Below are 72,089 nucleotides of genomic sequence, written 5' to 3' on the forward strand. Positions count from 1 at the left end.
TTCACAGCTTTTCTGGAACTTGAAACAGTATTTTCCACATATTCTTGGTTCTTTGATTCCCTAATTGTTTCGTTCGGGTACTTTCATTACGGTATTTAGTATTGAAAACAAGAAAACAGGTAAAATGACCGCATATTGACCGATCCAGTATCTCGATGGAACAGATTATGCATTCAAGGAGGTATATAGTCGAGTCTACTTAAGCGTAAATCGAAAATCGGCAGTGAATTAAGACAAATTCCCAGTACAGTATTGTATTATTCATAAATTCATCAGGGCAATCCACGAAAGATTTTAAACTGCCCCTACAAACATCCTTAAACTGCATGATCAAATATATATGTATTCGCATCGCGGACTCATCATAAACGATAAACATGGTTGAAAAATGAAGGACACTATCATCATCATATTGTTTAATCGTAGGTTTGCATATTTACAAAATAAAACTAATTATACAATCGATTGCAACTGCACAATGCACATTGCACAATGCACAATGCACATCTTACGGTTGAAAATCAAGATCAGAACGGGGGAAGCACCGGCCACAGCGAGCTCTGATCTGTTCTGTGGCCGGCCACAGAATGTCATGTGAATCTCACAGCTTTTGGGGAACTTATAGAGATTTTCTGACATATATCTGGTATACATTGTTTTTCCAATTCTATGCAGTTGCATACGATTAGCTGTGACGAGTGTCAGCCGAATATTTAGGTCTATTTCTATAAAAAAGATACAAATCAACACTTACCAGTTACCAGTTTTGATAATGTCTTCATCGCTTTTAGCTTTCTATACCATTATTTCCTGTTTCATTTAGCGGATATTCCCCTTTTTAATGCATTCTTTACATCATTTTTTGTGTTTTTAATTGATATATAGAGACTATTCCAGATCGTTCCATCTTCTTCCTATCGTTTCATTCTATCGCTATTCTTCTGGTATTTCGGGTGAAAATGCATATAAACTGAGCTAAACTCTCGCTCTCACCTAGTTCTATTTACTGTACGCCCATAATAGAACATAATTGACCATGCATTTGACCACGATTGGGCCACATACAGTACTTATCATCGATACTAACTTGATATATTGCAGCCGGCCATGAAATTTGGCTATGGCCGGCCATGAAATTTAGTCATGGCCGGCCATGAGAATGAGTTTGACATGGCCGGCCATGGAAATTTCATGGCCGGCCATACTGAAATTTCATGGCCGGCCATGAAAATCACCATGGCCGGCCACAGAATAGCACTTTTCATGGCCGGCCACGGAATATCTGTGGCCGGCCACGAAATTATCCGTGGCCAGTAAGTGGCCACGGGAATGCTGAAAGTCCGTCTCTGTCGAAGCGACTAGGAGTTGTCTATGGAATCGGACACCCACCTTGGCCTCCTAGGCGATGTAAAGAGGAGGCATGCACACTGAATGAAAGTAAAGAAGATAGTATAGAAAAAGGAAGCGACAAGATAGGCCTATAGGGCGGCATGTCATGGGAAGCGAGATCGATAGGTCAGTCGTGGTCCGGTAATATTGAGGATGGACTGTATTTATTTAGTAGTAATTGCTTGTATTTCGACTTGAATGTGAACATGCTCGTCGACTGCCGGATGGCCGGCGGGATACTGTTCCACACATCAGGTCCGGCATATTTGATAGAGCGATGATCTTTTCGGTCGATCATATGATATTTGGACGACGTGGACGCGCGTATGTTGTAGGCCTACTTGTGCGCTTTTGATTCAGAGGTAAAGAAGTCATTGAAGTATTCGGGGCAACGACCGCAGTGAAACTGATCATAAACTTGGCGATTTCTAGTTTCCGCATATCTTCTATGTTTAGGACGCCGAATCTCTTCTGCAGGGTTGTAACCAAGTCACATGGTTCCGAGTCACGAGTCAATCATACTTTTGTGGTTTTGACTCGAGTCGAGTCGAGTCATTTTCAATTTATCACAGACTCGAGTCCGAGTCCAAGTCACCGTTTAAAAGGTCAAGTCCGAGTCATGGTGTTATGACTCGAGTCGAGTCCAAGTCACAGTATTGAAGTCATGTTCAACTCATGTTTTCAATCCTGCTTGGGTGATATCGAATTCCCTGTTTGCGAAACATGCTCATTTTGTCCCTATCAGAGTCTTGGCCACGTGTTTATTTAGGCAGATAACGGACAGGCCCTGACCTCATTTACCGATGCTAAAGATAACTTTACTAATCTTAGAATTTAAAAGCAAATATCTCTCTTGTCAGTCTGCTACATCACCAATACAAGCATTCAGTTTTTATTATGAACACATCGACGATAGCTCACGAATAGCTGATAGAGAACCAACGAATTCACGTCTACATATAGAGAACCAACTAATTCACGTCAAGATATTAGTTGATAGAGAATCAATAGATGCATGTTTATGTAGAGGTATTTACAACAGGCCAGCATGCTGTAAAAGCGTGCATGCAACTATGTGCATAGTGCAGTGATAACAGAACAAATACCTTTTGATTATACGAAAGGTTTTCCCAGTTGCATTACAGACTACATCGCAATTACAGCATTGGAGAAATAATTGTACAATGGGGCTGTTCAAAAACATTTTTTCAAATTTTCCGGCTACTTCTTAAAATTGCTAGATTGCCTAAAAAATCAAATTTGGCTCAATTCCAACCAGTAGAAAGCAATGCTATGAAAGAAAATTTTAGGCTAATTACAAATAGAGATTTTCGAATTTTACCGGCTATCTCATGATATTGTTACATTGTGTAAAATATGATTCATAGCAAATTTGACTCAATTCCAACTAGAAAACGTGAAGTTATTAGAGTAGAATGGTTTGGATATGAAAAAATAGTCGGCTTACTACTATGTAATTATATTATATGAAAGAATTTCTCACTAAAATACACCATTTATTTTCAAATCCAAAATATTCTCCTCTCACATCATTGATTCCACTTTTTTCAAATTAAGCCAGATTCAGTGTTCCTTTTATGCAACATAACAATTTTATCAAGTAACCACCCAGTAAAATAAAAAATAAGTTATTTTGGAACAGCCATATTGTACAAACATCAAACAACATTAGCCATTCATTATTACTCACGTGCACAATGCACATACCTAACAAAACGTCAAATGGACGAGGGGCATTGTGTGTTTTCACAGACAGCAGATCAAATCAATGAGTTACACCTCAAAAATACTAATGTGGAAAGGAGATCCTCAAATATGTTAAAGCGGCATGGCCGTAGAATGAATCCACATCTACTGAATACACGTTCCACTAGTGCACTAGATGCAGGAATTGACAAGCATTTTTGAACCACACTGAAGAGCATTGAATACTCATTCTTTCTAGTCGCCCAAAAATGCAAAGAATCATCGCTTTCAAATCTACACATGAGCTTATCAGTCTCTTCACCATCTGAGTCATTTCATTGGCTCTAATTGAACTTTGATTCAATTGTTTGCTTGTATAATTGAAAAGTCTTGAGTACGTTATTCGCGGAGGATCTATTACCTCTTCATCACTGGACGATTTTGTACAATGCATTGCTACTATGTATCATTTTCTGTTGTTTTTACGGCGGCATATCTGATATCCGACAAGTGCAACGAAAGCAGTGGTGACAAATAGCGATGTCGGCAGAATTCGTCGGATGCGTTGATCTAGCCGTTATGATTCGCAAATTTCTTCATCTTCAAGTCATATAAAATAAGCCGAGTCAATGACTTGGGTCGAGTCATGCGTAATGACTCGAGTACAAGTCGAGTCAATCCAAATATTGACTCGAGTCGAGTCATTTTCCCATTTCAAGAAAATGACTCGAGTCAAGTCGAGTCGTAAAAAATCGTGACTCGAATCGAGTCATGACTCGAGTCATTACAACCCTGCTCTTCAGCAGCGACTTATTGGATGGCAGCCAGGCCCCTTTGGGGCCCTAGCTATGATTCGTAGTACTTTATGCTGTAGTTTCTGCAGTGGCTTAAGTGCAGTTTTACTGGCAGCCCCCCAACAGAGGATGCCATAATTTAACTTCGATTGGATTAAGGATTTAAAGAGTATCATAAGAACCCATGCTGGCATGAAGCGCCCAAGGCTGTAGAACAGGCCGCACTTCGGTGATAATTTAGTTTCTAGGGACTGAATATGACTCTTCCAGGACATGTTCGAGTCCAGTAAAACCCCGAGATATTTGGCATTATCTGTGTTGGCTCTTTCACAAATTATTCATTTTGTAATTATTTTATCAATATTGCAGCAACATGTTAGTAAATTTTCATATCACCCAGAATAAATATTTTCGTGGCAGCATAAACATGTCCCTGAGAGGCCAAGACAGTGGCATATCCAGGGTTAGGGGATCTGACCCACTTTTGGAAATCTTAAAATTTAAGTTCCTGCGGCGCCGGCGACCAATATCACTCACGAATTTGATGCACCCGACCACGTGCGCCTCGAAATCATGGATTGAACGATATGTTTATTGATCAAAGAGCAGACGTGGCGACGCCTGTTTGAAAATGCATAGTTTTCAAATCAACATTGTCCTCCTGATCTACGGCGAGAAATGGGGGGCTAAAATAGCGAAGGGGGCGATAGGGGGGGGGGCGATGACGCGTCAAAACGGCTGACCTTTTCTTTAGTCAACCCGCCGGTGATTACCGTTTGTATGCCCATTTTTCGGTACACAAAATTTGGGGGGCGATGATCGGTGTTGAGCTTGAAAAGGGGGCGATGGGTCGAAAAAGGTTGGGAACCACTGGTCCAGTAGTTTACAAGACTATGTGACATTACAAGACAAAATAATAACGAAACTCTTATTGTTGCTGGATCTCAAGGATAATTGGTTTTCGATGTCATTTAAATTTGTATATGATGTACAAATTCTTTTTAAAAGTGAATTATTTCATGATTATTATATTTCATTCATGATGTTGCTAGTTGATTCATCATTTGGGATGTATTGGTGGTGTAAGAATTGAGCAAGAATTGCTTGGTGTCTAATCTTGAACACGGTGTGTCTCATCTTACTCTTACCTGGGGGTAAGTTCAAGTTGAGACATTTGAGCAAGGATTTTTGAGGGCCAAGAAATCCATACCGTAAGTATGTTGTTCAATATAACTCAAGCCATAGTCATAAGTAGTACAGATCACAGGCTTTCCATTGGTACCAAAATTAGTCCTCAGAAGGCATTACTCTTTGAGTGGCGTTGAATTATCAGAAAAAGTGTCTCATCTTGGCCTCCTCTCCCCTATATATTATTCTATAGGTTTCAGATCCATTCACTTTATCGATTCCACTACCGAATTGTACATACTTATTCATAACACTCACTTATTGAGAGAAACTCAGTCAACGCACTCGTGAGACAGAGACCAATATATTTGGACGTGAACAACAAAGAGCCGCAATCAATCACGAGTCATCACACTCGAAGTATAACATTCAAACATACTACACAGAGAATTTGCGGTACTATGTAAGTTCACATAAAACCGAATTTCAAACGCTCACTATGACAATTGACAATCCAGACAAATATACACCACAAGATGACAATGTTAACCATGTCTATTGCGGTTACAGTGTAATGTTCTGCATTAGAAATGAATAACCAGAGGTGGTCAAGGTAGTCACCGTCGCTACTCAAGTAGAAGTAACACGAGAATTTCTACTCAAGTAGAAGTAGGAGTGGTGGTTCACAAGTAAGTAAGTAGGTATTCTACGCTTATTTTTTGCCTACAAACCTGAAAACTGTCAAGTAGAAGTAGAAGTAGTCTAAAATCATAACTACATAAAAAGTAGTGAGTCGAAAAAATCCACTTCAAGTACTTCAAAAAGTAGAAGTACTTCGTTACTGACCACCTCTGTGAATAACCACCAAAGTTGAAATAATGCATAAACGAGACAGTCAGCTATCTCAAGAATAATTACACAAGACGGAGCAAAGCAATGTCAGAGTGCATTCATTACCATTGGTAACTCGAAGAGTTTCAATGTTTAATTAGTCATTGAGAAATTATTATAACAGAAAAAGTCAAAAAATAATTTCTAAACGGAGGATGTCAGGCAGGGATAAAATAACACCTTACTGTTACTGCTATAATAAAAATCATACATTACCTAAACAATACTAATTGCAGCAATTTTCAATGTGTTTTAGGAGTCAAAATTTGACGACTACAGACAAAATGACCTACATTGAATAGGAAAACCCGGATTCTAACTTGTACAACCACCAAGATCAAAGAAAACTGAACAACAGACCTATAATAAACAAAATATGCGAGCTAAGTTCATACACTGAAGTAAAAAATGCATTCATGGTGCAAACAGTCATGGTCAATATAGGCCTAATACTTGAATGCGATTAAATGCAACTTTCAAACTGTATGCTTAACCTAACATCTGGAATGCAAGTTGATTTGGTGAAATTATACAACCAATAGAACTAAGCTCAGTGATAGATATACCGTGTAGCTATGAGCCTTCGTTCCTTCACCCACTGAGCTCCAATGTCATGGATGTCTAGAACCGGTCAGTTTTGCGAATTGTTCTACGTCCACTGATAATATTTAGATCATGTGGCTTTTTTAAGGCTGAAAGGGGGTCATACTTTGGTGGTCAATATATGGATCTCTCATTGTGGTATCTACATTTATAACTCGTTAAGGACAGTACTACCTTCCACTTACTAACCACCAATTCTGTGCAAATGGTTGCGCTCAACCAATCAAGGATCCCATGTTGACCAACGATCACATGGAAGCAATTGTGAAAATAGAACAAGATTAAGGTAATCACAAAGCTTCCTTTTGCTTCGCTATAATAACGTCATCGGGTGATGGAGTTTTGAAGTCAAATGGCATTATTGCTGAATATTTTGGCTTGCGAAACAAACCAGCGGTCTTTGACTTTGTCGGTTTTTTATTCATTAGATACTGACTCTGATATGTGAAAAATGTGTGACTGACTGATGAGCCCGTTATGGATTTTTCTCCAGAGGCAAATTCTCTGCATATTACACAGCCAAATGTAGATGGATCTGCCTGTGTTAGGAGTGATGTGTCCATACCCATGCTGCTATCGAAATCCGGCGAGTCTATTTCCGAAGCTTCATCTTTGAAAAAATCTTCGAATTCGTCAAAATTTATCTCACTTTTAGACTTCTGGCTAGTTGCACCAGGCGAGGTGAGGTTGCTTGCTCCATGTGGGAATAATGCAGGAGCTTGATTGCTTGGAAGAAATGAAAAGGCAGGCGCTCCTGTGTTTTTCAGATGGCTGGCAGCTAAATCTGACAGATTGCGACTAGTTGTCCAGGCAGCCATGCGGGCGTTTTCAAGATAACAAAACTTTACAAATATACCATACCCTGTATATGTGGCTATTGAACAAGAAAAACTTCGCTATCAACCAGTACTGTTGTTATGCGGCACAATACATGTACTTTATAGGCTATATCATGTGAATAAAGCTCTAATTTTATGGAAGTGGCATGAAAAGAGAGCAGATTTTATGGACATTATAAAAACATAAAGAGTCAGAACAGCTCAACAAGGACCAGAAACCCATCAGTTATTTGTGGAAAAAGTACCGATATCTGAGTCACCATAGGACGTGATGTTGTATTGCTTTGCTCTGGTTCCTTCGAAATCGAAGTCACAATTCTGAAACAGTACCATATCTATAACAGTACCGAGTGATAAAAATAAATAGTAAGGTATTTCAGGACCAGAGCAAATGTAACCTCAACATTGCAAACCACTTCACAACGTCGTTCAAGAATTGTAGTAGGGAGGCCAGGGGACAGAACATAACAAATTTTCCGAAATTTGAGCCATCTGCATCACGCATCTTACCTCCGTGACCGACATTTTATTGATGGTCATCCTTTATATATTTGGCATTTAATACTACCGTATTTTATAAACCAAAAAGGATGGGAAATCATTCCAACATTACAAATCATGAAATCAGAACGCGTTAACAAATCAATCAATCGGTACCAGGCATAAAGACACATTTCAATGCTTTGTGGGTATTCGTTCTACTACGGGTCGTATTATAATCTGAACCAGGGTCTATGTATAACATACACTTCATCAACATTAATCCCACTAACTCAAAATTCGCTCCAGAAGCCGCTACAGCACCGTTTACTACGAGTCTGAAGTCTGACTGAATTGTCAACAAATAAGTTACTGTTATGAAGGATCATAGATGTCGTTCTGGCGGTATTTCGCTGCAATGTGAAACATATAAACGAACATGGGGATCAATCTTATCGTAAATTGCCCACAATGCCCCGATTTCAATCGCAATCTTCAAATTGTAGTTTAAATTTGTCACTTGGAAAATATTGAAACAAAAGCGTTGATTTACCAATACAAAAATCGTTAGGGGGTTAGATCATTCAAATATCCGGATACCATATTTTGCATTTGACTGATTGACTCCTGAGGTGAGTTAAAGATTAGATTCTTCGAGCGAGATAGTGTAATGGTTATCCGTCTGGCTTCTCGATTGGTAATTCGTGGGTTCGATCCCCGGCCCGGTCATACCAAAGACTTGGAAATAGGTATCCGCAGCTATCCTGCTAGGCACTCAGCAATCGCGGCTGGCATGGAGTAGAAAAAAAACGGGGCGCACCGCAGACTAGCAGAGATGAGCGGATTTGAAATTTCTATGTCCTAATCCAATCCAAATCCGAACTTTGAAATCCAAATCCAAATCCGAATCCATAACTTTTTCATATTCAAGTCCATGTCCAATCCTAATCCGATTCCAACTGGAAATTCAGAATAAATACCAATTTATGCAATGGAGAGATTCGAAAATTTTCTTTCACAACCAACGATTCACTTGATTCAAGATAACTTAGTAACCATAAGTACATTAATAACTGATCTGATTAAAGTTTGTCGCCATTCGCCACACGACATTTCAATCTCCCAGAAAATAGGTAAATCCAATCCAAATCCTAATCCGTTCTGAAAAAATATTTAATCCAAATCCAATCTAAATCAGACAAAATTTCGCAAATCCTGTTTTTTGAAAACCTAATCCTAATCCATGCTCATCTCTGCAGACTAGATGACCTCACGGCCGTATCGCAACTCCGTCGTCAAAGCATCTCGATGGTGAGGGCGAAAAAGAATATCATTTCTCTTTCTCTCTCTCTCTCTCTCTCTCTCTCTCTCTCTGTCTAAGCACTAAGGTGACTAAGCTGTATCGGTTATAGTTTAGTTTTATCATAAAGCTGACCGAAATATAACAATAGTCGCTTGCCACCATACATTCAATATAATACAAATAACGAAGGACAGGGTGGAAATTATGGGTATAGGCAAGGGCGTAGCCAGAAAAAATATTTGGGGGGGGGCGAAAAATTCGATGACGTAAATGCCCCCCCCCCTTAAAGATAAGGAAAAAAATAGGTAAAATCGATGGACTTGGGCGCTTATTGGATGATTAACACAACATCTGGGGCGATAGTTATATATATTCCACAGACGGATGTGATCAAACGATGACTGTGGAAAACCAGGACGACAACACTTTCGCGCGAAGCGCGAAAAATTTTTTATGGTTAATGAATGAAATTGGTTCATTATATTGGTCTTTGCATATTGTAAATACGTTTTCATTATCAGATTTGCCGGCAGGGCTGATAGAAGTGATGTCATCAAACATTCAGGGGACAATTAATTATACATCTTGAGCTATATGTTCATACCACACGGCAAGACTAGTTTCTAGAGCAGGGTGGCCAAAGGGCCACATGAGACTTACGAACCATTGCGCGGGCCACTTGAATGTTGATGACCTTTTTTAGTCTTCCGATGGAATCATACCGGATAATAGGTAACGTTGAAAACAATACTTATATTAATACGCATCAAAATCAATAACAATTATGACATGAAGACTTCGTGTGGATCCCCAACCTAGCCGCGCGAAATATTGTACATTATATAGTCATATACGACGATCTGCGAAAAATGTGGCTGGCCCCTGGCTACGCCAATGCGTCGGAACTCAGAACTGATATTTTAGTGGCAAAATCCCAAATTTCGCGGTCAGGCTAATCAAATTTTAGTTATTCGGTTTTGGTAATTTATTTTTTGATAATACTAGTAATTTCGAGAATTAACCCGCGGGCCTCTCTAACCTTCTCGCGGGCCACGGGTTGGCCGCCCCTGTTCTAGAGGGTGGACGCCGGACGGGACAGTTGTCATTTATTGCTGTTACTTCATGACTTGCGTAGAAAGCTGTCACCACTCAAGAGATTGAGCACACGCAAGGTCGTAGCCAGAAAAACAATTTATTTTTATTTTGTTTGGGGTGGGGTGGGGGATTATGACTTTAGGGGAGCTCTCTCGTGGGAACATCTCGCAGAACCGTACATCCTGCCATAGGCAATTTCATCACTACCCTTTATACATACGATTCTTAGACGCACACACACACATACCCTATGGAAGCTTCCAGTTGCCAACTATAGCTTATTAGGCGGTCGTTGCACGGATGAGCTCAAATCGCTGACATAAAGTGATGAACAATCAGTGTGAATTTCGGCCCTAGTCGCGCGGAGCGGAAATTTTTTTTTTTAATAAATGAAAGAATTCGATCAATAATATTGGTACGTCTATATGAGCAAGTGGTGTCCATTCTTATTACTTCGTTGAAGCACGGTTTGTTCGTAACCTCTGGTAGAGATTGACGCTACTTTAAAGATTGAAATCGCTGATACATACCAGACCAAATTAAAAAACACCTTTGATCAGACTCGTTCAATTTCAAATTAGCAATTTTTAACGGGAAGTGGTGATATTTTCCTGTGCCAGTTGCGTTTATGTTGGAGGGGTCTGATTGCAGGGACAGGATCATTCGGCGCCAGCCATTTAAGCACCCGAAAATGAGAAAATCTATATCGAAGGCTTCGGAATACATGGGTCGGTTTTATGGTGGTCAATCATTTTGGGAGCGCACTTTGCGGAGTAGCATGTAGCATACTTTATATATCTTCGTGTGTCCCGGAACGGAAGTTGCCGGAGCTAACAGTCCCCAACCCCATACTGAACTGACACTCCTACAGACTCAATCAACCCAACGACCTCGGGCTACTCTAGTGTATCTACTGGTACTGTTGTATTCTCATAATTGAGAATGCAGCTAAATTCAATAATAGGTATTTGCGGAATAAATTTGTTTCGTGATACCGATAACCAAATCAAGACATGAACGGTCACTAAATCGCGCGAAGCGCGAAGAAAAATTTTAGGTTGCATACATTTGCCCCAAAATACACTAATATCTATTGATTTTACGAAAATTTTCTAAAAATTTTGGGGGGGGGGCGACCGCCCCTTTCGCCCCCCCCTGGCTACGCCAGTGGGTATAGGCCTATGATTTAGCATTGGTGTTCGGAAATTAGGGTTTCCATATTTGGGAAATCTGAAAAGAGGACACTTTTTCAAAATTTTCAGACTTGCAATCCTGAAAAAATGGTAACTTTTTCTCATTTCGTGGTCCGTTGACTAAAAAAAGGTCAACTTTCCGGCTCAGCTCCCGAAATAGCCGCCGGGGCGTTATTACTTCAGTGCTGGTTTACTGTATATCACTCGAATTTTACCCTATATTTAAACAAAATTATCAATAAAGAGGACAAAATCTCAAAAAAGAGGACATTTGGGCGTCCTCCGAGGACACTTTCAAATAAGTCAAAAAAGAGCACAAATCCTCTTAAAAGAGGACGTATCGGAAATACTACTGAATTCAAAATCGAAATCCAGACCGTCTCTCTCAGTAGGCTATATGTGTATATTACCTACCAAAATTCGATTTTGCTCGCATAACTGCAGTCTCGGCGTAGTTGAATAAAATCTTCTCCCATCAGCACGAGAGACTGTTGCGGTTGGAGTCTATATGGACTGCATCACGTTTCGAAGTGTGGGAGCGGGGCCTACGATACTACGATAAGTATCGTAGGCCCGGTGGGAGGTTTATCTCTCCTCCCCTTCGTCGATGTTATTTCGGCGTCTGATAAATATAGGCCCTAAGCCCAGAAAAAAGACCTGATAAAGGACGATTAAAAAGTAATAGAATGCCAAGCCAACTAAGCGTTAAAAGAGACAGCCGCAAGATCAAGATCGAACTCTTGTACACCGGATATTAATTAATGATAGAATTACCAGTATTCCGAGAACGATGAGATTCGATTGATGGACCGTGTACTTGGAGGGTCGAGATCCTCCCTCATTACATTGCATTGTGTCTTATTTGGTTGGCTTTGGTATTCATGATGTTTCGACTGCTTCGGTCATTTTATTCCAGGCCGATATTTCTAAAAATGATTCCTTCCGACTTGTAGCACGGCCTGACGGCCCACTTTCGTTCTAGGCTTTTTTAAACAACACTAGTGCGGACCAGGTGGCACGGAGGAGAATAGCCTCCTGCTCCTAGGTAGGAGATACTGATTTCGACGTCAGTCCGACTCGCAATTCTTATTGGGACTGCTGATTTGTGATTTTGACTAATACCTTTACCACTCAGTTCGATCACGTGACTACATTTCAGCAACGGCAAAGCGCGCTAGCGATCATTACGAAATAAGATTAGGTATTCTAACAGGACTTCCCTGAGACAATCTCCTGTTTATTGTGAGTCACAATGCATAACTTACGCAGGTTCCATGCTAATGTCGAGTTGTCAGCGATTCGGTAACATAATAATGGGCGATTCGGCGTTTATTTGAAATTGCTATGAACAGCGAAAACGGATTTTATCTATCTGATATATATTAAGTTTCTATATCTGTTATAATAATATCTGGGAGAACAAGCGCACGCTATCAGTCCATGAAAGTGGCTTCGATGTCCGATCAACTCCTCAAGCACTAGATTGTTCCTGAACGCTGTGAACAGTTGCGTCTTCGTTTCCTTCGTCTGTTCGGGGATATCTTGAGATGTAAATAAAGTTTTATCAGAACCAACGATCACGCAGCATAGAAGCATTCATTTGAATCTATTAGCCAAAAAAGTACCTTTTCCTTTTAAAGAAGCCGCAGCGTACGAGTATAAATATGATCAGGATGTAAATCAGCAGCAGTATTATGATGGCGATCACGATATACCACCAAGGGAAGGCTGATACAATATCGTCGTTGAAGAAAGGATGGTCAACTGTCGTTCGAATCTGCGCATTTAGAAAGTTAACCGGCGAAGTTATTAATTGTGAGGTGGTCGAAGTAGTCGTTATGCGGCTACTGAAGTAGGAACGTAGATTTCAACTCAATTCGGAGTAAAATGTACTAATTTCTAAGACTACTTTATGTCGGAATAATGAACAGATCTGAAAAGGGATCAAGTAGTTTGAAATGTTGGTAGGCTGTAACAGCAGATTAATATTGGTGAAACGCGGATGACAGCTTCCAAAATTGCTAGATGCGTTCCGGCAGCCGATACAGATTGACTATATTAATGGGGAAAACAAAAAAGACGAAAAAAATATAAAACTATTATCCTTGACCGGGGCACAGGGTTCTCTGCAACTGTGCTTCAAAAAGTTTACAAGTTGGACAAAATAAACTTGACTATGCCTCGAAAACGTATAATCACTTTATTCCTGATATCCGCTGCACTAGAAAAAAGTTTCACCTTTGCAACGTTTGCGTTCAGTCGCACGTTCTCGAATTGGGTGGTTACGTGAGAGCTGGTGTCAATATGCACCAGATCCAATCTCCTCAATGCTTCTTCTTCCAAGAAGGTAGCTTCCCAAAGACGTGTCTGGGAGATATATTTTTTAGGATGGCTATGTATACAGAGTGCATAGGGAAGGAACTCACATATAGCTCTATTGAAACTCTTTCGTTTTCTCCTAATTCTTCCAATGAACAAACGATATTTATGCACCTCGCACCTTGGCCACACTTGAGCGTTGCTTGAAATTTATCTCTGAATCCGGGAGTGAATATCGTTCGCAAATTGAGCTGCCCATAAACAGACTATAGATCAAGAATCAAATTTGCGCAATAATCCTAGCTGTTGTTAATAGACTAATCAAATAACGAGAGCGTACCGGCAATGGAGGAATCATCGTATGGATACTAGGGCGGAGCATGGACGGGAGCCGGATTGGATATCTGGCCGGATTTTCTCATTTTTGAAATGGCAGCCTTTACCCTCTTCCACTCTCGAATCAATGGTTGAAGTGAAACGTTCATGGAAATATAGCCTACTATACATGCTGAGTCCAAGTCGGCATAATAAGGGTTGGATTTGATCTTTGAGTTTTTAATGTCCTGTTTGTATTGTTTCAGTCAATATTCAACACCATTCTGTGAGTAGACAATTATTATCGGAATTTTTCGGACCGGGGCACTTTTTTCTCTAGAATCCGGCCACGGAGTCGGACCAGAGCTTTAGAAAACAGGATCGGAGTATAGGACCAGAGAATTTGTCTATCCGCTCCGCACCAATAGATACTAGGGCAATATGAATATGAATACACGGCAGCATAGTTTTTTTTAAATTTTTTATTTTGAGCGTTGCTCGATAGCCATTATGTCATCACAATTAATTTGTGACGACATTTTATTGCTGGACACGTATCCATGATATTTTGACAAGGTGTTAGATCCAATCTATAATAGGCCTACACGGCTACACCTCACCACAGAAACCCTATACAAGTGAGACACCTTATCTCATAATTTAAGTTCATAAAAGCTGATCTTTACCGCTCTCTTTGATCTTGACAACTCAACAAACGGTGGCTGAAGTTCCAGCGCATTGATGTTTCTGAGGTAAAAAATACGATATTCGCGCGATTGACTCTCGCGTGATGTAGCACTTTCTAATCACCCGTTGCCAGTACTGCACGATCCCCCCGACTTGGGCGTAACCTCGGCGGCGACTAGATAAAGCAGCCATTTGCCGTTGTGGATTTCGCTCGGCAAAGCTATGTTCATGGAAAGTCCCGGAGCCGGACGGGTCCCTGAAAGAGGTTACCGAATTTCATTGTGAGTGTACCGCTCAACTGGTAACGAAATTACATACGAGCTCGGCGGATATGTCAGAATGGTCGTCGCTTAAAATAATTTTCTCTCGATTTCAATAATGGCACAAGAATTGCGATACAATGAATAGATATAGGAGGGTGTCGAGATGGCTTGGCGAAGTCCATTAACCTGCCGCTCTGACTAAACTGTGCAATGTACATACTTTGGGACGTTCTTTTATAGAGCGCAATGCAGTTCCAGACACGGATCCTCTCAACCTTGATTGAGCCCATGTACAAGCAGTGGCAACAACGAAGTACTTTTACTCTTTTGGAGCACTCAATTAAGTTTCTTCTACTTGCACTAATTAGTCAAGAGAAAATGTTTTAGACTTCTTCTGCTTCTAATCGAACAGTGTTTTAGGCAAAAGTAGGAAGTAGTATTAGCTAGAGGTCGAGCGATATTAATAACCGGCGGGCGATAACACAGGCCGATATTAATATGGAAGCAGCAGAGAACCATTCCTCAAAAATATTATATATTATAGGCAAGATGGCATTTGTACATGCCACAGAAAGGTGTACAACAAATAAGCAAACTGAAATCAGAAAGAATTGTTGCTGAATTGTGCACATTCATTGAAATTTGATACATAATTGCAAGAAGCACTGTTTCTCGGCAATGCTCACAAGTTTAACTTATTGTCCTCCTGCAAGTGTAATTTTTGAAAAAAAAGTTCCAATAAAATATCGGCAGTGATATCGGCCTTCTCAGTTGTTCCATGTTTTCTAAATCATGTGAATAAAATGTAACTCGATCAACTTTATGCTCAGCGATCAACCGGTTCCCATAACCGCGGGTTGTTAAATCCTGATGAACGCGATAACCGACTCTTTAATCAATCCAACTTTACGATCTCTGCCCTTAGTCGCACAGTCCGCCGTAGTATAGTCATAAATGCGTAAAAAAGGAACTCTACCTCTGTTGGTGACATCCAGATGGTGTATCACACGAGATCCGATGTCGTCGGTTTTGTTCATGATACTGGCTCCTAAAATTTCGCCTTGTTTGTATCGGACCTGTGCAATAATACACGTTACCTCCTTGACCGCCAAAGATTGTGGCTAACGATAGCGCGTAGAAGCGTGAATGCTATACCTACACAGCTCATATCCCTTCATTTAGCTCGATATTTCTTTATATTCAATGTATCTTCGATTACATATTATACACACAGCAATACATTCAGACAACATAACCGGTATACCTGCTCAGGATTCGAGTTCCCAGTGATCACAATATCCAATTCGAGAACAATTTTCGCTTCCAACACAATATCCGCGATTTCCGGATTGTCGCTAGTCGTGAATCCTTGCAGTGTTGTTTGAATCTGCGAGTTTTGACCGAGTGCTAACAATCACCACAACGCGGACACAATCGCGTGAGCTCACCTGTTTCTGCGTCCAATTCACTCGGCTGACGTCGAAGTTCACCGTCAAGTCTGCCACTTCTCCAGCCTTGAACGGATTGCCAATTTCGCACTCGAGTAGATCTGAGTGATACGGGTTGTTGTTGTTTTTGTTTATCGAAAGAAAAATTTGGCTTTTATCACTTGTTGGTCTTTTGCACCACGGTCAATAACGGCGTAAGAAATGAAATACGGCCAACAATGGCGTGCAGAATGAGGAAAACCCGGTACATAATGACGTGAATTAGCATTTCAGCACCACGAAAAAATATCAATTATAAAAAACGAAATTTCAACGAGGTGGGAAAATAAAACAGCGGTAACGACTATTTACAAATGACGGTTGCGGTATAACACGAATGAAATGCTGAATGGGATGATTTTGTCACCAGTGAGGAGAATTTTAAGGCAAAAATCTATATTTAATTCGGCACACTACGATGAAACTCATATTTGGGCAGTGAATTAAAAAATGTTCAGTGGTTTCTGGATACCAGTATTTTTTAACAGTGTTTTAAGAAAAACAAAATTGTGTTCTTTTCAAGTTGTAAAATTGTGCCATCATTGTGTAAATACTATACAAAAAACATGTTGTGTCTTGTGTGAGCCTACGGACAATTACCACCCGATATAGCCGACGTATATCGATATGGGATGGTTGGAACCCTCAAAATAGTCTGTTCAACAGCAATAGTACATATATTTCGACAAAGGAGTTATTTTTACCATATATTTTCAATTGTCATTGTCAATATACTATGACGTCACAATGGAATATTCGCGACGTCAATGCTTTAAAAAAAAAAAAACAATGAAAAACATGTTTTAAATTAGTGCCTTGTTTTAAGCATGTTTGTTTTAAATTGATTTTTTGTTTAAATGCAACCCTACCAATGATGCGAGTGTTGGAGGTGGAAATTAAAGATGTGCATTACGAACGCATCATCGTTCATCTTACCAGACGCGACTTGACCGCAGGTGATGTTGGTTGTCTTGTCGACTAACGAACTGCTATAGGTCGTGTCTGTCGGTATTGTCAAAGTGAAACGGGCTTGGTGAGCGTCTTCCGCGTGATTCGTTATCGAGACGTTCACAGGTAGGTTTTGCGTTCGTCCTGGATTTCACATGTCGAACACGGAATAAAGACAACGTAATAGGTTTTGTATTATTCGATTGCTAATAAAATAATATCAACTCCTGTAATTCATCACAATGTTTTGATGACTTTACCATAATCGTGGCGGATCGCTGGGTCTCGGATAGCCCCACGACGGGCCATGTGTTGGGTAAGAGGAGGCGGAAGAAGTAGGAGTAGCAACAACTTTCCCACATGTCAAAACTACTTCAAGTGGAAGTAGAAAACTAATGGTATGGAAACTACTCAAGTAAGTTGTCTCGAAAAGTAGACAATGAGTAGGGGGATCGCATACATTTTGTACACACTTAACGAAACGAGTGTGTGTATCTACTCGCCTACCACCCCTGAAATGCGGTGTGAATACACACCCATGTCACTCGAAACCAGAATTTGCCTCTGACTTAAACCGTGGTATACATCGGGTACAGCATGTTAATCCAGATTATGCATGTATGAACGTAGGAAGGTATAGGGACGTAGGATTTATAACCACTCTATTACACTATACAAATTCCAGAATATATTCAGTTAATAAAGAGGCTATTTGAGGTGACTCTCATGGCGATCTCAGTCATAACGGTGATGCAGCTCATCGCAAAAGTACTTTCAAAATCCACGGTGCGCAAGTAAAGCACTTTGTAACTGAACAGTGTGGTCATAGTTATTCAATTGAACTGTAGTGCGATCATATTGATATCAGCGCCTAGGACCCAAAGAGGTGACTTGCACTCGGAATTCCTACCAAGAACGATTTCGTCTGGCATGCTCGCTTTGAATTTCAAGTCGCTCTGGCATCCGTCCGAACTGCAATTGTTCTTGATCTTTACCACCTTGGTGCTGGTTTTGTTAATATCAGCATCGAGAATGGGGTCCTTGATCAAGTTGAAGACAGGCGCACCTCGCCTCTCTCTTTGAAGTTCGGGAAGCACAAGGTCAAACTCTATAAAGTAAGATGGCAAATAAACTGAAACTTCATCTTGGTGGCAACCCCACGCGATAAAGCTGGAAAACGCGAATAAGAGCCCGGATTTGGAGTTGCAAAAGCCAAATTTTGTAATTGAAAAAGTCGCTTCTGTAATGTGATCATGCATTGATGATAATATATTGTGTCACAAAAATGATCTATTGGAATAGATTGGTGGAATTTTATCATATAATTTAAAAGCAAGTGTTGAGTGAACAATTAACATACGGTTGATGTGTAAATATATTCAATATTCATATTCATGCGATTGTAACGTTACGAAACCTAGTTTCACTTCAATTTCGGTCAAATGGTCCTTCATCTGATCGAGAAATCGTGCATCCAATGTTTGCGTCAGACATTCCATTTCATCTGTAAAATGACAAAATATTATAACTTATATCTGTACTATATTAATAAACCAGCGAACTCACTACTAGATGACAGAGTAGTGGTGTTCTTCAAGATATTCGATCGGGAATTGCCTAACGCAACTCGTGGCGTACCACCCAATTCCTGCATAGCACTATCCGCCACCAGGATGTAGGATACCTCAACGTCTTCTGTATAGTCAATATGTCTGGTTTGATACCTGTGACGAAACGGCATAAATATTCCATAAAAAAGTTCTTACACTCAACTATCATAATAAGAAAAAACGTTCCCAGACCGGGAATCGAACCCGGGCCGCCTGGGTGAAAGCCAGGAATCCTGACCCCTAGACCATCTGGGAAGACGAGAGAATAGAGCGCGATATTTGTGTGAATCTCTTATACTCTCTTCTATTTATAGTAGCTTTATAGAAGTCTGTAGTGTAGGGCTTGGGCTGGGCACAATGTTTAGAGTACTCGAATCTGAATCGAGTATTGATTTTGATGATTCGAGTCGAGTAGTAAAATACGATTTTTTCGAGTACTGAAATTATACGCTTGTCACCACTGAAAGTTAATTTATCAACGAGAATTGAAGTTTCGATACTATTTTTCACTGTTGAGAGAGAGAGAGAGAGAGAGAGAGAGAGATTTATTGATTTGTCCAACCGTAAAGAAAACAACATTGGCACATGAAACAACAATAAATGAACTTAACGGTATTGGACAGGGTGTGACCGATATGACTCTGGGTAGGGTCAAATGGTCTGATCACACCCTTCATTAACAAATACAGATATTGTGAAGCCCTGAAACCTTGATTGGCGGTATCGTAGCATACGAAATATATAGTATAAAACTACGAAGGTTACTGGACGTAGCATATTTCCAAAGTCATGATTATACAAGAACATTGTCACCAAGTAGAATGAAATTTTTAATTTTGTACTTAATTTATGAGTATTGCAGCAGCTTGTTAGCAGATTTTCATGACGGCGAGAGTAGGCTAATTATTCTCGTGGCCGCATAAAATGTCTTTGAGCGGTCAAGACAGTGGGATATACAGGGTTAGGGGATCGTACCGCCCTCTTTTCAAAATCCCCAAATTTAAGTTGCTTTCGCACCGGCGATTATCACCACTCACGAATTCGATCTACCAACCATCGAGCGCCTAGAAATCTTGGATTGCACGATACCTTGATTGACGAAAAAGAATAGCAGACATGGTTACACTTGTAGGATAATGCTGTTTTCAAATACACAATGTCTTCCTGATCCACACCGAGAAATATGTGACATTCACAATTACAAATTCAAATTGAAAACGACGCAATACCTATCCATTTTCTTCATTGGTTTATTTGCTGTCTAGCACCGCCGTAAAAATGTAGGTGTGTAACGCAACGTTACGTTACGCCGAATATTTTAGAATTCGATCAATACCTAGATTTTCAGAATAAGCGCGACAATTACGTTTGATTAATCACAGTGAATATATATTCTAAGCTATTTACGATGAGTTGCTCTGTCACAGGTGAGGCTTGGACCGTCTGTGCCTCATCTGAGTCTTACCTATCCTTTCGCGTTTTATTTTCGAACAATAAATATGAAAATTCCGTGATTTTGGGAATAAAAATGTTCAAAATCTAGTCATTCATAAACATCGATAGAAGATATCGATAATCATTTGAGGGTTCACAATTTTGCTTCATGCACTCATCCCTGACGACATCTGAGGCACTGCCTCACTTGCTTCCTCTAACGTATCACACGGTGGCTATGTATACTGATGTAGTGAATAACTAGTGATGAGTATGTTTGGCTCCCTAACCATGTGGACAGAAAAAAATATGGTGCACACTACGATTCCCATTTATTAGTGCTACCAATACGTCATGGATGTTCAATTGTGGCGTAACAGTTGACATGTTTGGCGCTTTGGGAGTTATAATTGAAAATATTGGGCCAATATGGCTCTTCGGTCGAAAAAGGTTTCCGGCCACTGCCATACGGTATACAATCAAAATTAGATGCTTCGAGGCGCAATAATGCCAATACCGAGACGGCCGTCTTAAGAAACGAAAAATGAGGGCGTGCGTGCAATAGATTACGGACACACAGAAACGTGTTGTTGCGAACGACAATCGGGAAATGAAGGAATTCAGCTGTTATAATCAGCATACAATTGCCACGATGCGAGAAAATCAATGCGATGTCAGAACCTCGTCGTGTTGAAAGTATCACCGATTGGATGCGAGCTTTCGCGTTTATGATCATATGTTTCGGCTATTAATTATATTGTCTGCTTGATACACTCGTATTCTCGAATTGTCGGGCAATTTTCACTTGACAGCGTGTAGTTCAATTCGTTACTCACTCGACGCATTGTGCAGTGCAGGGTGGTGAATTACAAACACCGCATTATCAGTGGCACAAATGATGATTTTATTCGATTAGTTTGAACGGGAACACTCTTCATCCCATTGAAGTTGATCGCCGCTGGAGAGACTGGTAACAAAGCGCATCAACATCGAATTTCAACCAGTTGCGTATTTGGCAGAAAGCAGATTTCTATTGATGAGGTCATAAACTCTTATTGCTCTTGCTTCGGTTAATCGTTTAAATATATTCGACTGTAAGTCTTGGTAGTAATGTGTGCAGGGCCGGTCAGGATATCTAGATATTTCGCAAAGAAGCAATGACGCGCGAGTTCGAGTATAGCATGTGCACTATACAGAGATCTCACATGTGTTATGGCGCATATTTAAAAAAAAGTACATGTCGAAGTAGTCTATAAGAGGATGTAGGATGTAGTGCGAGTAGGCAAAAGCTGCTTGAAGTAGCCTACTTCGTTACTATTCACCTCTGGATATCATGGAAGAGTCCCTCTAATATTTCATAATAAATTTCAAGCCAAATGTCGATGTCTCATTGGACAAGATCTTACATGTTACGATATAGCGTATAATAAGTGTCTAAAACGCCCAATCTTCATTAGAAATCACCCAAAACCGCGTATCTCCTATACGCACAGTACGCACTTACAGGAAACAATATTCCACGCGGAAGCACGACCAGGAAATTCCCCCCAAACTGCATTTTTTTGCGTCCAAATTAATTTCTTCTTGATCAATATGAAATGTCATGCTGATGTTTATAATAGGACGCGACCTTGAACACCAAAAAACAGTTTTATAGTAGTTGTAAGATGGGAACCTCTGTCTCAGACCTGAGTAGCGTGACAAGGTCCGAAAAGGACCCGATCAGAAGGTCTGGGTATTTATTGTTGTCGGAATCCACTATTCCCGAGAAAGAGGCTCCGAACCCTGCCAGATTTCTGTTGCTTGATTGGACAAAGGTGAGGTAATCCCGGCCGGATAGTGTTTGAGATTTACGGATAATTCCAGAAGGTGAACCTGTACAATCAGATGCAGATTAGGTAAGATACAAGGATGGCTTATACATTTTGGTTATATAAGACGATAGCGCATAGTCTTTGATTCCTCAGAGAGCCTTCGCGCGGCGTATGCTTCCAATTTCAAATACAGCCCAAGCTACTACTGAATTTCACATTGCCTATAGTGTGACTTACTTCATACTTCATCAACTTATTTAGATATTCCATGCTCTTATGTCATTGGATTAAAATTATACTCAAATTTTAGTGTTTTATATCAAATAGGCCAGTGGTTCTCAACCTTTTTGTCTTCGCGGACCCCTTCCAGACCGTCACGGACCCCGCGGACCCCCACGAAGTTTTAGATCAAATTTAGCTCAATTATCATTCAATCGCCATTTGACTTGTGCAAATGATAGCTGTAGGTTTAGTGATAAAGAGCAACAAAATAACTTTTCTTGAAAATAAGATAATACTATATATTCATTATTCATGTTGAAATTGGGATGACTTCTAATATTTCAAAGCAAATTCTGCAACTGCATATCTTGAAATACGTGGTGGTGTCTTGAAAATACGCGCCTTCGGTTTGATATGAACGAGTGCCGAAAATTCATTTCCATAATTTTAGGTTATGGCGAATGTAATAATAACGCGTAACACTTCCGACGACACATTTGGGTATGATCGCAACAAATATGGCACCGAAATTGAGAAGCAATTTTTATTCAATGAACACACAACGTCAAGCCTTATCATTTCTATCTAGCACAGGGGTGTCAAACATACGGCCCGCGTGCTGCATCCGGCCCATCAGACCACTTCATCCGGCCCGCGAGGCCATTCTGAGTAAATTGAAAAAAATTGATCTCATTATCCGGCAGATTTTTAACAGAAGTTGCGATTTTACTACTGAATAATTCGACGCAAATTATCCAGCATATTTTTCACCACGAATAGGTCGGACCAACGACGCATGTCCGTTGACCAGTGACATTGTCCACGAAAACGGGCATAGAAATATTTCAATCATATCCTCGTTACAGCCACTCTAATAGTAGTTAATAAATGTATTCAATCGGCCAATTATCGTATTTTTGCCAATACCATTGTTTGAGAATAACGTTGTTGCTTGAATAGAGTCCTGGGCCCACATATTCCGTGATATCAATAACGCATTCCAGTGAAAAGCAAATATATGGATGTCGACGTAGCATATCGAAATTATTTGACTGGTCCGGTCCGAGAGTGACTAAAACTCTTGAATCCTGACCGCGGCCCAAGCTGAGTTTGGCACCCCTGATCTAGCAACTTATCTTGAAGTTATCATGGAAAAATGATAACGTATATCACTGGAGAAAATGGATTTTTGTAAACATTCCAAAGTCACTGTGATTGACCTTACTCATCCAACATTTTTTCCGCAATCCCCTACAAAACATCTTTAAACAGCAAAATGTTTTTATCAGTAGGCTATATTGACAATTTTGGGATCAAAGTGAGCCCGCACAGTAGGATCTTTCATCTCAAACGGCCATACTGTTGATGTGAGCTCTGGAGTTTTACTAGCAATGAAACGAAACTGTGCCACGTGATTTCCCGATTAAAAAATACAAATTAGGTTATCAATTTTGAGGCTTCGCGGACCCCCTGAAAATGCTTCGCGGACCCCCGGTTGAGAACCACTGAAATAGACAATGAACAGTTGGAAATGAAAAGGAGAAATCCAACGGGCCGCTAGGTGCTACTGTCTTTACTCTTTCATTATGACGTCGGGCAAGGGATCTGACAATTCGTAATTTTATAACCTGCACAAAATATTATAGATAAATCTTTACCCCTGTAAACATGTACTGCGCCATGATCGTCCTGGTAGGGAGCTCCAACTGCAAAATCATTGTACCCGTCTTGGTCCACATCCCCTATTGCTGCCACGGCATAGCCGAAGTTCGAATTCGGTGGTCCGTACAAAACCTTAGGTTCAATGTGTCTAAATACACAAAGCAAATGTATGTACAGCAACATTTGCATTTCACGAATGATTATTGGAGACGGCGCAATAAATACCGCTGCTGACCGCATCGGCACAATGCTTACTTGAAGCCTTTTCCAACTGCATTGGTGTATACGTACACCGCTCCACCCGCTTTTCTCTTCAGACTTCGTTCGTAATACTGCGGCGCTCCAACGATCAGATCATCGAGTCCGTCTCCGTTTATGTCTGTTGTTGCGATTGAATAGCCAAAGCTGGACGACACAGATTCGCCCAAGATGATGTTTGATTCATCAGGCTGAAGAGAGGCTTCGCCAAAGCGACCTACAATGCAGAATATGCCTTTCTAGCTGGTCGTAAATTCGGACTATAAAGTACGAATAGAGGCGATGACCTTCTGTTCTGAAGAAAACGACAGCCCCTGTATCGTTTCCCCTGGGTGCTCCGGCTATGTAAAACATTTCTTTACTTGTCGAAATCGAATTGCTCATCGCAACGGAAATCCCCATGTACGAATCACGGTTGAGTGGGAAACTGGAAATGTTACGTCACAAGGATTAATCATAAAGAAGGGATTGTTAGAGACGTGTTTTGTTTACTCATTGCATTTCGCCTTGTTGCTGTGTTGTCCTTTCCATTCTGTTACTGGGCAGGTCATAGTCCAATTGACAGCGGGATTTCTATCGAAAGACGGTAGCGGTTCCGTCTCTCTCCACTGGGGCATTTCTATGTCGAACAACGATCCTGACCAGCGCCACGCTCCGGGGCCACCTAGACAAGAACGTAATGTGTGTGTGCTATAACCTGTGTGTGTGCATTTGGTAATTACAACACCGACACTGAAGTGATATCTAACATATCAGAAAAACTTGGAGCATACATAAAGATGGCGGTGGTGGTGTATAGCTTTACACCAGGCAACATGAGCTATATGTATGCCCAGGGCCGTAACAGCACTTCGTTAGCCCCCCAAAAAAACTTTGGTCTTGGGCCCCCCATAGGGTTATAGACCGAACTTCTGGGGGGCTTCGCCCCGCAGACCGCCCTCCGGCCATACACTCTTTATCGCTATTTATCATATTCATTGGGAGTTTGTTTAGTCAATCAGCCTTGGTCGTCTAAGCGCGCGAAGCGCGGAAAATTTTTAGAATTCATGATTGAATCGGTCAGTATGATCGGGAATTGCATATATATTGTTATCAATTTTAATCTTCTCTCTGCTCACGTAATCAGATTTGCCGGCAGAGCTGAGTGAGGTGTGTTTGAAAAGGTAGGACCACTCAATAATAATTAAACATCTTCGGGCGTATACCCGTTGGCAGGAACGAAACAGCACCTCGTCAGGCCCCCAAAAACGTTGGTCTTGGGCTCCCGTAGGGTGATAAAACGACCCCCCCCCATCACGTTGTTTGCGTTTGTCGCGAAATCATCAGTACTGTATTGTGAGCCAGCGCCAAGCGCGAAAATTTTCGATAATTTATGATAAAATCGGTCAATCGGATCGGCGATTGCATATATATTATGCTATCCATTTATTGTCCTCTGTGCTCACGTAATTAGATTTACCGGTAGAGCTGAGTGAAGTGTTCTGAAAACGGGAGGGCCCGTAAATAATAATTAAACGTCTTCAGGCGGGCAGACCCATTGATATGACTTCGTTACATTATGTTATTTCGTGACTTCCAGTCTGCTATATCAAAAACTATAGAATCGCCCAAACGTAGGCTTCTAAACCAGGGGTTCTCAACCTGGGGGGCGCGGGAGGGTCTCAGGGGGGGGGGGGGGGGGCGAGAAATTTTTGTCAATTTTGTCAATGTCTGTATAAATTGTGATTAAACATGTGTTTCACAACCATTCTGAAGAGACGATTATTGAAGATTAAACTTAATTCGTATTCTAGAAAGCTTGCCAAACTCAAACTCCAGCAGTCGCGCTCAACGGAGTATAGGCTGACTTCAACTTCATTTGAGGAAATTTTTGATATTCTTTGAAGATTTTGAGAAATTCCTACGTGCTAGTCATTCATCACTTTATAGCTTTGGCAGTAGCCTAAATTTCTGTGCGCTAGGTAGCTGTTGTTGATAGCTGACGAACTGCACCGCCTAAGACAGACTTAGGTTGCCCGGTTTCGCCCTCAATTTGGCTATAAATCAACACAATTTAATTCATTTCCAAAACTGATCAAATTTAGCATGACAGGACAGAACGACGCCGTGCTCTCTGTTGACATTACCAGCATCGGGATTAGTTTCAGAGCAACCTACCTTTAAATTAATTGATGTCCTTTTCAATGTTTTTTTTGTTGTTATTTTCAAACAAGTTTGGGGAAGTTTGTCAGCAATGCAAAAGACAACTGGAATGCGGATTCAAAATTGGCGTAAGATATACCTCATGCATACTATTAGATCAGGGGTGGGCAGCCCGTACGGCCGCATGCGGTCGTAGAAGGGAATTTGTGGGGCCGTCGACGTCTAATTCAATTAGAATGCGTTGGCAGCCGTAGACATACAAAGTGCAATTACGAATTCAATCCCGAATTTTCGAGAGATTTTATTTAATCTTGAAATTTTCTTCGCGCTCCACGCAATTCAACAAGACCTAATTTTTCGATTTTAATGCAGGAGCGCCCTTCTTACTTGGAGCAGGAATGAGAATCCTCAAGAAATAACAATTCATTCGCGGCTCTGAAAAATTTTCGCGCACGGCGCGACAATATGCACTCCCAGCAACTATTCATAACATTGCCACTCACGATTTCGGTGCGTACAATAGGCCGTTTTGAAAAGTAGAATAGTCCGGAGTTCACCGGGAATGAATATGGACAGTTTACCATAGGTATTTTGCGTCCAGATCGTTCATTGCAGCTATGCCCTGGGATGTGGCCTTAGGCTACATAAGTAATCGAAATGCGGCCATGATTAGTAAGAAGGTTGCCCACCTCTGTATTAGATGAGGTGCTCTTTTTGACAAGACGATAAATGTCAGGGGCGCGCGATTTTTTAGACCATCGCCAAGGGGGGCGCGTGTCAAAAAAGGTTGAGAACCGCTGTTCTAAACTAAGAGACGCACCGATTTCAAATTGGTATTTCTTGACTGGCATAAAATTTTTCCCAGCGGGATGGTATTTGTCTTGTGAGGTTCAGATTGCAAAGACATGAACATTCGGCGCCAGTCATTTAGGCGCCTATGGACACAATTAAGCCAATATGTATTTTGTATGTATAACGAAGTCTTCGTTCTGACACACTACTTGGAGTCGCATGTTTTATGGCCTAAAACTTGATTGTATGTCTTGGTAGGTCGTGGTGCGGTAATGGCCCAATGACCAAAAATAAAAATAAATGGCTACTAGAATTCGCGCGCAGCGCGAAAAAGTTTTGAAAAAATTGCATAAATTTTCAAAAATTACTCTATGATTTATGCTAATTTACGAAATAATTTTGCACCCCCTTCGAGCTCGCCCCCCCCCCAATTGGGGGTTTGGGTTGCGGCAGTTACGGTGCTGTGCATGCCCAAGGCAGGACCAAAACACCAAAAATCGTTGGTCTTGTACCCCCATAGGGGCACCGATCAGCCACACATACCGAAGGCTTCGCCCTCAGACCCGGTTTCTTGCCTGCTCGAATGCCCGACTTCATTGTTATCAGAGGACACCCCGCATGTGTGAGTGTTTTCCTAGCCTAGGCACGGAGAAGTTTTGCCAATGATATTATAGTTATTATAGCGGTGCCGAAATGCCTATCTCTTTAAATTAGATTAAACTGGCCCTTTCTTTGGAGGAATCTATATTGAAATCAAGACATGTATGGCCATGAAATCACGCGAAGCTCGCAGAAAACTTTCAAGTTCTATACCAAAAGTTACGCTATAATTTATGTGTATTTACGAAATAATTTGGGCCGCCTTGGAGCTCGCCCCATATATAATTGGGGTTTGTGGTGCGGAAGTTATGGCGTTGTATATAGACAAATATTATTTATATATAAAGCCCCGCACTACCTAGCAAGTATTCCGAATTCATTATTGATATCGATGTTCCTGCTTGCACGTATCCGAATCGTTTCTTTGTGTCGATTCTTCGGTCTGGGTCTCTTTGTAAGTAATCACAAGGAGAAGCTGGAATATCATGAAAAATAGGTTTTTGATATGATTTATATCTAATTTATAGAACTTATCATGCCCCACACAGAAAGCAAGACAATGAGTCATTTTGGTGTAGACATGCTGAACTTCATTCTGTGCTACGGAATGTCACTATACCAATGTTGATGACGCGACTTTCGGTAAATTAAAACTTGATGAATACCGCCACAAAGATGTTCCTCACATAAGAAGTCTTTATTTAGTGATGAATTCGCCCTTGAAACTTCTACGATCTCACCAGTGTTTCGACCTAAGAAAAGTAATGAGAAAATTATTTATAGTACTGGAATTTCCCGAATTTCAAATGCAATGCAGCCTCCGTGTATATGAATATTTTGTGTTGTAATGGGGAACCGATCTCTGATACATTATATTCGAGTTCGATACAAACACATACCTTCCATCAAGAAACATTTTCCGCATACGTACTCTTCTTCTTCATCCGATAAACCACTTTGCCAGCCATAACGGTGTGCGCATGTAACCAAGAATTGTCCTGGACCTAAACAATAAATAATATACAGACGCCCTGCCTGTAAGATTTGATATTGAGTCAATTTTATTACTCCAATTTTATTGCCCCCCTCCCAGATTGCTACCAACGAAGACGGTTACATTATAACTTCACGTTTGTACTTCATTAATAGAAGCAAAGATAAAATGTACCTGTGTTCCTTCCTTTAAATATTTGGATTGTATGGCATAGATGTCGCATCGTTTGCACCTACGTTTGCACCTTTCCAAAATTTTCAACATTTATGTGATATAGGTTAGGTCTTTAATCAATGAAAGTGCTGGATGATATTTATTAATTTCACATCGACTATTATGGGAAATCCCCTGGGATTTGTGACAAATTCCTATTCGTACATGCTAGTAGGCAATATGGAAATCCAAACTATTAATCAAGTTTCGCAAATTACCTTGACTTCGAAGGCTGACTCCCAGCCACTGTTTCGAGTTAAACACCTTATTTCTGCTGCTATCTGTGAAAATGAAAATAATAATTGAGTACTAGGCTATGGGCTGGGCACAAATTCAAACTTATTTCATTTGTGCAGTTTTGTTTATAGCTACAGCTAACAGAACATTGTATGTCTACACGATGCTGTTGTTTTTCACGGACCGAGATCGGGTTTCAAATTCCAGAAGACCAGTTGGCAATCATACCACGAGACCGATACGCAAGTCAAGTTTCTTGGAGATAAATCAGAATCGGAACACAGCAAAACGACTTCAACAAGATCCCACGAGAATTCAGATTTCATATCACGACTGCTAGCTGTCGTTTGTAAACATTCCTCCATTGAGCACTGAGCAGTCCCTACATCTATGTGTTTTTCACGGTATCAGTCAAATCGAAAGGCACGCGGATAAATTGTTGCAATCCTGCTGGACCATGCGTACGACAGCCTTTTTTTTTATAAAGAATGATACAACACAGAACACGATAATGTACACATTGTACAGTACATTGTAGGCCTACATCCTACCGCCACTATATATATCCAGCGGAACACGTTTGCAGTCGGTTGGATTGGTGGAAACGGGGCAATAATACACCCCGCCCGATCTTGAAATAGATCCATCACCTTTGGCTGCTGTCGGCGCACCGACAACTAGCACACTACCAGTCACTCCAGCTACAAAAGGTGAAGTGATACATGAACAAGTGCACCAGGAGAAACGTCGGCATAACTCATACAGACTGTCTCTCTTGTTACTTTGTGCTGGGCAACACTGAATCCAAAATTGGACCCGTCGTCTCCAAACTTGAAAAGCGGAAGTTTGTCTTCCAAGTTGTAACATGTAATTCCAATGAAAGTGTATCCAACATAGATGAAGAGACACGTGTAATAAACGAAATAATTACGTCGATTCATAATAAAGAACGTTCAGTTGAAGAAGACCACTCTCAAACCTGCAAAACACGAACAATATTAGAAAGACACACTGAAAAATAGGTTTGCGACTCGGCACAGCGACAGTAATTCCATCGCATTGGCGAGCCCCTTGGGTAGGGGTTACGTCATTCTAATGGAAACGGCGAGCTGAGTAGCATAGCGATACGGCGTATATAACCGAACATCGTGATTCATTTGCAGCTGTCCAGCTATTGTAATAAGCATATTGCTTACTGGATTCTAAATTTCCTCGTAATTCAGCCATGCATTTTCGCATTACCTGACGGTATAGGTCGACAGGTGAATTATGTCCTCATCGAACGAAGAAGGCCTATATAAGAAAAATGATCAATGGTAATAATGTATCTTTCAGTCATGAACTATGATGAGCCTATCACAATCGTTGGAAACAATGATAAAAACGACATGAAGTTATGCGCGGGCACTGGCAAATGGGAATGGGCGGGGTGTATAATAGCTACTAGAAAAGGTGTGAACCTCTGGAAGGTTCAGGTTCGTGTGAACGCGAACCTTTTAGAAAGGTTCTGTATGAACGCGAACGGGAACCTATGACGTCACGTGACGTCTTATTGCTAATTCCAACCCTACATTTCAGTGGAGTGATAAGGTATTGTACAATGTACACCTGTACACGATAGCTAGCGACGACTCAGGCCACAATATGCCACAATGCCGAAGTACATGCTGACTTTTTAAACGTCGCCAAATGTATCAACTGGAGCAATCAAATGATATAATATTGCCATAAAATCACTATCTTGCGTCGCTTTACAAACAATTTCGACGATGACTCACAAGGAAATATAAGCTTACGTCTTAACGATCTATGCCAGACCGGACAATGTATTCGGCGTCTGACTATTGCTACATTGATACTGAGCAGTAATAATACCCCATTAACAAGTTATACAGTAGCCAACAACCAAATCGCACGAATTTGGTTTTTATGACACAATAAACATATAAAATCAAGATTGACCCCATACGCCTGTACGATTTATTTTTATCAATTTCTATATCAATTTCAATTATTGGTTGAATAATAGCATCATTCGCTTACTACCTGTATTTCGTCTTGATGTTGTGTGATTGCGGGTCAAGCTCACAGCAGAGAGTCACTAAATATTCACAAACGGAAAGCTGAATATTTCAAGCAAACCTTTATAACAAAGCAAGTATTTTTTGAGATTAGCAAGGTGCATGCTAGTTTGGTGTTGAATTTTTATGCTCCCAGCGCCTTGCATAAAGTGGTCCTAAGTTGAGGTACAAAGAATTTTACCCAAAGATGTTATAATGACGTGAAAAATTGTAATACATTAAAAAGGTTCACAGTGCAGAACCTACTGTGTGCTCGAGAGGGCCGGGCCCAGATCTGACATGACTATTTCGACCACCGACATGCCCCATCACTTCCATGGCTTGTGCTGTTATATGTCATATTCATTTAATTTTTTAATTCCGTGTAGTTACGTTCGTGCCTCTTATCCGTATGCTCCAGGGTAAGCCAAGATGTGTGACTGATTGAATCCTTCCAATCACTTCATTTTATTTTAATCTTCTGGTGCTTTGAATTCAATAAATTATTAAGAAACTAAACTGCATGCACAAATTGCACATGCACAATGCACATCTCAGCAGTCTCAATTACTTAAATCAATGTCTGGCGGCGTTTCATATGGTTCATATCAGAATACACAGAGCGGATAATCATACCCAGGTTTAGAGCAGGATTCATGTTGGATACGATCGGTTTGTACTAGAGCAGGGGTGGGCAGATCTGCTTCATGCGCGAGTCGCATATCAAAATTATTCGCTTTAAAAGAGCCACAACACAAAAAGTCACAAACACGACTTTTTGATTCACAATGAAATTTAGGTTATCGAATGAAGTTTATTGTTGTGTGGCGATATGGTGCGTCTCCGGTTACCGGTGAATTCGGCTATTATACAGAGGTCAGGGCATGTAGAATGTAGATATTAGGGTTGGAGGCGGGTTATAGGCTTAAGGTTGGGGTGGGTATCCCAAGATTAGGGTTGGGGTGGGTATCCCAAGATTAGGGTTGGAGGATATTAGGGTGGGGTATATTAGGGTTGGGGGAGGGTTGGGGAGGGTATATTAGGGTTGGGGAGAGGGATATTAGGGTTGAATGTGCATGGGTTAGGGTTAAGGTTGGGACGTTGCGTAGGGATACCATATTTTGGAATCGGAAAAGGAGGACACGTTTTCAAAATTTTCGAACTTAGAATACTGGAGTAAAATCCGAAGAAATGGTAAATCTTTGCCGACTTTGTGGTTGGTTGACTAAAAAACAGTTTTCGGCTCCACACCAACAATACAGTTTTTCTTTCACACTTTACGTCGGTTGACCTATAAAAAAGAAGGTCGAACCACGAATTTTCTATTTAGCGTCATTTATGCCCATTTTCAGTCGAATCTATCCTCTATCTTAGCTCTAAAAGCTGTAAAGGAGGACATTTAGGCGTCCTCGGGGGACATTTTCAGCAACCTGAAAAAGTAGGACAAATCCTGCTAAAAGAGGACGAATGGTAACCCTAAAGTTGGGTTAAGGGCATCCCAAGATTACGGTTCGAGGATATTAGGGATGTGTAGCGGGATATTAGGGTTGGTAGAGAGAGATATTAGGGTTGGGGAGGGATATTAGGGTTGGGGAGGGCTATATTAGGGTTGGTGGGGAGGGATCTACTTGAGTACCTCGAAAAAGTAGAAATATTCAACATATATACTATTTCAAATACGTGACGTGATGGAGCAAAATAACGTCGTATTCAGCGCCCCCAAATTAGGTATAATTATCCCAATGAAGTCCGGGTGCAAAAATCGTGTAGACCAGTGTAATCGTTGAGTTATATTTTCCTCTAAACAATTCACAAACAATGTAAAAAGCGATGCATCGAATCGATTGATCACCAGGCATTTATTGCTACGGGCGAAACGTTTGTGAACTCGATTCGAGAGTTCAATTGAAAATTTCTAAGCCTGTAGTGTCGCCTCCCTTAAATTTTACAAGTCTTGCGTAAACCATAAGGAAAGAAACAACATGACAACAATAGTTTGACTGGTAGAAGCGGAGTTATTTAAGTTTTTCGTTGATAATTCTCGGATTATCCACCAATCAAGGATAACCCGAGAATTATCAACGAAAAACTCAAGTAACTCCGCTTCTACAAGTTGGAATTGAGTCAAATTTGTTTTGCATCGTCTTTGAAGACAACCCAACAATTTCATGGGGTTGACGGAAAAAATTTTATTTTTATTTTATTTTTCCATAACAATTTAAAATTTTTAATTGGATCTGCGGAGGCTTATACTCGTTAGAATTAGACCAAATTAGGTGTGCAGCGTTTTTTTCTAGGGTAACCTGACAATTTAATCAGTGAATGGCTGGAACAGGGATATCCCTGCTGGGCTCGAATCCAGAAATATGTTATTTTTGAACAGCACTACTGTACTCAGTGTAGCCTACTTGTACAATGTACAATTGTGTACAATAGAGTTGGATCAATTACAATATTTCAATTCAATTACAATTACCATTACAATTACTTCGTTGCATATTTCAATTACATTACAATTACAATTACTCAATGCTAAAAATATCAAATCACAATTTTAATTACAATTACTGTTAAACATGTAATTAATTACAATTATAATTACAATTACAATACTTTTAAACAGGTAATTGATTCAGTAAAGAGGTGTTCTTTGACAACCGTAGAGATGTAATTAGCAACAATCTCAAGCTATTCATGTTTCATTCCTGATATGTAGAATACAACTCGAACGTGTTCGAACTATTCCTAATCATGAGTACTGAAAACTACAAGCACAGAAAAATGTTTCAAGCGGCTGTTAAGAATCAAGGGTTTGAGTGACTAACTGCGAATAGGCTACAGGACGGTCAATGAAATGTAATCAAACGATTAGGCTACTCAGAGCTGAGTCAGGATAATGAAATGTAATTGGTAAGGCGTCAGCGATAAAGATGATACCGATAAGGTGCGTGAAATTAAAATAAACGCAAAAGGAAAGAACCTCCTGATAAGAATTACAATATTTTGGTTCGCATTTACATTTTCACTTGCTCGGAAACTGCTAGCTTGCATTTGATGAACATTAGGGTTCGAAAAGTTTCTGGCCCCAGTAAATGTGGCCAAGATTGGAGGTAAGATTGGGATAACATCTCTACAAATGCGTGATGAAGTTTGATGAAGCCTTGGTTGGAAACTTGAATTTTTTTGCTATTGTTGCAGTAAGCCTCGGTACTGGTCAGAGATTAACAAAAATCTTTGACTGTGGTGTAGGAAATGGTTCAGCACAGGTTTCAGAAGAATTTATTTGCTGTTCATCCATTTTTGAAATATTAAGATTTAGTTTAGCCCACTGGTTCTCTAACTTTTTTAGACACGCCCCCTTTATGACAGTGAATATTTCGTGCCCCCCTTATCGTCATAGCACATGCAATCCTTTATCCTTACATATAGTTTGATGGTATGGAAGGTTATGACTGATGATGAGAGAATTCTCCAATACGAAATTCAGACTATACACCGAGCAATAACCATAAAACAGAGGTGAATCGGGCCAAGCGCAGAAAAGATTTCAGTTCACTGGAGCGTCGCGCCCCGTTCAGATGCTTTCACGCCGCCCAAGGGGCACGCCCCCAGTTTGAGAATAACTGGTTTAGCCTATATTGTAATTCACAAAGTTTTCTGCTGCTACTGAAGTATGGGAAACAGTTTAGCGTGACTGAATTATCTAGTTATAGTACAGCACGCATAGAACACCGATGTAAATAGGCTAATTATTACATGTGGTGACTGTTTACTAAGGCCTCAAGGCCCCTCGTCGTCATCTTGGCTCGTTCCGGATTTTCACTGGTGCGACGAATAAATGATTGATTAAATGATTATTTTATGTTGTGATTGTCAGGTTTCCATGACAATGTAATTGAGATTGTAATTGAGCAAAATTTTGATCAAATTACAATTACACAAAATAGAAATGCTTCAATTACAATTACAATTACATGAAGAAATGAAATTATTTACATTCAGCTCAATTACTAATTACAATTGATCCAACTCTGGTGTACACTTGGACACTGTAAGTGTACCCGGCTATACAGTTGCTTCAGTACAATAGGTTTCTGTGACGAGATAACGTAATGGTATAACTCACAGCTGTACACAGTGTGACTCTACTTGTGCAATGTACGTACAAGTACAATGTAGCCTACAATCGTGTGCACTTGGACACTTTACGACTGTACGTACGTGTACCCTATACAGTTGGTGTAGTAAAGTAGGTTTCTGTGGCGAGATAGCGTAGTGGTATAATCCACAGCTGCAACACCAATGGGCTGAGGGTTCGAGTACGACTCCAGAATTCCTACCGAAGTGTAGGAGGCTTATCTAGGCTCCTCCTCGTCATCTCATCCGTGTAAGCGCTGTCTCATGAAAGCCTATGAGTGGACCGTGTTACAAGCAGAGGTGGTCAAAGTAGTCAAGAAAGCTACTTGAGTAGAAGTAGAAGTAGCGACTAAAAAAATCTACTCAAGTACGAGTAGAAGTACTTCTTTCATCAGCAACTTAGAACTACTTGAAGTAGAAGTAGAATTGACCGACTTTAAATCTACTCAAGTAAGTAAGTAGTTGTGAAAACGATCGTAATTCGTTCGCATGGACTGTCAAAAGCAGCAAACGGAGCTACGCGAAATTTGTAGAGAGCTTGTTTCATATTGATGCATCCCAGGAGGTGTCAATTTTTGACAGAATAAGCAGTCGTCAACATAATGAGATGTAAATGATACCATTGATATGGAAATGCGATGCTAATTCTTTGTTTACTTGAACACCGTTCCTGTGAATATCATGGCATGGCGTCTCTCCCATATTATAGGGCCCAATAGTTCAGTCGAAGAGCAATACGGAGAAGTTGTGCCGGATACGGCTTTAACACTTTGTGCGATTAGTATACATTAATTAGAAATATGGCAGATCATAGAAATGCCATGTAGTGTATAGCTTCATTTTCGGAAATATAAGGCATTACTACACTTGCTTTTATACTTCGACATGCATGTTTTCCTGACAAAAGAACTGAAACAATAATTAAAACTCAACGTATAATACTCGTAATTGAAAAAAATACAAATACTACTTTTAAAAGCGTAAAATATATTTCATGTCTTTTGTCCAGAAAGTTTCAACGGCGGTCTGCTAAAACAGCTAGGGCTAACGTTAAAAAAAGTAAAAGTCCGCTTTTCCAGATTAGGACACGTCATGGGCTGGTAGGTATAATAGGTTATTGTTAGATTGCGAAACGATAGTTTCAAAACTTTATGGGGGGGGGGCATACTTACTGTGATGAAATATTTGGTATAGACGACCATGCGGTGTGAACGAAACCCCCCCAGTATCTAAATTATATTCAGCGATAGGTCTACTCTCGTTAAAACAGATTTGTCACCCCAAATCTACTGTGCGCGAAGCGCAACGAAAATTCTAGTTATTTCATGACTCTTATGTAAATTAAATGTTGGTACTACGTGAAAACAGCCTCGAAATTCCTTAAGCTATCTATCTTGAGAGATCAAACTACTTCTACTTAACAAACTGAAAATAGCGAAAAGCAAGTAAGTAGTTCACAAAATATTACGAAGTAGAAGTGGAAGTAGCGAAAAAAATATGTACTTGAGTAAGTACCAGAAGTAGAGGAAAACTACTTGAGTACTTCGAAAAAGTAGAAGTACTTCGTTACTGACCACCTATGGTTACAAGTCGGAATACGGAAATGAATAAAATTGGTCTGGTGCGTAAATGACCAATGAAAATTGACCATAGTAGTCGAATATCATGAATACCACAAACAAACAAACAAACATTAGGCTTTTGTCTTTTTGTGACTTTGCCTCTAGAGCCAGCGCCATCTAACGATTTCCGCAACTGGATACTCCTGTTTATAGAGATAAAGCGCTCAAGAGCTAGTGGGTATCCCAAAGTAGTATTGACACAGTGCCATCAGTAAAGTACGCATAAATGTCACTTACAGGATTAAATCAATTGGTTTCGGTACGGTACGAAGGCAAAGAAAGTAACGTCGGAACCGAAGTAACCAAACTTTATGCTGATGCGCTCCTAGTGATCATATATCACACACCTTATTTGGAGGAAGCCGGACTCTGTTTGGATTCGCAGTTCATTCATTAACAAAAAGGTTCGGTGTTGGCGATGACGAACGGTTAGAAGAAAAGTTCGCTTGGTGCTTATATGGCGAAATCATAACAATGAAAAATTTCGCAACGAGTTTGTGTTCAGTTATATAGTCGAAGATCAGTTTATTGCTACTTGCCGGAACAGATCCCGTCTCGAATAGTACGGTAGTCGCGACTCGTGAGAATCGAGGTAGGCCTACTGCTACATGTTTATCCTACGTGGAAGCTCTTTATTACTTTATTGTCACGCACACTGAAGTTATTGTTATCTGTGTTATTTCACAAAATATAACATGTTTAAGATCATTCGGAAAGGAGAACATTTTTGACCTTGATTCCTACAGAGGACAAAGGAGACGGTGTGATAAAGTCTGTTGACAGTTGCAAGGTTGACTCATCGATGAGTTGTTAATGACGTTCTTGTTATATGTGATCAAAATGTATGGCTAAATCCCTTGGTTTCCAGTGGGCTGTTGATGTCAGACTGTTCACAGGTGTCGAGGTAATCTGCTTACTGGATTGTTAGGATTGGGTTTCTGTCGAATGATATATTTGAAAATTATTCTCATAAATGAAAAGCTATGTGTATTTCGCTGGTTACGCTGCCTGAATCAGTGACTTCTGTATATGATGGAAAGTGTAACATTAACATTAACGAGGATTAGCTCCTGCAGACGCCCCATAGTTGCTTGAATAATAGCCCAGTGTGTATCATATACCATGCCTTACTGAAATTTGTATAGACTAAAAGACCTTTTTAATTCTTATCTCATATTCTCTGTAGGGACGGATTGTATTGTTTTGTTAAAAAATTCCAAAGTATTCACTGATTATGAGTATTTATGGATTCATGGACTTGCACGGATTCGTTCATAAACTGTTGACAAAAATTTGCACTAGTTGAGTCAGATTTCAGCTTTTATGCCAGTGCTAGCTAACAATCTTCTATTTATCATTACAATTGGTTTTTCAATGCCTTGTAGCACAGACATGGATGAGTGTCGTGATTGAAATAACTACATCGAAATATTCTTGCTAACTTTTATTTATTTGTAATGTTTAACATCCAGCAGAGCAGCCTTTCATTAATTGGATTAACCTCTGCAGTATTGACTGAAGCAATGGATGACTTCACAGCGATAAGAGAAAAGGAGCGAGCAAAGTATATAGCGGTAGACGAAGATGCTCTGTTATCGGGACTTAATGCAGACGAAATTGAACAGCTCACCTTGGAGTTGGAAGAACTCGACCCCGACAATGAACTCCTGCCTCCAAGCATGCGGCAGAAAGATCAAACCAAGAAAGCGCCGACCGGAAAGCTTAATCGAGAGTCCCTCCTCCAATATTTGGAAGACGAAGCAAAGCTTATCGACGACGTCGAAGATATAGTTCCATACCAAGCAGGTGTGAAACGAGGTGCAGTTTATGTGGAAAGCAAGTCTGAAAATCAACAACCGCTGCGGCCTCCAAATCTTGATCCCGAGTTGGAAGAAGCACTCGACAACGCGTCCGAAGCGGAACTAACAGATATAGCTGCCATATTAGGTATGCACACAATCATGAGCACCGATCAGTTTTACAGTTCTCTGAAATCAACCACCATCGCGAATAAATCGGGATTTTCCAGCGTCACAAAGTGTGAATTGAAATCGACCCCCGTGAATGAACCGCCGAATCCTACCAATGTGGAGGAAACGCTGCAAAGAATAAAAGACAATGATCCCGACCTTACCGAAGTCAATTTGAATAACATAAAAAATATCCCGATTCACACTTTGCAACAGTATTGCGAGGCGTTAAAAGCAAATAGCTACGTCACTTCCTTTTCTTTGGTCAATACAAGAAGCAACGACGCAGTAGCACGTGCTGTCGGTGATATGCTAAATATAAACAGGGTACTGCTGGTGTTGAATGTTGAAAGCAATTTCATGTCTGGCGACGGTATCAAGAGTATCCTCGAAAGCCTGGAACAGAACGACGTTATCACACATCTCAAAGTAGATAACCAGAGGTCACAGTTCGGCAACAAAGTGGAGAGTGATATGGTGAAATACATTTCACAGAGTACGACGCTGTTGAAGTTTGGGTATAACTTCCGACTTCCTGGCCCGAGAGAACTTGTAAGCGATCATTTGCTGAAAAATAATGATTTGAAAAGGAAATCGAGAGTCGATTTTAATCCATCGAGCGTGGTCACTAAGACCGAGCGAAGGAGGAAAAAGTAATCAACGTTTCACTGCTTGTGTCTGTTAGATTTTTAAGAACTACTTTTGATTCGAATGTTCTGCTGCTGTGCTTCTTGGTTGAACATTATTTTACTGTACTTGGAACAGTTGCTGATGCTGCTGCAATGGTATCTGCAGTGCGTGGGTGAGTTCTTACATGCAGAAGATACTGACATTTTGACGAATGCCAGACGTTAGACAAACTTTGTTGCACTGTTGATGCCCGTGTTAGCCTGCTTGCCATACCTACACATCATATCGTTGAAGTCATATTATGGTGTTCCTTTTTATGTGACTTCTCGGCTATTGGACTTCTGAAATTTATGCCGGGTTTTTACTTTGTGCGGTTGGTGTTTAAAAATCAATGTTTAACACGTGATAAAGATCCGTGTATGATTTCACTACTAATATTAAATTCTTGCACTTGAATAACCTCCTGCATGGATGCAGCTGATTACTTTACTTTTTCAAAAAATACATGCTTATGGGAATACGGCTTGTTGAACGCCTTTAGTGTGGTAACTAAGGGTAACTTGATAGTCAGAGTATACGACTGTAGACGGGTTGAATTGCAAGGTACTGGCCTCTAGGGAATTACGTTTACCAAATGCAATATTACGCTGGTATGCAGGGCTGCAGATTGAGCAGACACATACTAATTCACGTTTACTCAGTGTAAAATTAGTATTCAGTAGCAGATTTCACGAGTAGTTCGCATATGTTCAATGTCCGCGGGCTTGAAAGCGCGTACACAACCGTCTCGGCAAGATCTTCCGCCGGCATTGCCGTGAACTTGGAAAGCAATTCAGCGGCTCGACCGGGTTCTCGCTGATACCACCGATTTACAAAGTCCGACTCGACATGCCCCGGTGATATTGACGTCACGCGAATGCGAGAGCTTCGGCCGACTAGCTCGCGTCGCAAGCCGTCGCTTAAAGCGGTGATGGCGAATTTGGTCATTTGATAGAAGTGCGCAGCAGGCCGGTTGTCGACAGCGTGTCCCGAAGTACTGTTGATGTTTATTATGTAACCGTCGTCAATACCGTGTTTGGTCATGAGTTTGACGGCTTCGCGGCTGCATATCGTAGGCGCCAGTACGTTGACTGCCAGCATTTGGTTCCAATCCAAATACGAAGTAGAAGTAGCCATCCACAAACTGAAATCGCACAAGGCCGACGGCTATGACCAAATCCCATCATGGTTTTTAAAAATGATAAGCCTGCATATCGGTCAATATATGGCCCATTTTTTCAACTTCATGATAGAAAATGGAGTCTACCCAAGCTATCTAAAAAAAGCCAGAGTAGTCCCTGTACACAAAGCTGGGGATAGAACTAATGTCACCAACTACCGTCCGATATCCGTTCTCCCATGCATCGGGATTGTATTCGAAAAGTTGCTCCTCTCCCGCCTGTCCTCATTCCTCGCCAAAATGTCTGTCATTTCCCCTCAACAATTTGGCTTCCGAAACAAACACCAAACCGCTCATGCCCTCCTAACAGTGGCCGAACAGTACTATGATATCTCAGAGAAGCGAAATGTGGGATGTAGCATTTTTCTCGACCTAAAAAAAGCGTTTGACTGCGTAGATCATAAAATTCTCATCTCGAAATTGGCGCGTTACGGACTTCGGGGCCCACAACTTGAGCTCATGAAAAGTTACCTCACTGGACGCCAACAAATGGTTGCGATCTCAGACACCTTGTCCTCTCCTCACCCGGTGACCTGTGGTGTGCCCCAGGGCTCAGTACTTGGACCGGTCCTTTTCACCTTATATGTCAACGACATTTTTGAAACCTCCTCACTGAACACCACACTGTTCGCTGATGATACTCACCTCCTCTCTTCCGCATCTTCGACGGCAGAGCTGGATGCCCTGACTGGTGACCAAATGCCCAAAGTCCATGAGTGGACGGCCCAGAACAACCTTTGCATAAACGCCTCGAAATCGCAATTGCTGACAGTAAATTCAAAAAATAACCTAACCGTTAATATCGCTGGTCAGCCCGTTTCCAACACAGATAATGCCAAATATCTCGGAGTTTTACTGGACTCGAACATGTCCTGGAAGAGTCATATTCAGTCCCTAGAAACTAAATTATCACCGAAGTGCGGCCTGTTCTACAGCCTTGGGCGCTTCATGCCAGCATGGGTTCTTCTGATACTCTTTAAATCCTTAATCCAATCGAAGTTACATTATGGCATCCTCTGTTGGGGGGCTGCCAGTAAAACTGCACTCAAGCCACTGCAGAAACTACAGCATAAAGTACTCCGAATCATAGCTAGGGCTCCAAAAGGGCCTGGCTGCCCATCCAATAAGTCGCTGCTGAAGAGATTTGGCGTCCTAAACATAGAAGATATGCGGAAACTAGAAATCGCCAAGTTTATGTATCAGTTTCACTGCGGTCGTTGCCCCGAATATTTCAATGACTTCTTTACCTCTGAATCAAAAGCGCACAAGTACAACACACGCGCGTCCACGTCGTCCAAATATCATGTGATCGACCGAAAAGATCATCGCTCCATCAAATATGCCGGACCTGATGTGTGGAACAGTATCCCGCCGGCCATCAGACAGTCGACGAGCATGTCCACATTCAAGTCGAAATACAAACAATTACTACTAAATAAATACAGTCCATCCTCAAGATTACCGGACCACGACTGACCTATCGATCTCGCTTCCCATGACATGCCGCCCTATTTCTTGTCGCATTCTTTTTCTATACTATCTTCTTTACTTTCATTCAGTGTGCATGCCTCCTCTTTACATCGCCTAGGCCAAGGTGGGTGTCAGATTCCATAGACTACTCCTTGTCGCTTCGACATCTTCCTGTCTTTTCATTGTATCGCATTTTTTGTGGTGTATTGAACTGATAAAATTGCTAATAAACCAATGATGATGATGATGATGATGATCTTCTGTCTTGCCGGACAGCAACGGACAGTCGTGCGCTAATCCGGCGTTGTTGATGAGAACGTGGATACCGGAGTATTTTTCATCAATAAATTTGAATAAATCCAGGATATCCTGTTCTTTTTCAACGTCGCACCTAATCGCGACAATTTCGCCACGACATTGCTCTTTTGCCTGTTCAGCGACAGCCTCCAGTGCTCGCATGTTTCTAGCACACCCAATCACCTTCATGTTGTGCGATGCTAGTTTTAGGGCAATCGCTTTTCCAATACCAGATGACGCTCCTGTCACCAACGCCACTTTTCCTTGCCAGCTATCCATTTTAGGAATAGAATATACAAACTGATAAGCAACAAGGCAATACCTAAAGAAATGTGTAGGACACATTCATGGTCGTGCTTTGAAACTTTTGGACGCGTACGTTTGAAATCGCTGTTCTGCCTCGACCGTAACTAGCTCGTTATTAATATATCAACTCTTGAACTGCTTGTGTCTACGTATGAAAGAAGAATATTTAACCAACATGTTTTCTACGGTTCGCATGATCGAACGAATGAATACGCTTCAGGCTGGTTCGCACGCCTGACTGCGCGACAAAATAGCAAACGATATCCGATACTATTATAATGGGTGGCATTAATACCGCATTGCACGAAGATTTAGAATATATGACTGCGCGTATGCCTGAAGACAAGATTTACGTTTAAAATGGGGTCAACTCGACGACATTTTATTGGTGCTATGGTGCACATTATCTGTTCTCTTTCAGATCGTGCTTTCAATCGTTTGAAAATGTAGGCTATGTGCCATTTACGAACCACACGATGACGCTATCGGCCTATACTCATTTTGTTCTGTAGGAGCTAACACATCGTGAAATTAACACTGAAACCTAAACCTGTATTGACAGAGTTGGTCAGTTACGGAGTACCTCTACTAATTTTTTCAAGTACTCGAGTATAAGTTTAGCCTACTTACACTATAGTTTCTCCAGGGGTTATGTTTCGATTCTGAAAAGTAGAAATTAATTTTGGGATGGGTTCGTGTCATTGAGAGTGAGTGAAGTTGTTAGAACTGCGTGAAAAAGCCCCTGTATCATGGTGGTGGAATATATTTTGGCTCATTACACTTTCCGCTTTTGTCGCGAAGCGATACACCCTTCAATTACGAAAGTACCTGTAGGAGGAGGCTTATGCGACCCCTCGACCGAATCTACTAACTGCTTAGATGGGTACTTTTCTGGCTTTTATTTTCTTCTTTCACTTGAAGTAGTTTTGACATATCTTGAAAATCGCTATACTTCAACTGAATTTCAATTTTTCAAAATGTTCTCAAGATTTGAAGAAATTGCGTTTCTTCTATCTTGCCAGCGTGATCGAGCCTGCAGCACAAATCGCGACTGGGAAATTGACGGACGGGATAGATAATTCCAATCGCTGTGAATCCTTCTTATTTATGGTAAAAAGGGTGGGCATGGCGGAACTTATCTTCACGTGTAAGGATTTGTTTTGCACGTATGACATATTTTAATACGGGTTAAAATCTTCGGCCTACATATAAAGTATTTACGATATCACGAATTTGACAAAAGAGGCGCAATGTTGCATGTTACCTAAAATGTAATACGTGGTAAGCAGAAAATTTTAATAGTCACGGGAATGTTTTAATAAACATATGTGGCAAGCGAACTTACGGCAATACAAAAGAATAAGGTAACCGTGTCAGGTACAAAACAAATATCACACAGGAGAATATTCGACGCTGTAATTTATAAGCCAGAGGTTCGTGTTTGTGTGCTGTGCATGCGCACATTGCGCAGTGTTATAAAATTTGCATGTGCATTTTTCTGTTTGACTCATTAACATATAGACGAGGCCAAGAACTCGCTGGAGAGAGTAGGCCTACGAAAGCAGCATTGAAATGAAGTATAAAAATTGGCCATTAGAAATCGACGACTATCTTTCCAATCTGCCAATGGAATAAAGCTTCACACGATACTCAATCAGATCTACAAATTTGGTGATTTTAGTTGCACAATTTCTGTCTTCGGCGCGGGGATTACAGGAAAAAGTAATGAGAACAGGAAAAATTAAGAACACAAGAAAAAATAGCAGCTAAGTAATCGGTCCTAACCCCGGATGAAACATCATATATAGCAGGGGCGGGCAACATACCCAGATGAATTGATATATTGGTAAATGGGGGGTACCGGGTTTATCAAACGCCTGGAAATCCTAATTATGGATTGCACCGTGTATTAATTGATCAGAGAGAATCAGACATAGCGGCGGCTGTATGACAATGCTGCTCTCAAATCCACATTGTTTTCGTCATTATCGGTGAGAAATGGCTTTGAAATCACATTGTCGTCGTTAAAATACATTCATTAAATACGATTTATTCCTTATATATATCTATGTGGATAAATGGACGAATAATTATGATGCATCGATTCAGCAATCCAAGTACTTAACTTTCCTATATCCGGCCCGCCGACTGGAGAAGTTGCCCGCCCCTGATATATAGTCTACCCAAGTGGACGTCAAAGTATAATATCGTAAATTTATACTCAATTACCAATAAGAGTGGGTATTTTCAATATATATATGTCTAAACCAGGCGAAGAGGAACTGGAAAACGGAATGTCGTGACTGCGGATACGAGTCTCGTCTGCGAACACGACCTGCCAATGTGATAAACGCCACTGTTGTGCAATACAATGATAATAATAAGAATACGAGTTTCCATGGCTGGCCACGAAATTCCTCTTTGTTAGGCCATGAGAGAGGGCAGGTCCAATATTGTGGTCGAATGCTGGAACTCCGCCTTGCAGTGGCTCCATATTGTACGGATATTTCGCAAGCGTGGATTTATTTACCATTAACCCATAAGGGTGACCTGACCTTTGGAATGATACTACCGAGGTAAATATTTAATTACGAAATCAACGAGTACCTAATGTATACTCAGGACATGGTATGGTATGGAAGTATGGCGTGGTATGGATCGATATTTTGGCATGGAATATGGAACAATGCAAGTATGGTATGGAATGGAAGATTTTAATCTATGGTATGGAACGACATTTCCATGCTTCCATACTTTGGTATTTTATACAATTTTATCGTGATCTGTGCAAGCTTCATAAAGCTTGTTCACGGAATACGATCGCTTTTGTTACAGTATGTGTGAACGTGAACTATTGAATGTTGTGTGCAGGAACAAATACACGCTTGTGCAATGGTTTAAAGGAGCACTTGAATGACATGATTTTGTGATGTAATAATGGCAACAGCAAGGTTAATCCGACATTCTACTGAGTCCAGACACGACGTCTCCGAGCATTAGTATATCATGTGGCGCAATAATTGATAATGTTGGCTACTCCAACTACCTCATTCCTTGAGTGACGACGGCTTACAAGGATTCATGATGCAACGTACTAATTGTTCGATGTGATTGATGATTACATTTTTCTGAAACATTTACCGCACATTTACACTATTTACAAATCGAGATATTATATTGGTCATATTTCAAACGCTTTCGCATAAGGATTATAGATCAGGGATCAGAATACCATTCGAAATTCTTGCGACGTTAACCCCGTCAAGCTACTTGGCGAGCCGGATTGCTGAATCAATAGATTATTCGCCCATATGTACGTACAAGGAATAAATCGTATTTAATGAATGTATTTTAACGACAGCAATGTTACTTCATCGCCATTTCTCGCCAATAATGACGAAAGACAATGTGGATTTGAGAACAGTATTGCCATAGGCGCCGCCATGTCTGCTTCTCTTTGATCAACAAACTCACGGTGAAATCCTTAATTAAGATTTCAAAGCGTTTGATAAGCCCGGTACCCAAAATTCACCAAGAAATCAATTTATTAGGGTTGCTTACATCGTAAATGCCGATAATGCAAGTCTTCTCGCTTCGAAAAACTTACGCATTAGCTCCATGGACGCTCTCGCACGCTGCGCAGTGCGAACGCGTATATAATAACATATAGTCACTAAAATCTGACGTTTAGGCAAGAAGTGGGGAAACTCTGCAGACTGAGGCCACGGGCCCGCGGGTCGTATGTTGCCCGTCCCTAATGGAGGGTCCTAGATAACAATCTCATTTTGCCCGCGGAAGCTGTAGAGTAGACGTACACGGCACCTCACCACCGTGAACTAAACCTCACCAAAACGGACTCTATAAAACTATTACCGGGAATTAGAGTCGCATCATGGCTAGTTTAAGCAATAATGACATCCAAAATATCAATAATACAGGTGCTAGAAAAGGTACTATACTTATGATATTGAAGTATTTGAAAGTATGGAATATGTATCAAGGATGGTATGGAACAATGTTGGTATGGTAAGGAAAATTGCAAGTATGGTATGGAGAGAGTAAGGCAAGTATGGGGTATGGAAAATCCTCTTTCCATACCATACCATACCCTGTAGTATAGTCCTAGTTAAAATCACGCGGCAGTCTTGCTGGGGAAAATTTTATTACCCAGACTATCGCTGATGTGCGTGAATTAACTAATGCTAACTTGGAATGTTTAAAGATTAATAAATGTGCGATGGCATCTACATCTTCGACACGCGAGACTACTCATGTATATCCGTTTCATTTGCAACTTTTGATCCGTATTCACCAAGAAACGGATGATATAGTGCCATATTTTATCTGGTTTCATTTCAGAAGCCAAGATTTATATCGTAAATAACCACTGGAAGGTAAGAACAGTAAGGTAGTAAAAGGGTGATATGTCTCTGCGTCCAAAGAAGTACGGTAGGCCAATACATTCATGTCGGCGGTATGGCTATTTTGATATTTAGTCAGGTCACTATAGCTGGGTTGAAGCTCATGCTGGCGGCCTGGCGCAAGCGTATGAAGTAGGGTTGCATTTAAAACAAAAATCAATTTAAAACAAACATGTTTGAAACAAGGCCCTAATTTAAAACTGTTTTTTAATCCGGGACGTCACGAATATTCAATTGTGACGTCATAATGAATTGACATTGACAATTGAAAATATAGGGTAAATATAGCTCCTTTGGCGAAATATCTGTACTATTAATGTTGGACCGACTATTTTGAGGGTTCCAACCTTCCCATATCGATATACGCCTGCTATATCTGGTGGTAATTGTCCGTAGGCTCATACAACAGGTTTCTTGGAAAGTATTTACACAATTACAACTTTTTACAACTTGAAAAAAACACAATATCTTTTTTTTAAAAGGTCTTTTTTAAAGCACTGTTTAAAACATGTTTTACACAAAGTGAATTAAACACCGATTGTTTTAAATGCAACCCTAGTATGCGCAGGGTGTAAATCTACAGGAAAATCATCACACATGATGTGACGTGCCAATAAATTATTCAGGGCAAGTCGGATCTGCTTGTTTTGAGACATTTATTGGATTTACCTTGACAACTGTGATGATTCGGCCATTCATACTTCAATGGCAATATTTAGGTATAGGTAGGCTACACAGGTGATTGCTATGGCGTCATGGCATATTCGCAACAGGGAGCCATTACAATGAACTCACCAACGCGACGCAGGCCTGTAGGCCTACCACTGATCTTGAAAATTCTAAACAAATATTTTCCATAAAATACAAATGTTACCTTCAATGGGTTGATAACCATTCCTCGTAAATCCCAGTGCATATAACGTTACAGGCTCACAAAGGTATTGAGTTTTCCATATTCGCGTGCATTGTTCGCAACGTAGCGTTCATGTGAACTCGCGGTAATAGGCTCCTGCGTATTGGGATATTATTTTGCAAAACAATGCGCTTCGGTAGTAATGTCGAGTATCATATAAAACGCCTGTATTCGAGTGCTTGTGGTAGATGGTCTTGCAGAAGGTCCGCATGCAGGTTGACTCACGCTGTAGAACGCGCTAAGTTGTGCATTTTTACCATGATGTCAAGCACCGAGCAAGTGATGACAGGTCGAGGCCGAGTTACATCGACAATGCGCTAGTGGGCACTGGGCAGAGTTTGTTGTCATCAAACAGATCTTATGAAGTAGTATCTAAGAGCAGAGAAGTTCCAACGAGATCGCAGCTGGCCAGTTATGTGGTAGCAGAGGTAATAGCTAAAAATTCAAAACATAACATGAAAGGGGATAAAGTTATTCTTCCGGCTGGCACTAGAATTGTAAAACAACGGTCGAGAACACAGCTGAGGACAAATTTAAAACGCTTCCCATGTCAAATGACACCATTAGTAGACGTAGTTGTGACATGTGCGCAGTTATAGAAGATACCGTAATGTCTTCTTTGAAGCAGAGCAAAACCTACTGGAGTGCTCCGAAAAGGCAAAAGTACTTCGTCAGAGACCACCTCTGTACAAATGTGGGTGGTACTACGTATTCTGGTAGTTTGGAGGAGTCGTAAGCCAAAATATATTGAGAATTACAGTGCCAGTGTGCCGCAAACTATTTTTCATGTTCAGAGGGTGCCGTGAGGTCGAAAGGGTTGAGAACCACTGCTGTGTTAGGCCGTTGTCCGGTAACTCGATCGCTAAATAGTATTTAACATATCCTATATCTTGCGGCCTTGCTAATCTTTATTGCAATTAGGATTAACATTAGTACTACAGATATGGTGTATTATGTGAGCTGGGGTGTACAAGTTTTGAACAAACGTTAAAAGAGTGTACCATTCCGAAAAAGGTTGAAGAACACTGCTTTTTATCACTGGCGTTCTGAAATACTTTGTGCATAGTCTGCTTTCTCATATACCATCAATTAATAACAAAGAAGTAGCGTTGTTTACGAATTTTGCGAATCGGCATAGTTATTTTGACAGCAGGTGAATACGACGAATAGCAGCGTAATCTAAATCGATGACATATGTTTCTTATCAGATGCACTTACCAATAAATCTCAATGCTAATACTTTGGTATGGAATCTGGTGCTAGAACTACTCACTACCTGTAAGTTGTATGTGATGATCGTTACGAATATATTATTTTAGGGCAAGTTTCTGCCACTTTTTACAGCTTCCGGGAGCTTCCTAAATAGGCAGAATTTATGTAGTATGTTGTTTTAAGCTGTCTGTAGGAATTTTATATTGCAACTTTTCTATTTTTCCTTACAACTTTTTACTGCATCTCTGTGCAAAATTTTTAGTGCAACAAAAACTTGCCCTTATTATTATATATCTAATATATTAAGTTTATTAAGATGATACAACAGATGGTGGCAGTATTATAACTTTTCTACGTACAACGCGATTCCTTATGTACCGTATTCATTCATACTAAATTTTCAATTTCAGCATTTGCATACACAACTACTCCGACGACCGCTGGTTCACCTCACTTTACTGAACCATATCCAGGCCACAATTTGACAGGTCGATTTTTTACATATTTTTAATTGGTTTGGATCCTGAAATTTGAATCCACGTAATAACACTGGTCAACAACATGAAAAAAAATTGGCAGATCATCTGAGAGCCGTTTCCGGGGTTTGATTACGAATATCACATTAGTTTTTCCAGATTGGCTCTTGTTTAGAAGATATTTATACAGCTAAAAAGGCCCAAAATTACTGTATTTACCCTTGAATATTACACTTGGTAGGAAAAAATCGTGTTTTTTTAAATAATTTTATGCTGCACATAGATAGATAATTGACTATGAAGAACCCTCATGTCCAGGCCGTGTTATTTTTGGCATATGCCAAAACTGCCAAAATAACTTATTTTTGGCATTTTTCGATTTTTAATTTTGGCAGTTTTGGCATCGTCCTCTAAATAGATAGTTTCAGACTCGAATTAGTCACAAAAACGCTTCATTTCGGCCAGTTTGTCAAACGACACCACAAAATGTGCAGCATCCACGTATAATCAGTGCCAACAAACAATAATAGGAAGAAAAAAAAACCAAACGATTTCATAGGTTAATAATATAAAACGAAACCACAAAATGTGCAGTATCCATTGGAATCGGTGCCAATAGGCAAAAGAAAAGAAAAGCCTAACAAACACGCTCAACACCTGATTGTTACAGCTGTTGAATCGACTTAAATCGTTTGCACTGTAACAGTGCTTCCAAACTCACGTCAGCTAAGTTTCTCCTAAATTCATTTCTCGCCCCAGCGAATCTGGGAAATATCGGCTTCAACAGTAGCCGTTGAGGAAAGAATGTTGCCAGTCATCCACAAAAGGTTTTCAGAGCTTCAAAATCTTTGGAGGGCCGAACCGGCTTCCATGCATCATGAAAGGAGATCACTTCGCCAGTGCCATCGATCTCATCGCGGAAAGAATTTTCTTCCCGATACTTTTCCAGGAGTTTCCTGTGTTGTCTCTCAACACACTCTATTTAGTAGCCCGACTATCCACTCTCCTTCAGTCTACCGAGATATTTTCGGAGGACTTTTGTCACTTCAGGTGGCTTTAATATTACCATGGAAGAGTCCTGGGAAGGTTAGCTTCTTTACGAACATTCACGCAACAAGACTGTCTGGCAAAACGAGACTACGCAGCTCAGAAATAGTCAGACAGTTTGTTGCGTCACAATGTTAAACTCGATCACAATGCAAAAATCGTGGTTGCTTTTGGTGGTTCCAGTTCCATGAGCAGAATATAATTTATATTTTAATAATCAGTACAGCGGCAGCTTCTCATTGATACCCGTTTTATCAAATTTGGCGCCCGGCAAGCAGGTCAAAAATGGTCGTAAAATCGCCTTTGGGCAAATGGAAAGTATGACGTAAACCAAATGCAGTCAGCCGTTCAATCTCGCTGTGCCCACACCATTTAGGACACCATGCTTTCACCCCTAATGGGTGAGCTGGACCCAGAATAAGAAACCTGCCTTTCACACACGCTCTTCTCGCTTGTAACGCGGTCCTGTTAACACAACACCATGAACGAAATACACTATTTGGTAGGCCGTGTTATTTTTGGCATTTTCAAATTTTTATTTTTGGCAGTTTTGGCATCTGGCTCCTGAAATGCCAAAAATTACACGGCCTGCCTCATGTCGCTCTCAGTCATTCTAACAATATTAACATGACCTGATGCGAAATATTTGTTGGTCAAAAAAGCAGATGGTCAAGCCTAAAAATTGTACTTTTGGACAACGGAAATAAATTTCTCCTGTATAAATTGGTCATTCTGCCAAGATTAAAGAGGAGTATAATAAAGCTATACAATTTGTCCTTGGAAGGCCTAACTACAATACTCATATGCGTCTCATTTCTTTTGACTGGTAAATGAATAATTTTCCACTGAGTCAACAAAGTGGGTATACCTGGTAACCCTATCAAACGAGAAGCTTAAATCTGGTATATTTGATAGATTTCAGATTCGAATACCGATGGAAGATTCCAATTTCATAATTTCATATGCATGGAATTTTTCCTAAGATGTATTAAATAAAACTTTTTAGATGATCACAAAGCACCCAACTACAAACAGTTGGTCCGGAAATTCGTATCTGCATATGGAAAACTTGGAATAAACACGAGCATAAAAGCTCACTTCCTGTTCAGTCATCTTGATATATTTCCTTATGATCTTGTTAATTAGCAAGGGGAGAGGTTCCACCAAGACATCAAAACAACAAAAGAAAGATATCAGGGCAGATGAGGTGAACATATCATGGCAGACCATTGCTGGAACCTTTCGAGAAACTGCACCAAATTGCTTACAGGCGAAAACCGTACAAAATAATTGTGCTGTAAAATAAATTAATAATATTATATTACAACTGATTGTTTCAAATTTACAATAGGTGGTTGACGTAAAATGGATTGAATGAATGCCACGTTATTTGAGTATATAGGTAAATAGGCTACTTATATACATATGGCTGGAGCTTATTTATGTACATGATATCCATTAAAGTATATAACTATGATAAATCTAATACCATGTAGTGCTGTTGCTGTGTTTTGATTTAAAAGAGTCTTCTGTGTGTAAAATAACAAGTAGATTGAATTTCTAAACTTTATAATACGACTGAGCCGATTTTTTATTCAGTTATAACAGTGAAAATGGGAGATTTTGTTAAAAATAGCCCCATTGGTTATCACCAAAAGAAGATTCAATTTGAAAAAAAAACAAGATCATATTCGAAATCAGTGCCCTTCAGAACCCCCAGAACCACCCTTACTCTGTCTGCCTAAAAGACGTAAAAGTATGTGTAGACTGTTGACTAGTGTAATAGGGGCCTACATGTAACGTAAACTGTTACATGTGGCGTTCGAATTAAATTGTTAAATATGGTAGTCCTTATTTACGACCCTTGATCCACAAGGGTTGTAACACGAGAAATGGCGGAGTGATTGTGAGCCTCACAGCTCACTAGTGCCCTCTCTGGGGAGATTTTCCCCTCGTGTCTTGATAGTCATTTGTTGAAGTTAAGTCGCTTTGCTGCTTGTAATATCATTGGATCGGTGGTTGAAGTTAGGCTAATTTAGGGATATAACGTACCATAGGGCATTATTTGTATCGTATAAGTATTGTATAAGTTCAGGCCATCATTCAGGTGACTGTATTTTGTTTAGATTGTAAGTTTAGAGCCTAGAGCAGGGGTGGGCAAACTTTTGAGCTCGCGGGCCGCATTCATCATCTGAATCCGTTTGCGGGCCGCACTATATAAAATTGGGATCATAAACCAAAACGCAATATTGCTGGTATTTGATTATATAGGGAGGACATGGAGATGATATATATGCTTATTGGAAACAAACCAAACATTGCTATGATGATATCATACACGCACCAGAAACAATGGCGAGATTTCATAGGCTGGTCGACCTCAATCACCAATTTGTCAAAACTATTGAGATGAAAGTCTGTTGTCCCGATTCTTAGACCAGGATTGAAATTTAAATCTGTGAGCAGTGAACTGTTCATAGATTTAGCCTACTAATTCCGCTTTGGGTTCAGTTTCAGGACACACAATGCTGACAGCATCATAACCATGTTAGCTTGAAACACGCTTCTACTATATGTGTAGATTTTGCGCCCCCTTATCGTCATATCACAAAACGCAACCAGGATGCTATAGCAAACCTAACGGATAGTTTGGTGGCATGGGAGCCTACGACTATTGAAGAGAGATTTTTAAATATAAAATTCGTACTAAATACAGAGCAACAATTATGAACTGGAAGTAAATCGCGCGAAGCGCGAAAAAATTTTTCAGTTGAGCTCTGCTTCGCGATCCCCTTTAGATGCTTTCATGACCCCAAGGGGCACGCGCCCCCCCCAGGTTGAGACCCACTGCCTTAGAATTATCATGGTTAAATATACTAAGAAAAAGTTTAATCAAGTCCCTGCATTAATTCGATTTTTAGTACGCAATTTATGAATATTTTTATTAGGTTTCTTTAGACTCTTGCGGGCCGCACAGAACGGAGTTGCGGGCCGCATGCGGCCCGCGGGCCGTAGTTTGCCCACCCCTGGCCTAGAGAGTTAACTGTTGTTAACCGCTATTGTGACCATTGCCTCGACGTTGACGTGATCTTTCTATGTAGTAAATTTTTTATCCTATTCTGTAATTGTTTGAGTTACATTTGACCGGGTCTCAGGGGTAGGCTCGGATTTTAGGAAGCAAAGAAAGTGAAGTGGTAGTCTCAATTCGAGTTGGCAAGCTACTCGACATGAGTAGTTATAGTAATGTGAGATTTGCCCGCATGCACCCTATTTACTTAAACAAACAAAGATTATCAATATAATAATTATTGAAAGAATTAGCTCATTCTCAGTTTTGCAGCAATACTCGAGGGGAATTCCCTTCTGACTGTGCGGCAATAAAAAAAGGGGGATTAATGCTAGAGAGAAAACGAACAAAGAATCTGGATTGACCTTTGTACTCAGACATGAGACTGGAGTACTTCTACTTGTACTTTTCCACTCCTGATTCTACCTCGCTTGACCTCTGGACACGAGACTTGTGTATTTGATATTTATTATATTTTCCCTCGAATAACAATGGATCGGCTTTTAATTTCAATGGTATGCACGCCGACGATACGCTCGGCTGGGCAAAGCGACGTCCACGGCCTGTGTCATACTGGACTCGTAACAACCTCGCTCGTCCTCTGGTCAAGGACATGAAATTACAGCTGACTCCGGTCATACGCGACGGGGCTTGGTAATAGTTGCCTGACGACATATCGTCCTGACCTATCGTTTTGTGGTCCAATTTCGTGACGTGTCTTGGGAATAATTCCCCGTCAAACCCCCTGGCTGACTTGTCGTCCCGTGGTTGACTCGATTTCACGTACGGTGGGGCATGGGAATAATTGCCGGTGCTGACTTCGGTCGTGTACGACGAGGCTTGATCATAGTTGCCGGCCCTGACCTGTCATTCCGTGGTCCAATTTCGTGGCTCAGGAACAATAGAGCGTCAAGCTGGTTGACTTGTCGTTCCGCAGTTGATTCAATTTCGTGTACGGTGGGTCATAATTACCGGTCGTGACGTCAGTATAGTTTCTTCTGATCCATGAGATCCTGGTGCGTGTTTTAGGTGTCCATACGTTCGGCTATGTAAAGTGACGCTTGTGGTCTGTGTCTTGTGTACTGTTGTACTTGAACCCTTTTTTGCTTTGTTATCGACCCAGACAGTAACGAGAAACGATCTGTTACGATTATAAATATGTATACCATTTCGAGACATATCGAGAATGAGAATGAATGTCGTAGTAGAAATGTGTATTAGGCGACCCGACATAGATTAACTTAAATAAATTAACATTATAAATACAATAAGTAATTGAGCAAATAGCTGATTCTCAATTTTGCTCGCAGCAACATGTTAACCCCCGGTATTACGTACTTAGTAATCGGTGCCTCGTTCTTATACCTCGTTCTAGCGTATTCATAAGGACAGACAGTCCCGAGCAAAACAATGTATTTATGATGGGTTCTTTTTACTGCTTCACGGGTGGTCAAGCGTAATCATCCCGGTGTCTGCAAATGATATTCAATTTACCACGGGATATTAATTTTGTATGCTGTACATGATATACAACTTGAATCGATCTGTTGGCGAACTAATGCTTTTCCCGTCTGTAACATACACATATCGATCACGAGCTCACCACGCACTTTTCGTTCGAATTCGACTCATTTCGCTGCAGACAATCAGTTGTACTCACGTGTGCCGTAACATATCCTCAACACGTGTTATGCCAACACCTCCAAGTATATTTGCAGCATCATACTACGGATATATTGACTCGGCAGAGTGTTACCGTCAGAGAATTGCTGTGTCACGCCTTCGGGCCTTGCATTTTCCGCTCGGTAACTGCGAGTACGATGTCAGATTCAATTGTACAGTGACGAATCGGGGTAGCTCGCTTCATCGGGGATCAGTGGGCTGACCTTATTTGGCTGAAACGCGCTCGGTGGTGCAATAATGGGGATGAATTGTGGTAGATCATATTAATTTTGTATGCTGTACAGTGTACATGATGCACATTGCACAACTTGAATCGATCTGTTGGTGAACGAATGCTTTGCCCGTCTGTAACATACACAATCGATCACGAGCTCACCACGCAGTTGTCGTTCGAGGGCGACTAATTTCGCTGCAGACAATCACTTGTGTCCGCGTGTCCCGTAAAACATCCTCAACACCTGTTATGCCAACACCTCCACACATATTTACAATATCATACTACGGCTATATTGCTTCGGCAGCCACGCACTGTCGCTCGAAGTCGACAAATTTCGCTGCAGACAATCAGCTGTGTTCGCGTATGTGTCGTAAATATATCCTCAACACATTTTATGCCAACACCTCCAAGCATATTTGCGGCATCATATATCCTCAACACATGTTATGCCAACACCTCCAAGCATATTTGCGGCATCATACTACGGATATATTGATTCGGGGGGAGTGTCCCCGTCAGAGAATTGCTGTGTCCCCCCTTTGAGCCTCGCATTTCCCGTTCGAACTCGGTAACTGCGAGTACAATGTAAGATTCAATTGTACAGTGACGAATCTGGGATAGCTCGCTTTATCGGGGATCAGTGGACCGACCTTATTTTGTTGAAACACGCTCGGTTGCGGTGGTGCAATAATGGGGGGATGAATTGTGTCAGATCATACGTGATGCGATCTAGCCTGCTTTCGGTGAGGTGTAAAGATGAGCGAGAGATTTCGAAATCTGACTCCACCCCCGACTCGGGTTGCCAAATCAAAGTCCAAAAAATCCGGCTAGCACGTAAAGTCCTGTTATTTCCACATGTTGTACGGGCAAAATACAGCATAAATCCGACTCTCAAGGCCATTTGGCTGCATCCAGTCTGGCTTCGCTGAAAACTGATGAAATCTGCGCCGGGTCCGGAGATGTTTCGTCACCTCCTCCGTCCAGACAAGATTGTTCTGCTGTAATATGGGTGTCGTTGTATAATAATTTACGTACACGGAGACTTGGTATCGCCCCTTTGGCGGAATTCTGTTTGATTCGTCTGTACAGGTGTTATTAGTGCGATCAGATTTGGCACCTCAAGGAGTATATTGGTAAAAATCACACAACGATGACAATAACTTTACCGGTCAACAACCCCGACGGGATATAGCCATGTAGATTTCATTCATATTATTATTAGGAGGTATTCCACCACGTTCACACGATTATCACGTACGATTCCTTTGGCATGGTTGTTTTTGTTAGTATTGTAGCATGGTGATCACTAACAGGGGATGATAATCCATGTCCAAAGAGTCTGGAAATACGTTAGCAATACATCCGTCGGCGGCGGGGTATTAGAGAGAATTGCATATTTTTTTCGACGGGAACGGCGATCACACTGACTGGTTCTCATCACTCGTCGTTGGAATGCTTGTAATTTCGATGCGGTGTGGTGTACGTAAATCAGCTGTGATCAATCGACCGTGACACAATCGCTGTCAGTCATCAATCTACGACTTGACAAAACTCGCGTTTTCGGGTTGACAGCAACACAGTGCGATATATTTGATGTCCCCATCGACCCTCCTACTTTAATAGGGTTACCATACGGCCTCATTTAGGGGAGCATATGTCCGCCATTTTCCAGATATGTTCTCCCCTTCGACCAAATGTACTCTCTTTCTGTCAATTTGTCCCCCTTGTTAGCTTAACATAGCCAAAAAACACCACGAGTAACGCAAAATGTAGGCCTAGATTACGAAAGTCGGGTATTTAGGTAGCCAAATCGAAAAAAATGACGCTATGATGGTATTGTGCAGGCTATTACGTGGATACGGGGCCGTAGCCGGGTGGTGGTACATCATTCTCACAAGATGTACTTTGGAATGCGTGTGAAATCGACATCGTCCGTTACTCGACTGAAGCAAGTCGCCACTGCAATCCCTCTCTGTGTATACACAACGTACTAGGTACTGCAGATCCAGACGAGACTACGCATTCTGGCGAGGTTATCGAGATAGCTGGAGCGCTTTACAACACATGCTACATTTGCTTCAAATGAAAGCACAAAATATAGCTTTGAAGTACTCAAGTAGAAGTAGTTTAAAAGAAATGTCGGTATCGTGAAATCGCTTTCTATCCTAATGATAAAGAGTAGGTCCCCATAAAACTGTCGAGCCAAAGGTAGTTTCGAAGCAATCCAGTAATTTGTAAATCTTATTTATGGGTTGAACGGTGTGTTCATTGACTAGAGAGAAGGAAACACGGCGGTGCCTGTATAGCAAGGCTGTTCTCACACCCACATTGTCCTCGTCATTATCGGCGAGATATGGCTTTGTAGTGAGATTGCGGTCGTTAAAATACATTGATTAAATACGATTTATCCCTCGTATATGGGGATCAGTGGGCGAATAATGTATCGATTCAGCAATTCGCCCCGCCAAGTACCTAATTTTCTTATGTCCGGCCCGCCGACTGAAGAAGTTGCCCGCCCCCTTGTATAACAAATATGTAAATGGTGCAATAGCGACAGCTAGCGGTTGTCAATCATCCATAAAAATACTAACCAGTAATACAGTCCTCAAGGATAAACTAGGAATATCTGTGTGAGTCGCCTCGATTGACCCATACGACAAGTTTAGACACGAAAGTATTTTGAGGTGTGATATAATCCTGGTAATTGTACTGTATTTTTCCACGTACACATACCACAATCGAAAACAGGGTTCACTGACGGGCTCACTTGTCGTACGAATGCTTGTAATTTTGGTGTGATGTGCGCAAATCAGCTGCGATACTTGTCTATTCACTTCCGTAGACTGACTTTTATAACACATTTTACACAAATACACATGTTCAGTTTATTTGAAGTAATAACGGGCAAGCACATTAACTAATCGTCCAGAACAAGGTGTAGAGCTTCTTTCAGATCTTGGCATACTTTCTTGATATCAGAATCCTTTTTTTTTGATTTGCGATGTAAAAGCAATACTAGCTTCGCATACATGAGCATATGATTGCGTATAAACCGATATTGAAGTCTTCTGAGAGCATCTTCATTATTCTCCAGTCTACACAATATTATTTTCCTCTCAGTACGTTATGTCTCTCAATCCAACAGAACAGTTGAATTGCTATTCGAAGGTATCTGATACAGACAACTGTAAACTAATTCTTTAAGTTTGTTCATCGTAGCGTAACGACCATAGAGAGAGAGAGAGAGTCTTTATTTTCATCCAACCAAAATACATAACACATGGCAGTGATGGTGGTACAGAAAATATGCTTGCACAGTATTCGGTATTAGATAGGATTGATCGATAAGACCGTGAAGGTCATCTAGTCTGATCACACCAGCATCAAACAGGTACAATTGACTCTAAACAGTCTGGCTGTAAAGGGTGACGGCAATGCGATATATTTGATGTCCCCATCGATCCTCATACTAATGGGGTTGGCGTACGTCCTCCTTCTCCCGGAAAATATCCTCACATAAATGTACTCTTTTCTGTGAATTTATCTTCCGTTTTAGCTTAAAATACCCAAAAAGACCGTGAATAACGCGAAATAGGGACCTACGAGAAGCGGGTAGGGTCTATCTTGTTGTTTTCGCATAATCCTGTTATTCAAATGTAGGATTTTGGTGTAGGTCTGATTTATAACTTTGTAAAAGTGAGGTAAACTCATTACAAAATTACTTTCTGCTTTTAAAGTCAAACGTGCAAAGAGTAAGTAATTTCACCTGAAACGATTGAGGAGTAAGTTACAACGACTTGGATATATAGCACTAGTACCGGGTACTCGAATCAGTAGCGTCTTTTTACACCATTACTCAACCCAAGTCCACAACATACCTAAAAACGTGGTATTGTTTTGTGTATTTCAGTGAAGCAAATTCAATTTAAATCTCAAACCACTTTATCCTGTGCCCGACCTCATTAAAAATCGATCAACACCTGATCACCACCTGCGTAATCAATCCGCTGTGTGTAAAATGGTATACCATGTTCGTGTCGATCGTATATTAATTTTGCGATTTGCGTCGATCTGCTGTCGAACAGATATACTTTTGTCTACCCCTGAAGTATACAGTATTACCACGTTGTCTATATTACGACTCTGTGGTTAGACAATACAGATTAGAGACGCCCCGGACTGATCAATATAGTCGGATACTCCCAATCTGCTCAGTCGTGGTTCTTGACCCTCCAAGACCTCTGTTAGCATCAGTCTATCTCACTGTTTGTAGTCCCAATTTCAAACGTCGTAATAGCGATCACTCGGTCATGTGTAGAATGTAGAAATTGACGCCTGTCCTATTTGCACGACCTCGTGGCTTTGGTAAACTTACTAAAGCGGAAAGTCACTACCAAGTTGAACATTGACTGATCGTTTTCTTGTTAGTGTCGATATTCGTTCGTACGTTCTTTCATGCCTTAGAATTTTTGTTATCATCGAGTGTGGTCATAAATAGACAGGGGGACAAATTCGATGCGTTCAACACAATACGCGTTTGCCACATCTCAGCCCGGACCGTAACCGATCGTTTACCGCACCTACGATAAATGTCGCTTTTTACTCATAGGTAAGCCGATGATCTGTGAAAACACAGGCGCTAACGTGCCATTTCGTTATTCCTTCAACGTCACATGACCGCCTATGAAGGCTTTTTGGGTGCCCACCAATGCAGTGTTGAAACGTGATCCATAGGGCCCCCACTGCGTGCTATACGCCTCAATAAATATGTTTACTCGAGTTTACACCTGGTGTGGCCTTCGCCAAAATGTGTTCCTTTTTTGTAAATTTGTCCTCATTTTCAACTTAAAATAACAAAAAACACCGCGAATAACGCGAAATGTAGGTCTGGTCGATTTCGGTGAGTGACCTTTCATTTAGCTAACTTGCACAACACAAGTAATTGACGGGTATTTCGATAGTCAAGTCAGAAGAAATGACATTGTTTTCAAGTCAATCTAATGAAATTAGCGGTATAAATATAAAAATACGTCCTCCCCTATCGTAACTTGTAGCCTGTGAAAAACATACACCGCAAAATATCCTCAACACCCTCAACAAAACATAGTTGCGACAAATATCATACTATGGACGTATTGACTCGGCGTAATGCTACCATGAGAAAAATGCTGTTTGACCCCCTCGACCTAGCCTTGAATTTACCGTTGAAAAATTTCACCAGAAGAAGCTGTGATCGTGTGTCGCAATCAATGTCAGCCACGCTCGATCAATCTGTTGTTTCGACAAAACTTGTGCGTATACGCCAGAGATGAGTATTGATTAGGATTTAGAAAAAAAAACATATTTGTGAAATTTTTCTGGATTAGGTTGAATTAGGTTTTGAGATTGATTTACTATATCGTACGGGCAACTACTACCGAGCCCCGTCGTGACGATATCGGATTAATCAGTCGTCGAACGACAAGTTTGGCTAACCGTTTATACTCCTAGTTTATTCTTGAAAGCTCTATAGATTACTGGTTAGCTGTATTGTTGTGGGCGACTGAAAACAGTTAGTTGTCGCTATTGTACGATTTACACTTTGTGTTATACATTTTTTGTTACCACCACGAACTAGGAGATCAATCACGACGACGGGCAACTACTCCCAATTGGCGGAATACTGTTTGATTCATTTGTATATTCAGCTTTAGCACCACAAGAAGTATATTAGTAGTTTATGATTGAATATAATCTTATCCATCAAACAACAAACAAATAACATCCATTCAAAAGTCACTTGACAAAATTGATGAGCCCTCGTATATTAATCGATGTAGTCAACTGGTTTGTGTTGTCTAATTTACTTTCTGCACCCGCTTCACTGCTCCACACCAAGTGTAAACTCGAGTAAACATATTTATTGAGGCGTATAGCACGCAGTGGGGGCCCTATGGATCACGTTTCAACACTGCATTGGTGGGCACCCAAAAAGCCTTCATAGGCGGTCATGTGACGTTGAAGGAATAACGAAATGGCACGTTAGCGCCTGTGTTTTCACAGATCATCGGCTTACCTATGAGTAAAAAGCGACATTTATCGTAGGTGCGGTAAACGATCTGTTACGGTCCGGGCTGAGATGTGGCAAACGCGTATTGTGTTGAACGCATCGAATTTGTCCCCCCTGTCTATTTATGACCACACTCGATGATAACAAAAATTCTAAGGCATGAAAGAACGTACGAACGAATATCGACACTAACAAGAAAACGATCAGTCAATGTTCAACTTGGTAGTGACTTTCCGCTTTAGTAAGTTTACCAAAGCCACGAGGTCGTGCAAATAGGACAGGCGTCAATTTCTACATTCTACACATGACCGAGTGATCGCTATTACGACGTTTGAAATTGGGACTACAAACAGTGAGATAGACTGATGCTAACAGAGGTCTTGGAGGGTCAAGAACCACGACTGAGCAGATTGGGAGTATCCGACTATATTGATCAGTCCGGGGCGTCTCTAATCTGTATTGTCTAACCACAGAGTCGTAATATAGACAACGTGGTAATACTGTATACTTCAGGGGTAGACAAAAGTATATCTGTTCGACAGCAGATCGACGCAAATCGCAAAATTAATATACGATCGACACGAACATGGTATACCATTTTACACACAGCGGATTGATTACGCAGGTGGTGATCAGGTGTTGATCGATTTTTAATGAGGTCGGGCACAGGATAAAGTGGTTTGAGATTTAAATTGAATTTGCTTCACTGAAATACACAAAACAATACCACGTTTTTAGGTATGTTGTGGACTTGGGTTGAGTAATGGTGTAAAAAGACGCTACTGATTCGAGTACCCGGTACTAGTGCTATATATCCAAGTCGTTGTAACTTACTCCTCAATCGTTTCAGGTGAAATTACTTACTCTTTGCACGTTTGACTTTAAAAGCAGAAAGTAATTTTGTAATGAGTTTACCTCACTTTTACAAAGTTATAAATCAGACCTACACCAAAATCCTACATTTGAATAACAGGATTATGCGAAAACAACAAGATAGACCCTACCCGCTTCTCGTAGGTCCCTATTTCGCGTTATTCACGGTCTTTTTGGGTATTTTAAGCTAAAACGGAAGATAAATTCACAGAAAAGAGTACATTTATGTGAGGATATTTTCCGGGAGAAGGAGGACGTACGCCAACCCCATTAGTATGAGGATCGATGGGGACATCAAATATATCGCATTGCCGTCACCCTTTACAGCCAGACTGTTTAGAGTCAATTGTACCTGTTTGATGCTGGTGTGATCAGACTAGATGACCTTCACGGTCTTATCGATCAATCCTATCTAATACCGAATACTGTGCAAGCATATTTTCTGTACCACCATCACTGCCATGTGTTATGTATTTTGGTTGGATGAAAATAAAGACTCTCTCTCTCTCTCTCTATGGTCGTTACGCTACGATGAACAAACTTAAAGAATTAGTTTACAGTTGTCTGTATCAGATACCTTCGAATAGCAATTCAACTGTTCTGTTGGATTGAGAGACATAACGTACTGAGAGGAAAATAATATTGTGTAGACTGGAGAATAATGAAGATGCTCTCAGAAGACTTCAATATCGGTTTATACGCAATCATATGCTCATGTATGCGAAGCTAGTATTGCTTTTACATCGCAAATCAAAAAAAAGGATTCTGATATCAAGAAAGTATGCCAAGATCTGAAAGAAGCTCTACACCTTGTTCTGGACGATTAGTTAATGTGCTTGCCCGTTATTACTTCAAATAAACTGAACATGTGTATTTGTGTAAAATGTGTTATAAAAGTCAGTCTACGGAAGTGAATAGACAAGTATCGCAGCTGATTTGCGCACATCACACCAAAATTACAAGCATTCGTACGACAAGTGAGCCCGTCAGTGAACCCTGTTTTCGATTGTGGTATGTGTACGTGGAAAAATACAGTACAATTACCAGGATTATATCACACCTCAAAATACTTTCGTGTCTAAACTTGTCGTATGGGTCAATCGAGGCGACTCACACAGATATTCCTAGTTTATCCTTGAGGACTGTATTACTGGTTAGTATTTTTATGGATGATTGACAACCGCTAGCTGTCGCTATTGCACCATTTACATATTTGTTATACAAGGGGGCGGGCAACTTCTTCAGTCGGCGGGCCGGACATAAGAAAATTAGGTACTTGGCGGGGCGAATTGCTGAATCGATACATTATTCGCCCACTGATCCCCATATACGAGGGATAAATCGTATTTAATCAATGTATTTTAACGACCGCAATCTCACTACAAAGCCATATCTCGCCGATAATGACGAGGACAATGTGGGTGTGAGAACAGCCTTGCTATACAGGCACCGCCGTGTTTCCTTCTCTCTAGTCAATGAACACACCGTTCAACCCATAAATAAGATTTACAAATTACTGGATTGCTTCGAAACTACCTTTGGCTCGACAGTTTTATGGGGACCTACTCTTTATCATTAGGATAGAAAGCGATTTCACGATACCGACATTTCTTTTAAACTACTTCTACTTGAGTACTTCAAAGCTATATTTTGTGCTTTCATTTGAAGCAAATGTAGCATGTGTTGTAAAGCGCTCCAGCTATCTCGATAACCTCGCCAGAATGCGTAGTCTCGTCTGGATCTGCAGTACCTAGTACGTTGTGTATACACAGAGAGGGATTGCAGTGGCGACTTGCTTCAGTCGAGTAACGGACGATGTCGATTTCACACGCATTCCAAAGTACATCTTGTGAGAATGATGTACCACCACCCGGCTACGGCCCCGTATCCACGTAATAGCCTGCACAATACCATCATAGCGTCATTTTTTTCGATTTGGCTACCTAAATACCCGACTTTCGTAATCTAGGCCTACATTTTGCGTTACTCGTGGTGTTTTTTGGCTATGTTAAGCTAACAAGGGGGACAAATTGACAGAAAGAGAGTACATTTGGTCGAAGGGGAGAACATATCTGGAAAATGGCGGACATATGCTCCCCTAAATGAGGCCGTATGGTAACCCTATTAAAGTAGGAGGGTCGATGGGGACATCAAATATATCGCACTGTGTTGCTGTCAACCCGAAAACGCGAGTTTTGTCAAGTCGTAGATTGATGACTGACAGCGATTGTGTCACGGTCGATTGATCACAGCTGATTTACGTACACCACACCGCATCGAAATTACAAGCATTCCAACGACGAGTGATGAGAACCAGTCAGTGTGATCGCCGTTCCCGTCGAAAAAAATATGCAATTCTCTCTAATACCCCGCCGCCGACGGATGTATTGCTAACGTATTTCCAGACTCTTTGGACATGGATTATCATCCCCTGTTAGTGATCACCATGCTACAATACTAACAAAAACAACCATGCCAAAGGAATCGTACGTGATAATCGTGTGAACGTGGTGGAATACCTCCTAATAATAATATGAATGAAATCTACATGGCTATATCCCGTCGGGGTTGTTGACCGGTAAAGTTATTGTCATCGTTGTGTGATTTTTACCAATATACTCCTTGAGGTGCCAAATCTGATCGCACTAATAACACCTGTACAGACGAATCAAACAGAATTCCGCCAAAGGGGCGATACCAAGTCTCCGTGTACGTAAATTATTATACAACGACACCCATATTACAGCAGAACAATCTTGTCTGGACGGAGGAGGTGACGAAACATCTCCGGACCCGGCGCAGATTTCATCAGTTTTCAGCGAAGCCAGACTGGATGCAGCCAAATGGCCTTGAGAGTCGGATTTATGCTGTATTTTGCCCGTACAACATGTGGAAATAACAGGACTTTACGTGCTAGCCGGATTTTTTGGACTTTGATTTGGCAACCCGAGTCGGGGGTGGAGTCAGATTTCGAAATCTCTCGCTCATCTTTACACCTCACCGAAAGCAGGCTAGATCGCATCACGTATGATCTGACACAATTCATCCCCCCATTATTGCACCACCGCAACCGAGCGTGTTTCAACAAAATAAGGTCGGTCCACTGATCCCCGATAAAGCGAGCTATCCCAGATTCGTCACTGTACAATTGAATCTTACATTGTACTCGCAGTTACCGAGTTCGAACGGGAAATGCGAGGCTCAAAGGGGTGACACAGCAATTCTCTGACGGGGACACTCCCCCCGAATCAATATATCCGTAGTATGATGCCGCAAATATGCTTGGAGGTGTTGGCATAACATGTGTTGAGGATATATGATGCCGCAAATATGCTTGGAGGTGTTGGCATAAAATGTGTTGAGGATATATTTACGACACATACGCGAACACAGCTGATTGTCTGCAGCGAAATTTGTCGACTTCGAGCGACAGTGCGTGGCTGCCGAAGCAATATAGCCGTAGTATGATATTGTAAATATGTGTGGAGGTGTTGGCATAACAGGTGTTGAGGATGTTTTACGGGACACGCGGACACAAGTGATTGTCTGCAGCGAAATTAGTCGCCCTCGAACGACAACTGCGTGGTGAGCTCGTGATCGATTGTGTATGTTACAGACGGGCAAAGCATTCGTTCACCAACAGATCGATTCAAGTTGTGCAATGTGCATCATGTACACTGTACAGCATACAAAATTAATATGATCTACCACAATTCATCCCCATTATTGCACCACCGAGCGCGTTTCAGCCAAATAAGGTCAGCCCACTGATCCCCGATGAAGCGAGCTACCCCGATTCGTCACTGTACAATTGAATCTGACATCGTACTCGCAGTTACCGAGCGGAAAATGCAAGGCCCGAAGGCGTGACACAGCAATTCTCTGACGGTAACACTCTGCCGAGTCAATATATCCGTAGTATGATGCTGCAAATATACTTGGAGGTGTTGGCATAACACGTGTTGAGGATATGTTACGGCACACGTGAGTACAACTGATTGTCTGCAGCGAAATGAGTCGAATTCGAACGAAAAGTGCGTGGTGAGCTCGTGATCGATATGTGTATGTTACAGACGGGAAAAGCATTAGTTCGCCAACAGATCGATTCAAGTTGTATATCATGTACAGCATACAAAATTAATATCCCGTGGTAAATTGAATATCATTTGCAGACACCGGGATGATTACGCTTGACCACCCGTGAAGCAGTAAAAAGAACCCATCATAAATACATTGTTTTGCTCGGGACTGTCTGTCCTTATGAATACGCTAGAACGAGGTATAAGAACGAGGCACCGATTACTAGGTACGTAATACCGGGGGTTAACATGTTGCTGCGAGCAAAATTGAGAATCAGCTATTTGCTCAATTACTTATTGTATTTATAATGTTAATTTATTTAAGTTAATCTATGTCGGGTCGCCTAATACACATTTCTACTACGACATTCATTCTCATTCTCGATATGACTCGAAATGGTATACATATTTATAATCGTAACAGATCGTTTCTCGTTACTGTCTGGGTCGATAACAAAGCAAAAAAGGGTTCAAGTACAACAGTACACAAGACACAGACCACAAGCGTCACTTTACATAGCCGAACGTATGGACACCTAAAACACGCACCAGGATCTCATGGATCAGAAGAAACTATACTGACGTCACGACCGGTAATTATGACCCACCGTACACGAAATTGAATCAACTGCGGAACGACAAGTCAACCAGCTTGACGCTCTATTGTTCCCGAGCCACGAAATTGGACCACGGAATGACAGGTCAGGGCCGGCAACTATGATCAAGCCTCGTCGTACACGACCGAAGTCAGCACCGGCAATTATTCCCATGCCCCACCGTACGCGAAATCGAGTCAACCACGGGACGACAAGTCAGCCAGGGGGTTTGACGGGGAATTATTCCCAAGACACGTCACGAAATTGGACCACAAAACGATAGGTCAGGACGATATGTCGTCAGGCAACTATTACCAAGCCCCGTCGCGTATGACCGGAGTCAGCTGTAATTTCATGTCCTTGACCAGAGGACGAGCGAGGTTGTTACGAGTCCAGTATGACACAGGCCGTGGACGTCGCTTTGCCCAGCCGAGCGTATCGTCGGCGTGCATACCATTGAAATTAAAAGCCGATCCATTGTTATTCGAGGGAAAATATAATAAATATCAAATACACAAGTCTCGTGTCCAGAGGTCAAGCGAGGTAGAATCAGGAGTGGAAAAGTACAAGTAGAAGTACTCCAGTCTCATGTCTGAGTACAAAGGTCAATCCAGATTCTTTGTTCGTTTTCTCTCTAGCATTAATCCCCCTTTTTTTATTGCCGCACAGTCAGAAGGGAATTCCCCTCGAGTATTGCTGCAAAACTGAGAATGAGCTAATTCTTTCAATAATTATTATATTGATAATCTTTGTTTGTTTAAGTAAATAGGGTGCATGCGGGCAAATCTCACATTACTATAACTACTGACATGCCTAAATTGTTACAGCCAAAACTCTAATCAAGTAAATATAACGAACTATCGTTTGAGCTAGGCAACGACCAAAACGTCCGCTATAAGGGTGGCCTTAAGTATGATTAACGATTCTACGGATTTATTCCATAATCAGTGGCGGCTCGTCCTATAGGGCAACTGGGGCATTGCCCCACCTAAAATTCTGTTCAATAACAATTCTTTACCATTTATAGACGCACCTATCTATATAAACCGAAATCACAGCGAAAATCGTATACTTCTTGTCCTTTCGCTTGTAAATGCCCATATATAGCGAAGTCTCTGCGAAAATCGAATTCTCTTCTGTGTTTTCGCTTTGCGAATGCCTAGCCGGGGCTTGCCCCGGTAGCGCTCATAACAAGCTTTCACTGTCTATTCTCTCAAAACCGCGCACAATAAAGAAACGGTGATTTACTCTCTCCTATTCATAAAATTACCGAGCAACCGGGGCACGATAGCTCTGTGCCCTTAAGGTGTGATGTAACAATCGTATCTATAGCTGAACTCTGTTACCGTCATATGCGTTTAGACGACCTTTGCTGGTATAGGTCGATTTTAATGGGGTTTCACACCATGAAAACTCTTGAAACTTGTTATGTCATGTCTTGATGGTGGTATTTAACACTGCCCCAAGTTTCAGGGTTTCTACTTAAAGTTTAGGGTAGTAATTCCGTTTCCGAAGTTGAGTGTGTGCTGATCCGTCATGTATCGCAAACAGATTTTACTCAAAAGCCGGTATTGATATCCATTGGTTTTGATGGTGTTCAATACTGAGATCGGTTATGACATTTGGCACGGTAATTCTTAATGTTAGTATCGAACGCTGTACCAAGTTTTAAGTTTGTCACTGAACTGTGTTAGTGGTAATTTCGTTTCCTAATTCGAGTGAGAGCTGACTCGTCATTTATCGCTAACAGAATATACGCAAAGCCGGTATTGGTGTCTATTGATTTTAACGATGCTCCTTACCTAGATCCGTCATAAGCTTTTGCACGGTATGTCTTGATTTTAGTATCGAACGCTGTGCCAAGTCTCAAGGTTGACACTCAATGATTAGGGCAGTAATTTCGTTATCAAGGTCGAGTATGGTAAAGATTAGGGATGGTGTGAACCTCTGAAAGGTTCAGGTTCGTGTGAACGCGAACCTTTTTGAAAGGTTCTGTGTGAACACGAACGTGAACCTCATGACGTCACGTGACGTCATATTGCTAATTCCAACCTTTCAATGAAGTGATACCCTACTAACGTACACGATACCTAGTGACGACTCGGGCTACATAATGCCACAATGCCGAAGTACATATTGGTGTTTTAAACGTCGCTGAGTGCGGAGATAATTAAGTTAGCTGATTCGGGAGAATGCTAATCGTGTGATTAAATACTGCTAATCGCGACGCATGAAGTTGAAGGTGAAGAGGGTTACGCGCGATGGTTAGTCGCGGTGTCCCGAGTTTTCAATCAAGTGGCGTTATCTGTTGCATCATAATGCGAAAATGCGTTATATATTGGCTGCTAGTTGGTGAATAAAACTAGATATCCGACAATCTCCATACTGAAACAGCAGGTTGCTAACGACGATACTGCCACTGTAATAGGTAGAATTATCATCATCGCGAAATGAAAGTCGTGTCCAATTAGTACGGTACAGCTAAGAAACGGATATCGCTTTGCAATGGCGGGTAGTCCTACATAATTCGTTGATTGTTTAGTGAAGCCATAACCTAGGAGACAATCGGCACGGTCATTATCGTAACTATCCAAAAAGTCTCAGAGCAGATCCTCACGAGGTGCAAATACGGGGTCTTTTTGGCCAAAAACTAGCCTCAGATATATTGGAATTCAAACAAGAAGTCCGTGTTAGATTATGATAGGACATTTCCCTTAATGGCTTACTACTCCTGCATTATCTCATAAATACAGGCACACAGGCAGCAATGCAAAAAGTAATTTGTGTTCACGCCAAACAGAACTTTTTCGAGCAGTGTTTCCCAAACTTACTTTTTTCCGCCACCAGCTCCCCCTGGAACCAAATAATGGAGTATCGACGCTCCCCATTTCCTTCCCTCGCCAAAATAATTGAATCAAAGTTATTCTTCATTTATTACAATTCAAGAAATGCATGCGGCTGGTGTATTGTCCTCATCCTCATAATATTGGGTTTCGTTTTGGATAAGAACAACCTCAAATTTATCGTCGATTTAAGCTGAGCATTGTGGAGGGAATAGGGGGGGGGGAATACAACCAGACCCCAAACTGCAAGGGGGATATTTCTCATCGATTCGATTTTGAGCAAGAACAATCGCTGCGAGGTACAGTGAACCTTGGTTTGAGCTCAAAAGTGTTCTACAATGTAATCAGTTCCTTAATAATTCGGAAATCTTACATAATGTATTGATTATCCAGTCTTAAATTTGAAATAGAAATCTGAAACAGAATTATAAAGGCCTTTTGCAGTTCTCGAAGAAGATTGCTGTATGCTTCTACGTCAATACTAGATTTATGATCAGGACAGGTATCAAGCTAAATTACGCGACTACGCACAACCGCACACACCGAATCTGGGCAGTGTTATCTACACCTTGATTAGATTGAACTCATTACATAAAAGAGATAAATTCAACTCAATAAATGGATAGAATATGATGACCGTAAATTAAACGATATCCTTTCTCGCAATCAAATTGTCGTGCCAAGACTATAGGGTCGCAGCTCTGCAAAACTCCCACCCTTGTATTAAACAATGGATAGAATCGCGCGATCGTACCACGGTGCAGCAATGAGAAATTGAGTCATCAAATACAGTACTTCGAAATTCTCCCTGCATAGCATAAAATGAACCACCCTTTATGGTGATTCTGTCGGCTGTTGCATTTGTCCAAATTGTTGGACAGACTGGACATTGGACAAGGATCTGCATTGTGGAGTAACAATGGACTTCTCCGGTATATAGGTGATTGAATAGAATCAACGCCCGGATCAAAAGTAAGTCGCCTAGACTGAATATTCACTGTTCACTGTGCTGCTGTAGTACATAGCAGTTGTATTCCAATCCTATACCGCCCCATTTGTGCTCATCGCCCCCTATACCAACCAATTTAGAGCCAGCACCCCCAACCTCCCATTTCATGTCCAGTACCCCTTCCTGCTCGCCAAATCCCACAGGGGGCGCCGGCACCCACTTTGAGAATCACTGATTTAGAGGCATGCAACATCATGGCTATATGTACGCGGCAATACATGGCTATATGTACGCAATATTTGACTCAGTTAATGCTAGACACAATGGTGTAAACCTAGATTCGACTTAAGCAGGGGACCCAAGGCAAAAGCAGTCGCCGCAGCTTGGGAGCATTGCATCCGAGTCGGGGTCGTCATACATATAAGATAGTGATTCGTAACGTCTACTAATCTGCAAGCCTTTTCGGAACACCAATTCATGAAAACAAAAATCCACCAAAATCCACCTCTAACTACACATCTAATATATTAGTTT

At 41.0% G+C, this 72,089-nt stretch overlaps 3 protein-coding genes and 1 non-coding gene across 4 annotated transcripts; 1 reads left to right on the top strand and 3 right to left on the bottom strand.

Annotated features, from left to right (window-relative positions):
* Nucleotides 1–12,733: 12,733 nt before the first annotated feature.
* LOC145450197 (integrin alpha-6-like) lies at nucleotides 12,734–30,421 on the bottom strand. Its single transcript, XM_080328703.1, has 25 exons — nucleotides 30,183–30,421; nucleotides 29,971–30,120; nucleotides 29,401–29,463; nucleotides 28,875–28,979; nucleotides 28,662–28,727; nucleotides 28,334–28,450; nucleotides 24,934–25,105; nucleotides 24,729–24,868; nucleotides 24,439–24,658; nucleotides 24,180–24,331; nucleotides 22,174–22,360; nucleotides 21,990–22,115; nucleotides 19,008–19,165; nucleotides 18,859–18,945; nucleotides 18,352–18,549; nucleotides 17,430–17,585; nucleotides 16,455–16,555; nucleotides 16,271–16,393; nucleotides 15,983–16,082; nucleotides 14,867–14,999; nucleotides 14,743–14,803; nucleotides 13,849–13,992; nucleotides 13,661–13,789; nucleotides 13,048–13,199; nucleotides 12,734–12,963 (listed from the first exon to the last, which is right to left on the bottom strand). Exons 1-25 carry the CDS (start codon nucleotides 30,358–30,360, stop codon nucleotides 12,894–12,896), a joined length of 3,288 nt encoding a protein of 1,095 aa, XP_080184829.1. The 5' UTR covers nucleotides 30,361–30,421; the 3' UTR covers nucleotides 12,734–12,893.
* Trnae-uuc (transfer RNA glutamic acid (anticodon UUC)) lies at nucleotides 19,235–19,306 on the bottom strand. Its single transcript has one exon. It is a non-coding gene; the product is annotated as a tRNA-Glu (tRNA).
* An 8,238-nt stretch (nucleotides 30,422–38,659) lies between the features above and the next one.
* LOC145450215 (tropomodulin-1-like) lies at nucleotides 38,660–40,358 on the top strand. Its single transcript, XM_080328722.1, has one exon. The coding sequence runs from the start codon at nucleotides 38,696–38,698 to the stop codon at nucleotides 39,863–39,865; it is 1,170 nt and encodes a 389-aa protein (XP_080184848.1). The 5' UTR covers nucleotides 38,660–38,695; the 3' UTR covers nucleotides 39,866–40,358.
* Nucleotides 40,359–40,480: 122 nt separating this feature from the next.
* Nucleotides 40,481–43,301, bottom strand: LOC145450222 (dehydrogenase/reductase SDR family member 11-like). Its single transcript, XM_080328726.1, has 2 exons — nucleotides 42,783–43,301; nucleotides 40,481–40,987 (listed from the first exon to the last, which is right to left on the bottom strand). Exons 1-2 carry the CDS (start codon nucleotides 43,167–43,169, stop codon nucleotides 40,547–40,549), a joined length of 828 nt encoding a protein of 275 aa, XP_080184852.1. The 5' UTR covers nucleotides 43,170–43,301; the 3' UTR covers nucleotides 40,481–40,546.
* Between the last annotated feature and the right edge of the window lie 28,788 nt (nucleotides 43,302–72,089).

Source organism: Botryllus schlosseri, chromosome 11 (assembly GCF_051294905.1).
Source record: "Botryllus schlosseri isolate E-star chromosome 11, Bs_hap1, whole genome shotgun sequence".
Taxonomy (NCBI): domain Eukaryota; kingdom Metazoa; phylum Chordata; class Ascidiacea; order Stolidobranchia; family Styelidae; genus Botryllus; species Botryllus schlosseri.

Bases quoted from the DNA above. Each gene is read 5' to 3' on its own strand.
- LOC145450197 (XM_080328703.1), bottom strand. From the start codon at position 30,360: ATGAATCGACGTAATTATTTCGTTTATTACACGTGTCTCTTCATCTAT. The intron at 28,451-28,661 runs GTGAGGAACATC...ATGATATTCCAG, and splicing joins ACTAAATAAAGACTTCTTAT to CTTCTCCTTGTGATTACTTA. The intron at 13,790-13,848 runs GTGAGTTCCTTC...TATATCTCCCAG, and splicing joins GAGTTTCAATAGAGCTATAT to ACACGTCTTTGGGAAGCTAC.
- LOC145450215 (XM_080328722.1), top strand. From the start codon at position 38,696: ATGTTTAACATCCAGCAGAGCAGCCTTTCATTAATTGGATTAACCTCT.
- LOC145450222 (XM_080328726.1), bottom strand. From the start codon at position 43,169: ATGTGTCCTACACATTTCTTTAGGTATTGCCTTGTTGCTTATCAGTTT. The intron at 40,988-42,782 runs CATCATCATCAT...TCGTATTTGGAT, and splicing joins TGTCCGGCAAGACAGAAGAT to TGGAACCAAATGCTGGCAGT.